At 35.8% G+C, this 72089-nt stretch overlaps 6 protein-coding genes across 9 annotated transcripts; 3 read left to right on the top strand and 3 right to left on the bottom strand.

Annotated features, from left to right (window-relative positions):
- The first annotated feature begins 29590 nt into the window (after positions 1–29590).
- LOC121728207 (putative nuclease HARBI1) lies at positions 29591–32439 on the top strand. The gene is made up of 5 exons (XM_042116344.1): positions 29591–29699; positions 29803–30034; positions 31038–31179; positions 31287–31628; positions 32411–32439. Coding segments are annotated over exons 1-5 (747 nt in total). The 5' UTR covers positions 29591–29697.
- Positions 32440–32623: 184 nt separating this feature from the next.
- Positions 32624–35392, bottom strand: LOC121727611. Of its 3 annotated transcripts, XM_042115535.1 has the most exons (6): positions 34717–35392; positions 34410–34606; positions 33877–33954; positions 33721–33786; positions 33224–33340; positions 32624–33116 (listed from the first exon to the last, which is right to left on the bottom strand). In XM_042115535.1, coding segments are annotated over exons 1-6 (921 nt in total). In that variant the 5' UTR covers positions 34718–35392; the 3' UTR covers positions 32624–32654. The 3 variants fall into 3 exon arrangements, 2 of the variants coding, with proteins under 2 accessions (XP_041971469.1, XP_041971470.1); XM_042115536.1 differs by lacking the exon at positions 33721–33786; XR_006035701.1 differs by lacking the exons at positions 32624–33116; positions 33224–33340; positions 33721–33786; positions 33877–33954; positions 34717–35392 and adding an exon at positions 34072–34266 and having other exon boundaries at positions 34410–34706.
- A 3951-nt stretch (positions 35393–39343) lies between these two features.
- Positions 39344–40850, top strand: LOC121727610 (protein ABHD11-like). The gene is made up of 3 exons (XM_042115534.1): positions 39344–39864; positions 40055–40422; positions 40513–40850. The coding sequence occupies exons 1-3, from the start codon at positions 39445–39447 to the stop codon at positions 40649–40651; spliced, it is 927 nt and encodes a 308-aa protein (XP_041971468.1). The 5' UTR covers positions 39344–39444; the 3' UTR covers positions 40652–40850.
- Positions 40851–43949: 3099 nt separating this feature from the next.
- LOC121727608 (phenoloxidase 1-like) lies at positions 43950–58402 on the top strand. 2 transcript variants are annotated; one of them, XM_042115531.1, is made up of 12 exons: positions 43950–44111; positions 44580–44778; positions 45222–45330; positions 46483–46603; positions 51609–51817; positions 51943–52195; positions 52666–52818; positions 54143–54277; positions 54987–55168; positions 56205–56347; positions 57474–57709; positions 58073–58402. In XM_042115531.1, exons 1-12 carry the CDS (start codon positions 44001–44003, stop codon positions 58298–58300), a joined length of 2079 nt encoding a protein of 692 aa, XP_041971465.1. In that variant the 5' UTR covers positions 43950–44000; the 3' UTR covers positions 58301–58402. The 2 variants fall into 2 exon arrangements, with proteins under 2 accessions (XP_041971465.1, XP_041971466.1); XM_042115532.1 differs by lacking the exons at positions 43950–44111; positions 44580–44778; positions 45222–45330 and adding an exon at positions 46092–46124 and having other exon boundaries at positions 46428–46603.
- LOC121727609 (2-(3-amino-3-carboxypropyl)histidine synthase subunit 1) lies at positions 46602–47964 on the bottom strand. The gene is made up of 2 exons (XM_042115533.1): positions 47698–47964; positions 46602–47615 (listed from the first exon to the last, which is right to left on the bottom strand). Exons 1-2 carry the CDS (start codon positions 47933–47935, stop codon positions 46609–46611), a joined length of 1245 nt encoding a protein of 414 aa, XP_041971467.1. The 5' UTR covers positions 47936–47964; the 3' UTR covers positions 46602–46608.
- Positions 58403–69483: 11081 nt separating the features above from the next.
- Positions 69484–70095, bottom strand: LOC121728206. The gene has a single exon (XM_042116343.1). The coding sequence runs from the start codon at positions 70093–70095 to the stop codon at positions 69484–69486; it is 612 nt and encodes a 203-aa protein (XP_041972277.1).
- Between the last annotated feature and the right edge of the window lie 1994 nt (positions 70096–72089).

Here is a 72089-nt window from a genome sequence, read left to right as displayed (position 1 = left end):
TGATGAAAAAAAAAACTCTGATTTCCTCCGTACAACATTGATTATGAGTTATAAATGACTTATGACTTGTCAATTAGAAGTGCAATTGAAAGTCCTATAAAAACGCGGTTGTGCAGATGGTTCCGAGATTAACCGGAGCAAACTATTTAAATGACAGACGGACAGACGACAAAAAATAAATAAGTACTAAACATAATATGCATCTAAGCATATTATGTTTAGTACTTATTATGTATTGAGCAAGAATAATCTAAGACAATAAAAATTCGTAATAAGTACATAATAGAGGCTGTGACAAACCATGTGGTTTGTCGCAAGTCGCAACCTATAGCACTCGAGTCTCACCTTAGTTTACTTTGTTAATTTTATGATAGGTAATTTACTTTTATTAGGATTCCGTACCCAAAGGGTAAAAACGGGACCCTATTACTAAGACTTCGATGTCTGTCTGTCCGTCTGTCTGTCTCCAGGCTGTATCTCAAGAACCATTTTAGGTAGACTTCTGAAATTTTTACAGATTGTGTACATCTGTTGCCGCTATAACAACAAATACTACAAACAAAACAAATTTAATATTTAAGGGGGCCAAGGGCTCTCATACAACAAACTTAATTTTTTTGCAATTTTTTTGCTCGATATCAATAATGGCAATAGGTAGGCACTTGAAATGTTCACAAAATGCTCAGTTGTATTTACACTTTAATAATTAATAATAAAATTCCCATACAAAAAACGCACTTATACCTATTTTTGCTCTATAATGGTACGGAACCCTTCGTGCGCGAGTCCAACTTGCACTTGGCCGATTTTCTATAGATATATTATACTAGTAATAATAATAGTATGTATTTTAAAAAGATAAAACCGACTTCAAAATTACGTACAATTTGGAATTAAAATTGCCTTATCTCAAAAACTACTGAACCGATTTTGATGAAACTTGTAGTGTTCCCTAAGTTGAACAATACCTAGTACAACAAAATTAAATCGGACTTGTAGTTCCGGAGATATGCGAACCCAATTTAAAAATATACATACATACGAGTACATACATGCATACATACAATTTACAATATACATACATACATATTATATACATACATACATACACTTTTGAAATTTGACATACACTGAAATAGACTATAATCACTAACATAAAATACAAAAACTGGGCGGTTCTGGAATTATAACATACCTACATACGCGTCGAATTGATAACTTCCTTTTTTTGAAGTCGGTTAAAAAGAGAAATGGTTTGTTTGTTTGAATCAAATAAACAAAAAACAAGATACAAATAAAAATCGGCCAAGTGCGAGTTGGACTCGCACACAAAGGGTTCCGGGTAAGTACCACTACAGAGCAAAAAAAGGCTAAAAATTGTGGTTTTTGTATGGGAGCCCCCATTAATTATTTATTTAATTTATTTAAATGTGATTATTAATTATTAAAGTACAAATACAACTGAGTATTTTGTGAACATTTTAAGTGTCTTTGTGTAGCCATTATTGATATCGAGCAAAAAATAGCAAAAAAATCACGTTTGTTGTATGGGAGCCCTGTTTTTATTGTTCTGTGGGAGCCCCCCTTATATTTAATTTATTTTGTTTTTAACATTTTTGTTATAGCGGCAACGGATATACACGATCTGTAAAAAATTCAGAAGTCTAGCTATGGCGGTTCTTGAGTTACAGCCTGGAGACAGACAGACGGACAGACATCGAAGCCTTAGCATAACTTTAGTTTTTTTTTATTATAGGATCCCGTTTTTACCATTTGGGTACGGAACCCTAAAAACATCGTCTGTAGAGAAACATTATTTAAAGTGCAAAAACTATGTTTTGTAGAGTAATAAAACGAAATAAATGCTACATAATATAAAAAATATGATTTGAACAAAAAATGTAATTACACAATAAGTATCTATTTCTCGCCAATAAAAATTTAATTACTCACCTATTCGTGGTAGGTGTCTTAATAATTTTTTGATCAAAGTGAAGTCTTAACCTTCTGAGGTAAAAGAAGATTCGTAACACGGCTTTTATAACTAAACGTGGACCTAAGTTAATTATCAAATACTTAGTTGATAATGGTCGATGTGAAAGTCATTATAAAGGTATTATTAATATAGTAATGTGACTTGTTACTAATTAAAATAGTTGCATAATAATTAATTATTTTTAAACGATTTACTTTGTAGTGTGGTTAGTAGTACTACATTGGACGGGATTGAAATAATTGTCCACCAGACCAGAAGAGATACGTAAAATGTTTAGGAGATAACCGTACTAAGTTAATAAATTTTACGGCAAAATATAGCTGACACTTACCGTAGAAAGTTAATAAAATAGCCTAATTTAATTATTTATTAATAAAAAATTAAATAAGCCATATACGCACTTAACACTGACTAGATTGTATTAAAAATGTCTCAAAAACAAAACCGCGCAAAAGTTGCGCGGTCCAGACTGAAGACTAGACAGTACACAGCCTAGTATTGGAGTATTTCCTCAACAGCGGACATATTAGTCAGTGCAAAATTAACCCTAAAATAAACCTCCTCACACACTGTCCACTGACACCTTATGTTGCGGAAAAACATGACGCAAGCGCAAACAAATTACCTAAGTACCTATACATTATACAATAATCAATATGTTGCTCTCATTTACTATCAGAGAAGTGGATTCCTAGGCAGATGTATAAGTAATTTGGTCGCGTTAAGTCAAACCCATCCGACCGATCGTTAACATTGAATAGGGATGATGACAAGGTCAACGATTAGAGAATTTTGTTAATATAAAAATAAATAAATCGCGGTAAAAAATAAGTGTTCCCAAAATTTCAGCTCGATAGCATTTGTTTTTTTTTTTTTTGTTATGCGCCTTCAAAGTTGGATATTCAAGTCGAATTTTTTTTCAATTAAATTTCTTATTATTTGTATACAATTCGATAACTTATGCAATTAAAAGCAACTTTTGTTATGAAACTACTTTCATAAACGCAATATTTAATATACCTGTCGAACAAAGTTGTCTCCCGATGCGTACAAACTACGAAAGACTGACGTCATACTTTCGTAGCGCTTTGTATGGAGCGTTTCGGGCAGGTCTTTTTATGAGATATTTGAATTGTCATATCTTGGTGAATTTTTAAGCTATCAGAGTCATTCTTTCGACGATGTTTCTATATTTTAAGTGTCTTTCATTTACCGATAAGAAAAAAAAATACTCATCATGCCTAGCCGACCAAATGAGGAAGCTGTCCTTCAACTGCCTAGGAATCAATTTCCTCGATGGTACATTCAAGCATTATCAGAAATTCAATTAAATAAGGGCTTTAAAAAACCCCCGCCAAACAACTTTAAAAAGTAATTAAATAACTAATATTTACTGACTTTATAAGTTTAAATAATTCCTAAGTGTAAAGTGATATTTTAATCCATAATAATTGTTGTCACGGTGTGTCGGAGGACCGCCAACAGCGACTTGCCGTTTTATTATAGTATAACGATATGCACCATAGAAGACTACGTTCCTTTGAAGGCCAACTGTGAACTGTTAAAAGTCGTACTTAGTTATCGTCATGAGAAGACATATTCCTTCTACTACACACTTAAATTCATCAAACAGTCGTTTTTGTTGTTTTATAGAGATACTTTGAGTCCCGGCGGCTCCGGGCGGTAAATGAATTTTGGCGTAACGGAGAGACAGACAGACAGACAGACAGACAGACAGACAGACGGACGGACGGACGGACGGACGGACGGACGGACGGACGGACGGACGGACGGACGGACGGATTTATAACATCCCTCATTTTGTCGGGAATTAAAAATCGGCCAAGTGCGAGTTGGACTCGCCCATGAAGGGTTCCGCAGCAGCAGTAAGGTTTACTTTTATGAAATTATAAGGTTTTTTTATTTTTTTTTATATTTCAGTTCATTTAATTAATGAAAGTTAAATTAAGATTTACCATTTATGACGTACAAAAAAAAACTACTAGCTAGATCTCGTTCAAACCAATTTTCGTTGGTAGTTTTTATAGTAATGTACATCAACATCATATATTTTTTTATACTTATCATGCCCTTACTTTAGAAGTTAGAGGGGGGGGACACACATTTTACCACTTTGGAAGAGTCTCTCGCGCAAACTGCTCAGATTAGAAAAAAATGATATAAACTTATATGATTTTTGAAGACCTATCCATGATAGATACCCCACACGCATAGGTTAAATGAAAAAAAAATTGTGTTTCAGTTGTAACCCCTAAAATCCATACTAATATTATAAATGCGAAAGTATCTCTGTCTGTCTGTCTGTCTGTCTCGCTTTCACGCCAAAACTACTGAACCGATTGCAACGAAATTTTGTACACAGTTATTCTAGAGCCTGAGAAAGGACATAGGCTACTTTTTTACTGGAAAAAAGCGTTGTAAGGGGGTGAAAATGCGTAAATTTGTTCAAATTAAGTTAGTTCCAAAAATTCATAATAGATGGCGCCGTGCGTCTTCTACATTGCGCTGACGCTTGCTCAAAAGTCTTTCTATAAGAGGTGGTATCATCTTACATTCAAGTTTCGATTTTTTTCGATTGTTATGTCTATTCTACGTTATTAAATAACTCAGTACTTTATCTGTGCAGTGAGTAGTGACGTAACCTTAAACCTATTAATGATAAATAGTTTATGGGTAAAGTTGTGTAATTGGGGGGCTAATTATGCTTTAAATTTTGGCATAAAATATAAAGTTTAATATAAAAAAATGAAATACTTATTGTGTGCACACTGCACAGCTGTATTGATTTAATGGGTACCAGGGTTTTCTTATAAAAGCTTTTGACACCAATTTTGTTGACATCGCGCGCTATAAACTGAAGTCCACGCGGACGAAGTCGCGGGCAACAGCTAGTATTTAATATTTTTTCCATATTTTTTGTATCAAAATCTTAATGCGGTTCACAGACTACCTTACCAAGTTTCAATAGTATAGCTCTTATAGTTTCGGAGAAAAGTGGCTGTGACATACGGACGGACAGACAGACAGACATGACGAATCTATAAGGGTTCCGTCTTTTGCCATTTGGCTACGGAACTCTAAGCCCGGCCGCACATTATCCGAAATTTCTGATCAGAAACAGTTGAACGTCCGCGCTGTCTCTTACATTTTGTACTGAACCGAGTGAGCTCGTACTCGCCGGAAGGATATTTCGGATAGTGTGCGGGGTGGCGGTCCGGCGAAATTCAACTGTTTCTGATCAGGATTCGGACAATGTGCGGCCGGGCTAAAAATGCCATTTTAGCACACCTTACTAATTGCGCCTCTACACAATGGCCCAGTGTAGTGGACCATCACGATGGCCTAGCGTGTGGAGGACGTAGTCGGGTCGGATGGCTGATGCCGCCAGCGATGGTCGTGGGATGGCGGCGGTGTCAGTTTTTCGGCCGCACATCAAAGGGAATAACCCAGCAATGATGATACGTAACTAGTAACTACACGTGGCCCATACCACAGTCTATGTCCTACAGCTGCGGTCGAGTGGGGACATCGTATGACAATTTACGAATTTCATTCAAAATGACAAGTACGTATAGTCTCTTAATGAATTAAGTTAAGTAAGTATAATATTATTTTAAAGGAGATAGTTTTTATGGATATATGGATGTTTGTTACTCTTTTTACTCAAAAACTACTGAACGGATTTTAACGAAACTTTACAATAATCTATATATATATAAAACTCAAAGGTAACTGACTGACATGGTGATCTATCAACGCACAGCCCAAACTACTGGATCGATCGATGGCATGCAGGTAGATGATATGATGTAGGCACCCGCTAAGAAAGGATTTTGATCAATTCTACCTCCAAGGGGTTAAAATAGGGGATGAAAGTTTTAACGCGAGCGAAGCCACGGGCAAAAGCTCGTATAGCATATTCATAATAATGACACATAGGCTACAATTTTACCCGACTCTCAAAATGAAGGAGGTGTTATGTCAGTTTTTTATGTTTAACGATTACTCCGCCGTTTGTGAACCGATTTTCAAATATTTTCTTTTGGTGTAAGTATAGGTTATCATACTAATTTGGTGGTTGGTTGGTAATCGAGGGAACTCCTCAAAATTTATATGGAAACATGTGGGGACGTCGATTTCGTTTGAAGTATTCTAAGCATAATATGCTAACAACCAGTAAGATTTTACACCGAGGTGTAGGTACACCTCGATGTAAAATCTTACTTGTTAGCATCTGTCATAATCTTAGCATCTCCCGAACCATGGTATACCATGGTTCAGGAGATGCTAAGAGAACTCCTAACTCTTTAAATATACAAGAGAGAGAGAGAGAGTTTCGGTGTTGTTTTAAGAACATATTATGCTATTATTACATTCATCATTATCATCATCGTTACTACTATAAACCATTATTTTAATTTTAGTCTCGAAATAATTATTCGTAGAGGTCCAGGGAAGGTTCATATTAGGAGGGAAGTGATACGAAGTTCACCGGGTCATCTGGTGAAATTATAAATTATTGAAAAATGCACGTTTTGCATTGCCGCAATGGCTAATGCTTACACGTCCATCTTGAAAGACGCCTCTATTATACGAGTACACTGGACTTATACCCTTTGAAATGACTGCTGTTTTTTGTGCCTATTTGAAGCGGAATCAGCGCCCCCAATGCATTGGAAAAGAACTAAATCTGACGTAACCAAAACCAATAACAACACTCGTCATCACTAGTATTAGTTCCAAGTACTCTCACTACTGCTATCAGCGCCAATATGGTGACTTTCAAACGTCATTTTTACGTCAGATTTAGTTCTCTTCCACAGCATAGGGGGCGCTGATTCCGCTTCAAATGTAACTTTTCATTGCTCCTCTACACGCCGGCCCATCATGTAGAGGAGCAATAAAAAGTTATAGTCTGTCAAAAAAGTAAAGAAATTAATTATATTAAGAAATTTAAAAAAACCCCCCGCCAAACAACTTGTGATATGCGTGGAGGCCAAAGGAAGATCTTCCGACCGAGCGAGGTGGTATGCTCGGTCAGGCCGAAGCCCACGTGATACATCTCAGCTGTCATATATAACCTGACGCGCTCAGAAAACTTCGATAGCGCGATGCAGGAATGTTAGGCGAATTGTGGGTACCGCCACAAACTTTAAAAAGTAATGAAATAAGTACAGTAAATCGGCGTAACGTAGTCCCCTGATTCCTCCTTCAAAATAGAGTCTATCTAATTTTATTTATTTTTTATTATTTTCAGGAAGAGCCTTCCCCCCCTCCCCCACCGCCGGCTCTTGTCCCGCCCTCGGAGACTTTTAGTATATATTCATCTGGACACCTTTAGGAACAACTGTACCAACTTTAAAAACTACACGAATTATTCGGTCTGAATTCCTTAATTTTCCCAGGCTAAACATACACAACAACGCACACAAAAAAAAGATGAGTCAATGATACAATTCTCTGGCTCTGGCGTGTGCGTTGATACGCGACGCGCATGCGCAGTGAAATTCCTCATAACTTCCTCTTAAATTTTGAGGAAGCGATAGCGGAAGAGGATTTTTTATTTTTATTTATGACGATGCGGTAACGGTTGAGGAACCCAAAATATTGCGGAACTTCCTCATTATGAGGAAGCGGAAGAGGAATCCTCAGCAACTCTAATATGAACCCAAAGTGGAGGTTTCATGTTTGGACTCATATTGACGGCCTCATCCAAAAGGACATTCCTAGATGGTATTCATTGGGATATAATATTATGATCCTGTTCTATCAACAGAAACGAATGCACTATAACCAATACAAGTTTAAAAAGAATGAAATAAAATTAAATTAAGAAATTTAAAAAAACCCCCGCCAAACTACTTTAGAAAGTAATGAAGTAATATATTTTACTGACTTTAAGTTTAAATAATTCCTAAGTGTAAAGTGAGTGATAAAGTGAAGTCCATAATTGTTGTCAAGGTGTGTCGGGGGACCGCTAATGTAGATAGTTTAAGGGTCAGTTCACAGCGAACCAAATCGAGACAATCAGTGACATTACGATACAAAATGCAAAAGACACTGTTGGCGGTCCCCGACACACCGTGACAACAATTATGGACTAAAATATCACTTTACACTTAGGAATTATTTAAACTTAAAGTCAGTAAAATATATTACTTATCTGTCTCTAGGTACAGTTAATCAAGGTAACGTATTCCCGTGATTCCTCCTTCAAAGTTGATCCTATCTAAATTTATTCTTTTTAAATATCTTCAGGAAGAAGTCTATACCACTACGTTTTTAAAAGCTTTTATTTAACTTGCTCTGTATGTATGTAAGTATGTATGTTACGGTGGAATTTTGGAACTCAATTTTGAAGTAGATATATTTAACCGATTGAGCTGAAATTTTGCATACGCGTTTAGTTTGGATGACCATGCACGATTTGGTATGTGACATCACTCTAAATCCAATATGGCCGACCATCCAAGATGGCGAAATAATTATTGTTCTATGCAGTCCTAAAATATGGATATTAAATGGGAGGGCTTTTTGAGAGTAATTCAAAAACGAATGTAATGTCATTCTACATCTAATATGGCGGCTCATCCAAGATAAGGGAATAGTTATTTTAATGCACTTCTGCAATATGGGTATCAAATGAAAGGGCTCATCGTGACGTGACGTTACGTGTCGTGTCATATCGTGACTTTACGTGACGTCACGTGACGTGACGTGAAATGACGTGACGACAGCCGGGTTTCATAAAATACTCGGTTGAATCCGGTCACTTTTGTTAAATGAAAATTTACTTTTTATTCATGCAGAAATCTAGCCAGAGATAACTAAAAACAAAAAATAAATTATAAACAAAAAACTTTTTGAAAGAAAGCTTTTATTTAAATAGTCTAAAAAGAAGAAAATAAATTTCTCCTTAAAAATCCTCCTCCTCAATATATTGTACAATTTGCATGATAATAAAAGCTTGTCGCGAGATTTATTAATCTATCAGTAAGTACTTGATAAATTTATAAAAAAATACATAATATTAATTACTCAGTTAAATTGGTACTACATAATATGTACCTAGTTTATTTACAAATCGCGCGACAAGCTTTTATTATCATGCAAATTGTACAATATATTGAGGAGGAGGATTTTTAAGGAGAAATTTATTTTCTTCTTTTTAGACTATTTAAATAAAAGCTTTTTTTCAAAAAGTTTTTTGTTTATAATTATTTTATCGTCAACATCTTTCAAATTTATTTTATGGCCGGTCGATTGGTGGGTTACGGGGCATTCATTTTTTGCAATTTTTAAGGGTCATATTTTTTTAAATTAGTAAATTTAGAAAAAATCTAACGTAGCTTTAACAGATCATAGTATTGTATAAAAATCATTTGTCTAAACGCATTGTCCAGGGAGTAAATTGGGGAATAGGTTTGAATGGAAAACAGTGCGAGCGTACCCTTTTATCTTTCTGTATTTCCTCTCTATTTCTCTATACTATACTCTGTATTTCCTAAAGTAATGATCGTACAGTAAAAATGTTTGGACGTAATTTATAGTAAATTTAATGTAGAAGTCACTAAAGAGATATTTTAAATAATTTTCGAGTCACAAGCGAAAACCTTGAAAAAGAGATCTTTCCCCCCTCCCCTTACCCCACCTTGCTCTTGCCCCACCTTCGGAACTTTTAGTATATTCATCTGGACACCTTTAGGAAAAACTGTACCAACTCTTAAAACTACACGAATTATTCGGTCTGATCGACGATTTTGAAATTAATTTTCTTAGACTAGTTACTGAGCTCCTCCTTAATTGCTGGACCGATTTTGATGATTCTTTATTGTGTGTGTTTTGAGAATGGTTTAGATTCATAGTTTGGTCCACTGGAAAATGCCCTTTTAATTAATTTTTGTGTAATGTACCTATGTACCTAGTTATGTACAGACAGGACAAAGACTTTTGGGTTGGGTCCGCTAGTATTTATAATTTCCTATCATCCTCTTCCTCATCCGATTCCTCTTCCGCTTCCTCATCCGCATCCTCTTCCTCAAAAAATATCCTCTTCCTCATCCGCATCCTCTAAATTTGCGCGTGAAAATTCCTCTTCCTCCTCCTCTTCCTCAAAATCACTTCCTCAACAACCCTAGTTCATATGGAGCTCGGCTCCTATATAATCCAGGGTATGCTGCAGCAGCAGCATGCAAAAATTTATTGGTTATCTACGTCTTACTAGTTGTCGCAATTAAAATGAGCCCAAACACGAAACCATTGCTCCTATCCTATCGATTACTAGGTGATGCTGCAGCACCAGGTTAACTTTCCATTAATGTGTAAATATTCATAAATGCGTGACATTTCTGAACTAGAATGCAATAAAGCCCACCAAACGACTGCAAGTTGCTAATCGGCCCTTTACGAACCAGATGAACCGCGATTTTTCAGCACGGAGCAGGCTGATGATGATGAACTATAGCTAAGAACACTCTCAATTAAGCTTTCAAACAAAGATTGATTTGAAAGGGATGACACTACGATGTTGCCACTTTTTAATTTCTTCACTTTTTGACAGACTATATATTTAGTCATGGCATTACATCAAGAAATAATAAAAAAACAACGATTAAAAACTCCATGGATCATTTTTAGAAAGAGAGAGAATTTTTCCCAAAAACGTGTAGGCAGTCGCGACTCGCGTCGCTCATGTACCTAGTAGATAAGTATAGGCCTCTTGGATAATTATCTCTAGTGGCGCGGCGTGTGGCAGATTCAGGCAACACGTGGATGTCAGAGTGCGATCAGCTGTAAAATACGGTTTACTAGTTAAAAATTAAAACACGTTGAAAACGTTAAAAAGTGCTCTGAAAAGGAAAATATGGGCAGTACGAGGTACTGTTGAAAAGTAACTCCGTCAAAAAACATGCTCCACACTACTTGTCAAAAAAGTGTACCTTAGGTACACATTTCAATACATTTACAATATTTAGGTGACCTTGAGCGGTACTAGGCTGACGTTACATGACAGATCAAAAGGAACCAAATTTAAAACTGTAATAGTATGGGAGTTACGATTCCTTAGTTTTTATTATTCGTAGGTTTGAACAAAGACTTTGAAGACTTTGCTCACACATTTGAACACTTGTATGTTTTACCTGCCAGACATGTTTCACAGACATTTTCACTTCACAGTTGTTGCAAGAACGACAAACAAGATGGACGACGGATTGGTGGACGCGATATACACAATATATTATTTGAGTGCTTTAAAAAAATTTAAGAAAACTTCCGAGAAGAAGGCGTGAGCAACAGCAGCAACTTGTAGCAACTCTACAAATTCAAGGACACATTTGTCCATTTCGAAAATTAAAAAATTCAGTCCATTTCTAACATTGATTTCGAAAATCTGGGACGTGTTTACGCGCATAGACACAGACAACCGTTCTGCTCATCATGCTTTGCAGTTCGACCACTTGTATAATGGAGGTCAGTGCGTTCGACGTTTAAAAATAGAACTGCCTCTTTTATGTAAATGACATTTCGTATCTTTTGTTTCACTTATCTGTCAAATTTGTCAATGTTTGCAATTTTGAATTTGAAAATTGTTCGGAAGAGATTTAAGACTACTAGAGATCGCCCAATGGTCGAAATTCGACATTAGTTTCAACCATATTAGGACTACTACCTATATTTTGAAAAAAAATTGACTTTATCATATTTTTTCAATTCTTGTTTTTGGGACTCAGCTGATCTTAGACTGGCCGTGTAAGCATTGTCTAGTATCTAAGATTCAATAAAAAAAAACTATAATTTATTTTCAATTAGTCACCTTGTAGTATCCCTAAGTAGTCTGTGGTCACCTTGTTGTCAACAGACTTCAACCATAAATAAAAAAGAATAATTCGTATGTATAGGCTTGTCACTCAAAAATCTGTCATTTTTCCTAGTGTGTGTGTTGTAGTTAGTGTAATGTTTAATTTGTTCAAAAAATTTATGATAAAAGCTTATGCTTTTATCATAAATTTTTTGAAATTATTTGAAATTATTGAAATTATTTTCAAAATAATATTAGCTCGATGCACTCCTTCACCATATAAACTAAAACTTGCAAAATTTTATTCACCCATTTTTCGTCAAAAGGGATACAAAGTTTTTGGCTCACGTATAAGCCCGTCAAAAAAGTCACGACATTAATAGAGTCGCCACTAGTTTCCGGTGTGGCCTCTTATGGCCACACTATATCCAGTCACTATAAAAGATTTTGATACTTTAAATTAAATACAGTTTAAGAAACACGTTGTAAATATTATAATTTATATATATTATGTAGTTAAGAAAATTTTAAATAATTATGATGTAGTTATATTGTGTGTTTAATTTACGACATTACAAGAAACAATCTAATCTATGTAAAGTACCTATTATAATCTTTGTATAAGTATGTAATAGTCTGTCTCTGTCAAGAAAGTGAAGAAATTAAAAAGTGGCAACATCGTAGTGTCATCCCTTTCAAATCAATCTAAGAAATAATCGGTCAAGTGCGAGTTGGACTTGCGCACGAAGGGTTCCGTACCGTTAGAGCAAAAATCAGCCAAAATTGTGTTTTTGTATGAGAGCCCACCTTAAATTTTTATTTTATTTAAATATTATTAATAATTATTAAATAACACATATAATTATGGCCTTTGTGAAAATTTCAAGTGCCTACTTGTTGTCATCATTGTTACCGAGCAAAAACTGTTTGAAAAATTATGTTTGTTGTATCGGAGCCCCCCTTAAATATTTAATTTATTTTGTTTTTAGAATTTGTTGTTATAGCGGCAACAGGAATACATAGTCTGTGAAACTTTCAACTCTCTAGCTATTACCGTTCTTGAGTTACAGCCTGGAGACAGACGGACAGACGGACAGAAATCGAAGTCTCAGTAATAAGGTTCCGTTTTTACCCTTTGGGTACGGAACCCTAAAAAGAAATGACACTACGATGTTGTCACTTTTTAATTGCTTCACTTTCTTGACGGACTATATAAAAAATGCAATAACTCGATTAAACGGTTGAACTGATGTGGCTAAATTATTCTTTAAAATATATTTCTGGAAGTCCAGGGAAGGTTTATAAGTGACACGAAGTTCACCGGGACATCTAGTCACCAGTGCTACATATTACTATGAATTTATAACACCTGTTATTTAAGTACCCTCTCCCTGAGAGCTGCAGAGCTACTTTGATGACCAGTGAGAGCTAAGAGAAGCTCACTCCTTTTTATTATGGAACTACTTATTTAAGAAAATACAAAAAATAAATAAGTGAAAAACATGATCATCCAAATAATATTCTACAATGCAGCCGGAAACAGAATCATCGCCACTTTCTAGGTCCATGTAGTTACAGCAGTGGTGTCACAGTGAAGAGGCACTTTTATCTTCAATAATCAGCTCTTCAATATTGAATTTAGGATATCCTAATAAAGGGTTAATTCCCACTCCTTGTATTTATTTTCAGTGTTTCAAAATAGTAGCATAAATTCTCCCAATCATTTCGGTTATTTCGTTAAACGCTTTCTCTGCTACCTGTAAACATAAAACGTAATAATTATAATATTATATTACGCTGCAACAAAGTGTTAAAGGAGTTAAGCACATACACTGTGACACGAGAATTTTATACACCTACGTCTAAGATACATAATTACGCAAAGCACCTAAGTCAAAGTATCAATCATTGTTAGGCGCGTTATATGATAGATTTCTTTGACAGTTCATTGTTTACGTAAACATAAGGTTTAAGTAAAATTGTTGTTTTATTATACCACATAATACTTACTCAGGCTACTTAGAATTGCATTATACAATAAAATAAACAAATAAAATTGATAAAACAAACGCTTAATTACCCTCTACAATGGCGATTGTGCAATCAGAATCGGAAATGTGGACGCGAGAATTTCAGTGATATTTTCGCGTATTACTATTTTTCTTCAATGAAAATCTTCAAATTTTCAGCACTATGACACGTCTTTCACTTTAATTATTAATATTAATCACAGTAACATGTAGTTTTCACACTGTAAAACTAAATGTAAGCAAATTGAAAATCTTTGTTTTGTAAATTTTATGTCATAGAGTATTGATCAACGAATACTATACTCACAAGGAGGTATTGATACAACATAGGGACAAATGTCAAAAGAGTGTTGCTATTGCTTAAAAAAAAGTTTCGCCTCCTAGACATTCTTGACGCACTTATATTAATATATAGATTGAGTAGTGCCGCGAGCGTAGAAAATAGGTATTTGGAAAACCATTCTCTGTCGCCAAAGCGCTCGGCCCCCGCGCAAACGTGCGATAAAGAGAGTTGCAGTTCGGCTTTGATTCTGGGTATTTTTAGCAATAAAATCGTTAAAAACGGATAAGTTTTAGGGGTAGCAAAACGTTATGGCGTTTTGTATGGAGATAAACCCGGTAGTCGATCCTCTTAAGCCGGAAAATAGTATGTCAAACGTAACAGATCTGTATGGTAATATTATATTATGCTCGATAGTCTGCGCTGTCTCAAAGGCTATCGATTGCTCATTTGCGTATGAATGCAAATTATATAAAATGTATACCAATAGCCGTTATTTTCTTTTTGTTTTCGGTTTCCGTAGTCAACAAGAAACTCTTATAGTTTCGATCTGTCCGTCCTAACTGTCTGTCCGCGGTTTTGCTCAGAGACTATAATAAGTAATTATATTAAGTTCTATAATTATAGTCTCTGAGCAAAACCGCGGAAAAAATTACAAAGCTGTAATTCGGCATGAATGCACATAATATTAATGATGCCGAACTTGGCCTGAAAACTTTTTACGACAGAAGTATTAAAGCTATGCAATATTTTGCTTGGCTCCTTTAAATGTTTTTGGTGGGATATTATAAAGGCAAAAGTTTGTTTAGATAGTATGGATATATGTTTGTTACTCTTTCACGCAAAACTACTGAACGGATTTTAATGAAACTTTACAATAATATAGCTTATGTAACATTAGAATTACACATAGGTTACAATTTTAACCGACTTTCGAAATGTGGGAGGTGTTATGTTCGTTTTTTTATGTTTAACGATTACTCCGCCATTTGTTAACCGATTTTAAACATTTTTCTTTTGGTATATAGGGTATTATCCCAATTTGGTATTATATTCACAAGAGTGGTGATCTGATGAAGGATCCATAAGTAATCGAAGGAACTCTTCAAAATGTATAGGGAAACATGTGGTGACTTCGGTTTCATGAGAAGTATTCTAAGCATATGCTACCAACAAGTAATGTCGGCTGTACACTCTCGCCGAGACACAGTGATGCGGCCTGAGTGCGAGAGTGTAAATGGGTGCGCTCGCCTCGTCTCGCCTGTCTCGGACCCTCTCGGTTCGGTGTCGGTATTTCGCACCCGAGACAAAGGGTTTCGCGAGGTAAGCGAGCGCATTACGGCGTTTTCACACGAGACACGACACGACACGATTCATAGACAAATATAAATTGCACGACAGACGTCACACAGTCTGTCGTTTGAACGTTTTCACACGAGCGACGATTTCTGCGACGACACCCTATTCACTTATGGCTGGTTTACACGTATTAAGTAGATAAGTAAACTCCGATTTTTAATTCAAGATCAAAAAAACTACTACAATATTGCCACTGCAATAAAGTATTTGTGCAAGAGTATATTCCTTTTTTCTAAAAAACAAGGTTTAGATAATTTTAATTATTAGTAATTTTAATCAGATGATTTAAATAAGTAACCTGAGTTATTTTATTTTACATAAATACAAAACGCCCTAATAAAATCTTAAACATCGGTAATTTTTGGTAGTATACCTGGTATTTTACTGGTATCACTTCAGGTATTCATAACATTTGGTGCAATAATTTACAGGCTAAAGTAATATACTTAATATAATTTAAATTTACATGTACCTAATTTACAAAATAGCAGAAAAATTGTGTGTAGCTCGCTTTATGGTCGTTATCTTATCGCCGCCATTTTTTTCGAAAGATAGTGAAGAAGAATAAAAAAATACGTATGAAAAGTGATTTTATTTTAATGATTATGTTGACCAGTAATGCCAATAATAAATAAAGTAACATATTGCGAAAAGGTTGGCAAAACCTAAAAAATTCACTTGACAATGACATAAGTCACTTTGACACCTTTGACAGTGACGTATCTGTAGTAGCTTTTTTGATCTTGAATTAAAAATCGGAGTTTATTCACCAAGATTTTAACTTAAATGACTTTATACTTACTTAAGTAAATTTGAACTTTCTAATTGCTACTAAATTTTGTATTTACATGCAATTAATAACTTAAAATTAAGTTAAAATTTAGCTGTTACCTTGATAAGCAATTTGTACGTGTAAACCAGCCATTACTTCTTAAAAATATTTAAATGTCATTCTATTGTTGGGGTCCTAAGCTGATAGTTAAGCTTATTATAAAACGTAGTCATAATATAATATTATTTATGTATAGTATAAAAATCCTGCCAGTACCTCGCTACGCCCATGTTAAATGTTAATTATTACCATATTATAATACTATAGTGCGTCAAGAATGTCTAGGAGGCGAAACTTTTTTTTAAGCAATAGCAACACTCTTTTGACATTTGTCCCTTTGTTGTATCCTATGGTTGTATCAATACTCTATGACATAAAAGTTACAAAACAAAGATTTCCAATTTGCTTAAATTTAGTTTTACAATGTGAAAACTACATGTTACTGTGATTAATATGAATAATTAAAGTGAAATACATGTCATAAGTGCTGAAAATTTGAAGATTTTCATTGAAGAAAAATAGTAAAACGCGAAAATATCACTGAAATTCTCGCGTCCATATTTCCGATTCTGATCGCTCAATTTTATAAATATTGTTAGTTAATTTTATTGTATAATGTAATTTTAAGTAGCCTGAGTAAGTATTATGTAGAATAATAAAACAGCAATTTTACATAAACCTTATGTTTACGTAAACAATGAACTGTCAAAGAAATCTATCATATAACGCGCCTAACAATGATTGATACTTTGACTTAGGTGCTTTGCGTATTTATGTATCTTAGATGTATATAAAATTCTCGTGTCACAGTGTATGTGCTTAATTCCTTTAACACTTTGAAGCAGCGTAATATAATATTATAATTATTACGTTTTATGTTTACAGGTAGTAGAAAAAGCGTTTAACGAAATAGCCGAAATGACTGGACCCCTATCATTAACTTTGTCAAAACCTGAGCTAATCCGTGCAGGTATGTAAACAGTTGTAAAGTGAGTGGTTCTGTTTCGGTATCATGTGCACTTTTACTTCTGAATGGTTTTAACCTGTAATATTTGTCTCTGAACTGGATTAAGAAATGTCAAACACGAACGTCAAATTTGACTAACGGAATTGTTTTTTTTTTTTAGGAATTGAAATGGCTTAGCCATAACGACTAACGGAAAAATTGTAAATCAAGATGAAAATATAGTTTAAAAAAATATTGATATTTTTTATTATAAAATATACTATTTTCTAATATATAACGTGGTCAATGTAGGAATAGTTACTTTTGCACCGATTTATTGTATTTAAAGGTAATTATTATAAATGTGTAAATGGTTTTATTTATATTTTTTGGTATTTTATAAGCCCTTTATGAAAACACTGAGAAAATAACACTCCTTCATGTTTATATTATCACAAGCATGGCGATCTAGAGGAGAAAGAATTCTCTGACATTGGCAACTAACTGAGTCGGCAATTAAAAAAGAGAAGAAGAAGGAGACAAAAAAAAAGATAATTAGATATTGTTATTAAGTTTATAGAGATTATGTTTTAAGCAAGAAATTGATAAGTTTATTATATCCTATACCTATTTGATACCTACGCTAAATAATCTACCATGAAAAAGTCTTAGAAATGCATCAAACTTGTGGATTACAATTACATGCATTACAACAGAGTTGATGTCATGAGTTGAACATAGTTTGTTGAACTTGAACTCATTCTTGAACACCTACGTTTTTTTGAGCTTTCAAATAGGTATTATTGTAACATAAACAGGCAATTTATAAGTTTAATAATCCCCTTTTCGTGCCTTGTAAGGCATTTTACATTATTAGTACTGTGTACGCTGAACCAAATATTTTTCAGGATAAAGGATGATTGCTAACACTAGAGATACTATAAGTACTACATTTTATAATAAAAAATTGCAAGTGTAATGATGACGAAGTCCTAGGAAGATAATATATATTCACTCAAAAGCTTTAATTAAAAGAAATTTAATAAATACTCATTTTTAAATGTTTTTTCATTTATTTTCTCACTTAAATATACCTACCTTAGATACATATTCATACACAGCTTTCATCAATAGGTACTACATTTGTCTTACACCTTATTATCAACCTAGTATCAGATAGGCAAGTGTTAAATCTCTTTTATATTATACTTATAAAAATATTTATACAGCGGAAATCTTAAACAAGGTCTTGTCACTTAAAATCAAAGAAGATGAATCAAATATCCCTTGTGTAAATATTAATTTATTATTATTAAAGGAGTTCAAATACCAACTTTTGATGAAAGATAAAAACAATATTATAATTTCAGACTTTTATTTGGCAAACCAATAACAATTAGAAACTGCATTGCAAGTTGCAACTATGGGAAATTGCCTGGGATATCTCAGACAGAGAGCAGTCAAGGGTTTTGTGTTCTTTGTGTTGTATTATGTTGTAGAATGCCTCCCGTGTGAGTATCTCTATATACTCACACAGGAGGAGTTCTGAATGTGTCAGAATTGCTCCTCAGTCACACACTGACTGCTCCAACGCAAATGCTTCAACGCGTGACCACTCTGTCTGATAGGTCCCTAAAACGACCACATCTTTTTAAAATGCATAATACATGAGGACTTACTAAAGTTCTCATGTATTTTAAATTTTAATGTAATAATATAAAACTAATATTATTATTATTGAGGTACAAAAGAATTTTTGGTAATAATAATATAAGTTCCAATGAAAATATTATGTTTTATGAACAATAAGTATGTTTGTTATGCAATTTTTGTTATGTCTTTTTGGAAAAAGTACTATAAGTAATGTAGGATTATATTTTTGAGTTTTAGTGACTATTCCCATTGTATATTATATCATATTGTAGTCAAGAGAAGTTATAAATGAAAAAGTGCATATGAGAATTTAGCTAATTTGGATTTTATATTATCAATGATTTAACTTTTCTAGTAGTTTAGGTGTATGTGTGTGTGTCAATATTTATTCGTGAATATACATGAATCTAAAGTTTCAAAGGTTGTGTTCTCAAAATTCTTGTTATTGAGAAAGTAATACCTTTGAATTTACCTCTTTGGTGCAGCGTTTATCATGCATGGTTTACAAGGAAATAGTTTGTGAAATAACACAAAGACCTACTGCAATCAAAAGATTGTACGAAATGCTCCTAAGATAGGTTCCTAAGAAGTACATAGTAAGTCCTCATGTATTTTAAGTTTTAATTTAATATAAAACTAATACTTATTATTATTATTGAGGTAAGTACAAAAGTATTTTTGGTAATACATAATAATATATGTTCCTATGATAATATTATGTTTTATGAACAATAAGTTCCATATGTTTGTTATGCAATGTAAGTCTTTTTTGGAAAAGTACTATAATGTAGGTTTTTGTTTTTGAGTAAAATTTAGTGATTTACACTATTCCCATCATATAATATCATATTGTAGTCAAGAGAAGAAGTTATAAATGAAAAAGTGCTCATATGAGAATTTAGCTAATTGGGATTCTAATTGGGATTGATAATATCATATCAATTATTTAACTTTTCTAGTAGTTTAGGTGTGTCAATGTTTATCCGGAGCATGTTATACATACATCTAAAGTTTAAAAGGTTGTGTTCTGAAAATTCTTGTTAAAAGTAAGTAATATTGAATTATTTACCTCTTTGGTGCAGTGTTTATCATGCATATACCAAAATACTTCAGGTTTACAAGGAAATAGTTTGTGAAATAACACAAAAACCTACAATGCAACTATAAGATTGTACCTGTAGGTTTTTGGTGAAAATTCATACTTGTGTTACAGTAATTATACACAACACTTGTGTTCCTTATACCTTGTATGTGTTTCTTGTGTACTAAATCAATGCAGTCTTAGCTCATCGCACAAATGCAAACCTTATTGTTGGTTAGACATATAGGTATACTACACCTCACTTATGTTATTATTCTGAAACCTCACTAACACTAAATGGATTACTAAGGTCTCTACGTCTTTACTTATGTATCACTTCGTGATTAACTTGAGAATACTTAATCGTTTTCCAAAAATTTGGACACTTCGAATGTTTAGTTTTTTGGTTTTAATAACGAATTATTTTCACTAAAATATATGCTATAGACTAAAATATAACTTATTAAGTAACTAACCAACTAAATAGCAATATAATTTAAGACTAAAAAGTATGTAATGAAATTACTAAAATGTAAACTATTCAGTAAAAGCTACTCGTTGGTTGGTGTTTATTGAATTGCTGTATTTGACGTAAAAGCAAGCGAGCTTATGTCAGAAGTGTTGTCATGATACCAAATGATACGAAATTATTACTCAGTTAACAATGGAGAAGTGAGTTTTGTGTCACGTGACCACTGACTGGCTGGAAAATAGAGGTCATGGTACCAAAATGCGAGCCAGTCAGTATTCTGGCTGGCTTTAAGAGCTCATGATAGAGGGGCTGGGAGAATTTATGCTATCATTTTGAAAAAAAAACACTGAAAATAAATACAAGGAGTGGGAATTAACCCTTTATTAGGATATTGAAGAGCTGATTATTGAAGATGAAAGTGCCACTTCACTGTGACACCACTGCTGTAACTACATGGACCCATAAAGTGACGATGATTCTGTTTCCGGCTGCATTGTGGAATATTATTTGGATGATCATATTTTATTAAAATAACAAAACCCTGTTTTTCATTTATTTATTTTTTGTATTTTCTTAAATAAGTAGTTCCTTAATAAAAAAGGAGTGAGCTTCTCTCAGCTCTCACTGGTCATCAAAATAGCTCTGCAGCTCTCAGGGAGAGGGTACTTAAATAACAGGTGTTATAAATTCATAATAATATGTAGCACTGGTGACTAGATGTCCCGGTGAACTTCGTGTCACTTATAAACCTTCCCTGGACTTCAGCAGATATGTTACTGCCGCGCGCGTTGTGAAGGTTCAAATACGACCCAATTGTAACATCTTAGTGTCATCCCTTTTTTCTTAAATTGATTTGAAATGGATGACACTACGATGTTGCCACTTTTTAATTTCTTCACTTTCTTGACAGAGACAGACTATGACATATACAAAGATTATAATACTTTACGATTAGATTGTTTCTTGTAATGTCGTAAATTAAACAGACACTATAACTACATCATAATTATTTCAAATTTTCTTAACTACATAATATGTATAAATCATAATATTTACAACGTGTTTTTTAAACTGTATTTAATATAAAGTATCAAAATCTTTTATAGTGACTGGATACAGTGTAGCCATAAGAGGCCACACCGGAAACAAGTGGCTCTCCCACGTATCTCATACGTGGGAGAGCCACTTGTTCTCTCTCTCATATGTCCATATATATCATGCTATACGTGGGAGAGCCATGCTTCGGCACGAATGGGCCGGCTCGACCGGAGAAATACCACGTTCTCACAGAAAACCGGCGTGAAACAGCGCTTGCGCTGTGTTTCGCCGAGTGAGTGAGTTTACCGGAGGCCCGATTCCCTTCCCTATCCTCCCCTGTTCCCTTCCCTTCCAATCCCTACCCTCCCCTATTACCCTATTCCCTCTAAAAGGCCGGAAACGCACCTGCAGCTTTTCTGATGCTGCGAGTGTCCATGGGCGACGGAAGTTGCTTTCCATCAGGTGACCCGTTTGCTCGTTTGCCCCCTTATTTCATAAAAAAAAAAGTGGCGACTCTATTAATGTCGTGACTTTTTTGACGGCCTATAGGTATGATGTAAATGTAATATGACGGCGTAATGCTCGCCAGAAAACCACTATGCAGTTTGGCAGGCTAGATTATGATTAATTATTTATTTAACAATTTTTCAATAAATAACTTATTTATATATTATCTGTAGACACAAAACGTGACGACATAGCGGATTGTCGTCTCAAAATCGTGTGTCGTGCGGTCAGGCGGTGCCGTATGAAAACGGTACATAGAAATGTATGGCGCCCGGAGTCGTCACCGCATTTTGTCGTGTCGTGTCGTGTCTCGTGTGAAAACGCTCTTACTTTACACTTTCGCGTTTTTCACTACTAGTCGCGCCGCTAGACAGTGCAGAACAGAAAAATTAAATTAGGAATTTAAAAAAAACCCCCGCCAAACAACTTTAAAAAGTAATGAAAATTGAAATAATATTAACTGCCTTTAAGTTCAAATAATTCCTAACTTGTGTAAAGTAATATTTTAGTCCATAATTGTTGTCAAGGTGTGTCGGGGGACTACAACCTACAACCGCCAAGTCGCTGTTTATCTCGATTCAGTTCGCACTTCGCTGTGAATTAATCCTTAAACTTAGTTGTTTGGCGGGGGTTTTTTTCTTAATTTAATTTTATTTCATACTTTTTAAACTTGTGTTGGTTTAAATAGTGCAGAATAATTCCTATCAACAAAATCATATTCTCATGATTACCATAATATTCTATCAATGTCCTTTTCGATGAGGCCGTTAATATGAACCCAAACATGAAACCTCAACTTTAGGTTCATACGAAGCTCGGTTCCAATAGAATCCAGGTGATGCTGCAGCAGCAGCATGCAAAAATTTATTGGTTATCCACGTCTTACTAGTTGTCGCAATTAAAATGAGCCCAAACACGAAACCTCTGCTCTAAGTTGGCGAGGCGTTGGATATCCTATTGATTACCAGGTGATGCTGCAGCACCAGGTCAACTTTCCATTATTATGTTTATACGTTTATTGTATATTCACAAATGTCATGAACTAGAATGAAATATAAAACCCATCAAACGACTACAAGTTGCTAACGGCCTTTCATGAACCAGATAAACCCTGATTGCTCAGCACTGAACAGGCTGATGATGATAATTCATCATATATATATATATATATATATATATATATATATATATATATATAGATAGCTAAGAACACTCTCGATCATGTCAGCTTTCAAACAAAAAAAATAGATTAAAATCGGTTCACTAGTTTGGATGCTACGATGCCACGGACAGATACACACACAGACAAACAGACAGACAGACAGACAGACACGTCAAACTTATAACACTCCACTTTTTTGTCGGGGGTTAAAAAATAACAAAAATAAACGTATAGATCTTTGGATTACAATGATATCTTTCGATGCATGGTGAATGGTGATCAATGATCATTGATCGTAGATACGTTTTCGCCATTTTTTTTATTTTAATTGTGTAAATATTTGGTAATTACTAATTATTTATAATAGCTCATAGCACAGAGAGCTACGGCAGCTGCAAGAGAAGTGTTTTCGTCCATCTCATAGAGAATTATTATTTTTTAACAAAAAATTGAACCCGACTTCCAAGGAAAAAACAATATTCTTAAAATGACCTAAAAATATGAAATTTTTTCAAAATTTTTTTTTTTCAAACTTTTTTCAAAATTCGACTAAATCTCAACGAATTCTGTATTCAATTTTCATTCTTTTGAAGTCGGTACCAGCCCAGAACTCAGATACTTGACATATAACTTAGCTAGTACCGACTTCAAAAGAATGAAAATTGAGTACAGAATTCGTTGAGATTTAGTCGAATTTTGAAAAATGCACTAATGAAGAGTAAGAATTATTTCATATTTTTTACGTCATTTTAAGATTATTGATTTTTCCTTGGAAGTCGGGTTAAATTTTTTGTTAAAAAATAATAATTTTACTCTTTTTAGTTATCTACAAGACAAGGCATCCATATTATATTACTGTAAGCGAAATTGTGGTAAATACTTGTAGTTATCTAAGCGATACTGCAATTTCCAAGCTTTTATCTTTAAAGGTTCAGGAGTTTGGACCAAGAGACAACTTCGTATGAAATTTCTCTTATTCGTAACATATGCTTAAGTTACTAGAAACAACATTTTAACCACTATAAGTGTTTTGATAAATTTCAAGGATTTCCCTCGATTGCTCATAAGTCAGAGATGCCATCATCAGCTCACCGCTTTCGTAATTGTTATACAAAATTAAGATTATAATATCCTATACTACAACATAAGAATTTTGAAAATCGGTCAACAAACAGCGAAGTAATTATCAAAAACATCTGCTTCGATGCAAAATATCACGAAAAATACCAATAATTGGGATATAATGTGATGACCCATGGTATAATAGGGATGATGACAAGGTCAAAGATTAGCGAATTTTGTTAATAAAATAAAGAAATCATGGTAAAAAATAAGTGCTCCCAAAATTTCAGTTCGATAGCATTTGTATTTTTTTTGTTATGCGCCTTCAAAGTTGGATAATCAAGTCGAATTTTTTTTCGATTAAATTTCTTAATATTTGTATACCATTCGATAACTTATGCAATTAAAAGCTACTTTTGTTAAGAAACCACTTTCATAAACGCAATATTTAATATACCTATCAAACAAAGTTCTCTCCCGATGCGTACAAACTACGAATTAGTGACGTCAGTCTTTCGTAGCACTTTGTATGGAGCGTTTCGGGCCAGTCTATTTTATGAGATGTTTGAATTGTCATATCTTGGTGAATTTTTAAGCTATCAGAGTAATTCTTTTAGCGATGTTTCTATTTTTAAGGGCCTTTCAATTACCAATTAGAAAAAAAATAGTCATCATGCCTATTATGATTGTGATGATGATGATCAATCAAATTGATGTGTTGGCTTATGCTTTCAGTTGTTTAAGCAACGCCGAAATCCCCGAACTTGTATCTATAAGGATTCAAAAGTTCTGTTCGGTAGGTACCTTCGGATCCAGGGTATAACCTGGTGCGAAATCTTACTTTTTGGTAGTTTTCAGAAAAAATCGAAACCACTATATGTTTCCATACAAATTTCAAGGAGTCCCCTCGATTCCTCATGGATCCCATCATCAGATCACCACTTTTGTGAACATGGTACCAACATCGGATTCAACCCTATACAACAACAAAAGAATCATGAAAGTCGGTCCAGAAACGGCGAAGTTATGGTTGAACATTCGAAAAAAATAATATATAAACAGACGAACATAATATAACCTCCTCCTTTTTGGAAGTCGGTTAAAAATAATGGTCCATCTTCCCTGAGTTCATAACTGCGATTGAACTAAGCGAGACTGTACATGATCGCACTCGGGCAAGGGGCTCTCACACGAGACTCTCGTCCGAGAGCTAGCGAGTGTACAGCCAACATTAGATTTTGTACCGAGGTATACCTGGTATACCGTGGTTCGGAAGGTGCTGAGAGAACTCCTGATTCTTTATAAATACAAGTTTGGGAGTTTCAGCGTTGTTTTAGTTGCTTCTGGAAAGTTAAAAAATTCACGGAAGTTGGAAATATTATGCTGGATCATGTTGACGTCCCTACTAAGTATATTATCTAGTACTTTCATGTAGGTATAAAAATTAAAAATAATAAAACGAATTTTTGTCATTTGTTTGCAATTTAATATTTTTATAACTAAAAATTATTAATTTTTTATTCTTTATAAGCACCTAGCTTAAAAAAAATCTGATTTGCCTGGCACAGAATCTGCGTAATTTGCCCCCCCCCTGGCCCAGAACCTGGGTAATTTGCCCCCCCCAAATTGGGTTGCTAGAAGCACGGTTAGTTAGTTTAATTTGATGCGCGTCAGTATCCCTAAGTAGTCTGTGGCGTCAGTTGACGGTAGATGTGCAATTTGACTCGACTTGTCAAGCCGTGATCGTAGATTAAAGGTTTGTCAAAAGCTGTGTCAACTAATCGGTAATTATTATTGTGGGTGAATTAACTTATGAATTCAATTGATTTTTTATGTGAATCTACATTTTCTCTTTGAACCTACGTTACTATAAGGCTCGTAAACACATTTATTATGAAGTTTTTATAAAAATTCGTAAGAAATACGTCGATTATGCAAAAAAAAACTGTTTTATTTGCAATACTCGTTTTATTTGCAAAAAATGTATATTATAATCAAAGTCATTTCTATAATGAAGAAGAATTTAGGATTCGCTATGGTCTGAAAAATTGAAATTCAGAATTCTGACAAATGAACGAAAATAAACAAATCGTATGTCAAATCAAAATGATCACAGATTAGTTAATTTTCGTCTGATCAATGTTTCAAAAAGTATCAGATTTGAAATTTCCAGAACATTTTTGAAAGCAATGACAGACTGCAATTCCTTCTTTTGACATTTAATTTGCATTTTTGATAGATATTAGCATAAACCTATAATGCTAGTTAATAGGGACCGTGCAGAGCGATGACACTGCCACTCATAGACTTATAATATATATAGCATTATAGGTTCATGCTGCCACTAGTGACGAGTAGCCGAAACTTTTATGGCGCCTCTACAAGATGGCCCAGCGCTGGCCCATCAAATGGCGGTGTGGCGCCTCTATAAGATGGCCCAGCGCTGGCCCATCAAATGGCGCATGCAGTGGCTATAGGTATACAATGGTCGCAACGTCTCTATTGATGGCCGTGTTCAGTTGTGACTTGTGATCTAAACGTCGTTCAAGATGGACGTGGAAGCATTAGCCGCTGCGGCAAAATCTGTACAGCACATACCATCATTTCATTAATGTGCACACTGCACAATGTGTGTGTGTGTATCTATGTTTGTTATTATACATACTATACTGTTGCAGACAGAGTCGCGGGCAACAGCTAGTATAATAATATCTATGGACACTTCACACCACGTCAGTCTGGCCCCGTGGTAAGTACCTGAAGCACTTGTGTTACGGGTACCAGACAACGGAAATATATTTAATACTTTTGTACTATACATACATACATTTAAGATTTTTATTATATTAAACATAATTATATATAATTCACATCCAAGACTCAGGGACATTGAAAACTTTTTGTTCCGTCGGCGGGATTCGAATCCGCGACCCCCGGCTTGAGCCACAGATGTCGTCAATATATTTATACAGCACGTACAATTTTCAATTTTGTAACTTCACTAGCTGACCCGGCAAACGTTGGTTTACGACATAAATTATTTCTAATAGCCTATTAGTAATAGGCAATAGCAATAATATAAAAAGGAGATAGAAACTCATTCTCAGGATTCTAACGAATGTACTATCAGAGAAGTTGATTCCTATGCTAATCGGGGACCTAAGTAGTTTGGTTGCGTTACGTCAAACCCAGCTGACAGATCACAATTAACATTGAATTGACATATTCGACCAAATAACGTTGGTCTGTCAATTGCATAGGAATTTTCCTCGATGGTACATATACAAAATTTCGTTGAGCCGTTTTGGAGGAGTTCGTGCACAAATACTGTGACACGAGAATTTTATTTATCTTATATCTTTAAACGAGCAATTCTTGTATATAATTTCTTGTATATATATATATATATATATATCCATATATATATATATATATATATATATATATATATATATATATATATATATATATATACAGTGTGTAACAAAAATAAGTGATAATACTTCAGGGTGTGTATGTGTTCCTTATAGAGAGTTCACAGTGAAAGTAGCAGCGCTGAAAGAAGAATTTTTTTTTTCACTTTTGTATGGGCAAGGGCCCGAGCGTCACGAGTTTCCCCATACAAAACTGAAAAAAAATTTTGGTCTTTCAGCGCTGCTACTTTCACTGTGAACTCTCTATAAGGAACACATACACACTCTAAAGTATTATCACTTGTTTTTGTTACACCCTGTATATATATATATATATATATATATATATATATATATATATATATATATATATATATATATATATATATCCATATCCATATATATAGACCCATCTCGCTTTTGAGTCACAAATATAAGTTGTTTTCTAGGATCATTACGAATCGCCTATCCAATAAACTTGACGAATGCCAGCCACCGGAGCAGGCTGGGTTTCGCAGAGGCTTTAGCACCATAGACCATATTCACACCTTAAGGCAAGTTGTACAAAAGTCACATGAGTACAGGCAGCCATTGTGCCTTGCCTTTGTGGACTATGAGAAGGCTTTTGACTCTGTTGAGACCTGGGCTGTTCTGGAAGCCCTGCAACGATGTCAAGTCGATTGGCGTTACGTCGAAGTTTTGAAAGGTCTATATAATGCCGCGTCTATGTCCGTCCGAGTACAGGGGGCCACAACAAGGCCAATCTATTTGCATCGAGGAGTGAGACAGGGGGATATTATTTCCCCGAAACTGTTCACAAATGCGTTAGAGGACGCCTTCAAGACCCTAAACTGGAAAGGACGTGGCATAAACGTTAATGGCAAGTACCTCTCACACCTTCGTTTCGCTGACGATATCGTCATATTGGCAGAATCGTTGGAGGACTTGCAGGAAATGTTGAACGACCTAAATGAATCTTCCCGGCGGATCGGTCTCGGGATGAACTTGGACAAGACGAAAGTCATGTTCAACGAACATGTTCTCCCGAGACCGGTTGCATTTAACGGTGTCTTTCTCGAAGTCGTAACGGAATATGTCTATTTGGGGCACATACTGCAGGTAGGTAGACATAACTTCGAGAGAAAAACCGATAGGAGGATACAGTTGGGTTGGGCAGCATTCAGGAAGCTAAGCCACATTCTCACGTCGCATATTCCGCAGAGCTTGAAGACGAAAGTCTTCGATCAATGCGTGCTTCCCGTTATGACCTACGGGGCGGAAACCTGGCCTTTTACAGCAGGGCTAGCTCGTAAGTTTTCCGTCGCTCAGCGTGCTATGGAACGCGCTATGCTCGGAGTTTCTTTGGCGGATAAGCTTCGAAATGAAACAATTCGTCAAAGAACTAAAGTCACCGACATAGTGCAGAGAATCAGTACGCTGAAGTGGAACTGGGCTGGTCACGTAGCTCGAAGAACAGACGATCGCTGGAGTAAACTTACTCTGGAATGGAGACCAAGGCTGGGAAATCGGGGTGTAGGTCGACCTCCAACTAGGTGGGACGACGATCTCCGCTTAGTTGCAGGCCCATGTTGGATGCGAGTAGCAGGAGATCGGTCATCTTGGCGTTCATTGAGAGAGGCCTATGTCCAGCAGTGCTATTCTCTAAGGACAAACGATTTAACAGCCTACGAAACAGCCGCTGTAACAGCGGTTAGGGCCGAATCGGTATTCCGCAAGTTTCGCCCCTACGCTGTTCGACACTAGCGCTTCATGGCTGTTGGCGGCATGATTTGAAATTAAATTTTTGACAAAATTGGTATTCTCTAAGCAAAACAGCCTTCAGCTTCGACTGCAGCCTCGGCGTACGCTTACAACTTTTTATGTCAAACAAAAAGCTTTAATTTCGTGGCTGTAGCACGGCTTTAGTCAAGAATTTCAAGTGGTTAATACGTAAATTGTGGCCCTTCCACTTAAGATTACCATTATGTTAGTTTGTGTTAGTGATTTTGAAGTTGGATTACTCCACCGGATTACTCTGAATATAAAATGTAAGTATTTCGTTTACATTAAGAAATTATGTACTTTCGCCGATATTATAATATGTGAAGCAGGTGCATCTTTAAGTTTGAAATTGTTTTATTAATTTAACAGGGCCGCAAGAGTCTTGTGTATATTATACCTTCTCGAAGAGGCTAAGAGACGCGATGAGTTGGAAAAAAGACGCCAAAGTCGCAGAATACGAAACCTTCGGCAAATATCATCCCACCGCGACTACGTCCTAAATTTCCGACTCACCAGGGACCTCATATCTGCATTGGAAGGAGATCTTGTACCATTACTGCCTCCACGAGTACGACGTGGTGGTCTCAGTCATCATATTAAGGTAAGCCGTAGGTACTTATTTTTGTATTGCACAAAGTATAAGACAATGGAGTGCAATACAACTACATGATAATATTATCATACTCATTTGGACACTAGTCTGTTACACAGTTAATTATAATTATACCTAGTATGCACTGGGTTCTAGTAGGAGCTTTAATATAGTAGAATGTGTATCATTATAAAATGTCAGTGTTATTCAACTGCAGAAAAGTTATTTCTTAGTATTGAGTTTACTTACATAAAAACATTACTTATTTTATAATATTTTGGCAAAGTTTTTCTATTGCTTTTTAATCCACTATTTTCAAAGCACAACATGGAACAACCCTATTTTTATTTTTTCAGATTCTATGCACTCTATCATTTTTGGCCACCGGAAGTTATCAAAACATAGTTGGAAAGTCACTTTTCAACTATGTTTCACAGCCATCTGCTAGCCGGGCTATTCGTTTAATAGTCAATGCCCTTAATCACCCCAACATTGTAAAGAAATACATAAGATTTCCACAAAATCTAAATGAAAGAGAAATAAAAAAACAAGGGTATGTACAATAATGATGTAATTCCCTGGTCTCAACGCTACTTTGGCTCATTGATTTCTAATTTCTATATTATATTACAGATTTTACAATAAGTTTAAAATGCCCGGTGTAATTGGCTGTGTTGATGGGACTTTGGTGGCCATGGTTCGACCTAAAACAAACGAAGACCGATACTACTGTAGAAAAGGTTACCATGCTAGAAATGTTTTAATTGTAAGTTTTAATATGTGATTATAAAATTACCAATAATTGTTGATTCAATAAAACTTTTAAAATAATATAAATCAATTGTAATTAAATTGAATTACTGCACAAACAAAGTTGTGATGGACATCTGATTATTATAATAATTGATAATTATTTATATTAAGAAAATGTTTAATATTTGTTTTTCTTTAATTGAATATGTAATTATTTTATTTAATAAAATAAAGATTAAAATTAACATTTTTGTTGCAGATAAATGACTGTGATCTCAATATACTGCATGTGGACGCTACATTTGGAGGAGCTACACATGACAGTTTTATATTTAATAACACCGTTATCCAGCACCACCTAGAACAGATAAACAATGCAGGAGAGACAGCATATTTGTTAGGTATGTACAATAATATACTCTTGGTCTTGGCAATGGATATTCATTAATTATAGTAGATAATCAGTTGGTAATGTAAATTGTAAATACTTATAATATATTGTTCGCAGGTGATTCTGCATACGGACAGAGGTCCTACCTGATGACCCCATGTGCCAACCCCGAGCCTGGTTCTCCAGAAGAATACTACAATACTGTGCATAGCACAGCAAGAAATAGCGTAGAGAGAACCATAGGAATTTTAAAAGGCAGATTTAGATGCCTTCTGGTTCATAGAGTGTTACACTATGATCCAGAAATGGTTTCTAAAATTGTTATAGCTTGCTGTGTTTTGCATAATATTTGTAACAGAGCTGGATTACCAGCCTTCGAGTTGCCATATAATTTGCAACATGAAGAAATTCGGTTGCAAAGTGAGAGTCATCACTCATCACGTAGAGCCTGCTGCATCTGTAGGCGCTTTGGAGCATGGTCGCGCTTGTCGCCGGCAACTTATAAATATATTATGGCGTGGAAGGCGATAAATATTTATTTTTTTGCATGTCTTAGTTAAGGTAGTTAAGAAATAGTATTTATTGAAATGTTCATTTTATTTTATCATTAAACTATAATAATAATACGTCGGTAAACCAACAATGTCAATATTGGATAATATAAGTTTATGATTAATATATAAAATTATAATTCTATGTGGTAAACTATTAAAACAGAGATAAAATGTTAAAGATTTTATAATAATTTATAAGTACATTTTTATTTTACATTTAGGTTTTAATATTAAGTTAATTTTAATTGTAAGTAAGTAAATATTTTTTTATTAAAGTAAATTTGAGATTACTTATTTACTAATGTTTTCTATATTTAAACAAGAAATATAATCGCAAATTAAAAATATGCTAAATAAAAGCCATATGAAATAAAATAATTTTTTAATACGTTTTTTATCATTATAAAAATTAATATTACTTAATTACAACAAGAAAAAATATAATACAATATATCTAGGAACTTAAACCATTTAAGACTAACCAAAAGTTTATTTTATTTATTTATTTAGTTGATTGGGACATCGAAACATTATTAAATAAGCGCATTAATTATAAATTATTCTGATGCATGTACCTTAGCAAGTGACACGGCATTTATAATAAAAGCTCCAAAAAAAAAACAATTTAAAATTATTACTAAACTATAAGAACAATTACATATTGTATAAATTGAGTGTTTGTAACAGTAAATGAAATTTCAAGCAAAGTAAATTAATACATTAATAACAAATTTCTGAACAAAACTTAAAACTATGATATTACATTAACTTAAAAATTATTTAATTAATTTATTACAAATTCTATATACTGACAAGTAAATTTTATTGTTAGGATTTACAAATTAGTTAGAAATTAGTGTTTAAAATTATAAATTAAATTATATTAAGATGTCTAAAAAAATAAAGTTCTACATAACAGAGCTAATAATTATTATGTAGAGGTATTCTGAGGTCTGTTACATAGAACTCTTTCCACACATTGACTGACAGCATTAGTGAAGCGGTCTAATGCTTCTGCCAGTATTTTTGGACCCTGTGCATTGGCCTCCATTGCCCGAGCCCAAGCGAGCTCCGCCTCGGTTCGCCGCTCTTCAATGGCAATAAACCTTTCGATAAGGCTGGCCATCTCAGATCGTCGCTGCGACGGGGGAGACCGTTGCAGCGGACGTCGGCGTACCGGATGGGCCCCAGCCCGCGGTGATGCGAGTGCGGTGCGGCGGCGATGCTGCGCGGCGGTGCTGGGTCTCTGCGCCGCCGCCGGTGTGGATGAGCCTCTACGCCGACTCGGGGAATCAAAGCAAATGCGCCTTCGCGCGCTGACACCATCGCTTACTCCAGTTGTTGGTATTCCCTCTGTCACTGCAACATTTCTAACAGCGTCAGGGGGGGATGCCTGAGAATAGAAATATAATATATTACTTCTTTTGTTCATTAAGCTTCTTGATTGAAGCAAAAATAAATTCAAAAAGGAATATCTGAGTGTGATCTATTTTCACTTACTATTTCAACTTCTTGTAATGTGTAAACGTCTTCTATGATAATATTATGTGGAGTATCTATGGATGGTGTCAGGTTTTCAGCTACTGTGTCTCCAGCAATAGCAGCTGCAGTTCCTTCCTAAAAAGTAATACAGTTATTATCATCATGATATTTTATATATTAATACGCGAGCGAAAAACTTTGGATCCTTTTTGATGAAAAATGCGGAAACATAGGTGAATGAAATTTTGCACAGTTATAGTTTATATGGTGTAGGAGTGCATCTAGCTTATATTATTTTGAAATTATGCTTCTATCATACATTTTTTTTAACAAATAAAACATTACACACAATACACACACTTCAATGTAGCTCATATTAAGTGGATATTTAAAAATTATATCTTTTTTGTTTAGCCTGTTCCTAAAATAATAATTCATAGGCCATAGCTCCATGACAACAATTTCAGGAGGTCTGTGTTTGTTGTAATGTAGAAAGTACTGGAATAAGTTTTTACCCATTGCATATTTTGAGCATCCAGAATTGTCACATTGTCAGTGTTGCTTGATTGCTCAGGAACATCCTGAAAAACATAATTGAAAACTTAGTGATATACATTATTATTGAATGTTATATTATGACATCTATTATCTATTATAAAAATTGGTCTTACATTATTCAGATGTCGCAATATGCTTTCCGAGTCACCAGTCTCAGAGCATAGAGGCCGTAGAACTGGACATTCATGTTCCTACAAATAGACAATAAAAAATACAATTACATTTAGATCACTAATTATTATTATAACTATATTGTATGGCTGTTGCAATTTGAAATAATGTCATGACTCATGCTTTAGAACTAAGATACATACAGGAAATGGATTAATTGATAAATTTGTATCGCCAGTAGCAAAACTAAGACCACCAGAAATGGTCAAAATCTTTTGCTCCAGTTCTGTTAGATCCACCACCTCTGCATCAACCCCACCACCAGTTCTCCGCCTAGCAGTCTCTGCATTATTTGCTTTCCTTTTTGTTGCAGCTTTTTTATCTTTCCAATACTGTACACAAAAACAATTATAAAATAGAGAGAAATAAAGATATGTCTATTTTAACCCTGAATTATGTATCAAAAACTTATTATAAGCATTATACCATGCATACTTCTAATTTCTATCTAATGAGATCTACAGATTATTCTAACCTTAGCCCACTGCTTCCAGTCCTTTATACACCCATCACCAACACTGTTTAAAACTGTGGCGATTTCCATCCAGCCACTTCGCATGCGAGTTCTTGCATTGGCTGTACGGGCATGTCCAGTGGCAAGGTCTGTTCTCACCTCCATAAACCCAATCAATTTTTCCAACTGGAGTGAAGAGGGACCAGCATTACGAGTCACTGCAAGAGTTAAAGTACATTAGCAACTTATTTTAACATTTGTAATTAAAATACTAATGAGCCATAATATTATGACACAATGGTCATGGGAACAATAATATGATACTTACTTGTTTAATTTAGATTAATGTTCACTATGGGTTATAGAACAAGTCACGTTCACGATTCTGTTGCAACTAAGTTACCGATTGTATAAAATAACACATTATTTACACGGTCCCAAGTTTCACAAAATATTTTAAGTGGTTTTCGTGGGTCGCCCCAATCGACCGATGCCCAATTTGAAGCATACAAGTGTAGCACACGTGTAGCACTTCTTAACATAATCGATTGGATTTTTTTCATATTTTCTTAGAAGTTTGTTTTTACCAAGATTTAGGATTTTGTTTACCAACAATGCGTATGATTTGACAGTTGACTTTTTTTAAAATTAAACAAAGACCAAATTTTTTCAAACATTTCAACTTTCATGTCATATTTTGCAATTATTTTTAATGAAACGCATACTAATGATTTGTTAATGTCATTTTGTATATAAAAGTATTAATTTAATAATTGTTATCACAACGAAATGGCTGATATTTACGAAACAAAAACATATCGATAATTTAAATACGACTGCGCCCATCCCTCAAAAACAGCCTTGCGAACAGCCGTGCGCTCACGCAGCCGAGACATCGTCGACGAGCTAATAGAGCTTAGAGAATACGAATTCTACAGCCGTGGTAACAGCGAACGATGTCACGGCTGCGACATCCGTGATAACAGCCGAGAGCACAGCCTTAACGTGTTCCTTAGAGAATAGCCTAGCAGCTGTGGACAACTAGAGGCTGATATGATGAAATGAACGAAACAAATATTTATTAGATAAACTGTTATTTTTTTCAAATATTACAATTAAACTTAAAACTTAAATCTACAATCATTTTTTAACAGTCATGGTCATAATTATTATGGTTTAACACTAGTAAACACATCAATTTCCTTGGAATAAAAATATTAATTATAAAGTTGTCGTTTAATGTAAAAACTGTAATAGAAAAAAGTTCAATCATATTAATAAAAAAATTAATAATGAAAAAAAAAACGACTCCATCAAGTAAGAACAAAGTCGTTTGCATAACACGAGCACGACTAAATTATAGGGAGACCGAAAAGCATTGTTGACAATGCGGATACGTAGTATCCCTAAGTAGTCTGTGCAATGCGGTGATTGAAATTTGCCGTATCATAATATTATGACGTCCGGTGAGTGAAGTTTTGAAACAAATTAAATCAAAATCATTTTTACGACGTGTTAAGTTATAAGAACCACAAAAATAAATTAATAAACACTTTAACATACCGAAAATACGATATCCCTATATAAAAAAGGATTTATTTTTTTAACGTTCTTGACGTAATAATTTACAGTTTCACATAGAACACTTCGGCATTTTTGACGACGTTGCAATGACTCGGGCGACGCGAGACTATATTTTGAAATAAGCGCACAATTTTAGATTGTGCGCTTATATTTTTATGCGGACGGTTTTGAGACGTTGACTGTGTAATGTGTATCTTGGGTTTTTTGTATATCAATGTCGCTGGGTCCCTTTAATGTGCGGCCGAAAAACCGACACCGCCGCCATCCCACAACCATCGCTGGCGCCATAAGCCATCCTACGCCACTACGTCCTCCCCACGCTGGGCCATCGTGATGGCTAACTACGCTGGCCCATCTTGTAGAGGCGATACACTGCCGCCACCCCACAACCATCGCTGGCGCCATAAGCCATCCTGCGCCACTACGTCCTCCCCACGCTGGGCCATCGCGATGGCCAACTACGATGGCCCATCTTGAAGAGGAGCCATTACTACAGAAAATTTTAAGATTTCTTGAGAAATTTGAGTGTTTTCGTGCATTGCATTGTTGTATTCCCGGATGTTCTAATATATACAATAAAAATAAAGGCAAATCGAACGATGTAAAATTTTACTATTTTTCTGCCAAAAGTATTCACATGCCTTGGCTTATTGAAAAACGAAAGAAATGAATAAAAGCCGGTAAAAACATACGTAAGCATTAAAAATGTTCCATGAATGTTATGTGTAGACTCGTAAAACCAATGAGTTTCTAAAATACTAGAGTAGCAATGTCTTACAAAAGATTCTCAGAAATGCGTAACCACTTTTTTGTTCAAAAGACAATGTCAAGTCTCAAGTCATATATTCGTTATGTCATTATGTATGTGAGATATGCCTGCAGGCATCTTCGAAGTGGCAACGCGTTGCTACCGTAAACTTCCAATCTAGTTACGTTAGTAACATAGAATACAATTGCGTAAAACCAATGAGTTTCTAAAATACTAGAGTAGCAATGTCTTACAAAAGATTCTCAGAAATGCGTAACCACTTTTTTGTTCAAAAGACAATGTCAAGTCATATATTCGTTATGTCATTATGTATGTGAGATATGCCTGCAGGCATCTTCGAAATGGCAACGCGTTGCTACCGTAAACTTCCAATCTAGTTACGTTAGTAACATACAATATCATTGCGTAAAACACTGAATTTTGTAGATTATAAACGTAAATTCATTTTTGATGAACACAATATGAACCTAACCAAAACCTAACCTATAACCGTTGCTTCTTTCAGTAAACATCCAAACTGGCTTCCATCTAAATTGATATAAGTACTTACATACTTAAGAGGAGTCCACACCGCCCTTTTTTCCATACAAACGTTGTCCCCTGTTTCCTCCCTGGATAATGCTAGTAAAGTTATAATTTTTTTCCTGAATATCTACGGCAAGAAGATCTACGGCCACTAATACAATGTCCCTATGTTTTCTTTTTTTTCATAATTTAATTATTAAATAAGATATGAACGTTCAAAAACCCAAAAAAATGGCCAGATTTTCCGCTGTGTTCAAACGTCTAGAAAACAGATTTGGCTAGATTATACAAAAAAAAGCAAAACATAGGAACATAGCTCAAGCCTTTCTTTAATCTTTAGTGAAAAAAGTACTTAAATCGGTTAAAAGTTTTGGAGAAGGAATCAGGGGACAACGAATCGTTGATTTTCTGGATTTTCTGCAGTTGTCTCTATCGCGTTCTGCGGTATAGGCTTGAGGTAAGGGAGACAGCTATAGATATTACACGTACTTTTTATTCATTTTTCTAGCCCCTGGTGTATCCTCCTTAGCACCGCTCGTTTAATTAGCATAAATTTGCATCAAAAGTAAGGATAATCTTGAGAAGTCTTGCCAGGAATTCAACACTGAGGATAGTATTGAACTTGAACCATCTTGTCAAAGTGTTGGTTCTCAAAAGGATGATTCTTCAAGTAGGAAAAAGATTATAGTCAATATTATAGTGCAGTCTTTGTGTGTTATTTAAAGAAGACTTATATGGTGTTTGCACTGATGAGGTCCAGACTGAAATTAGTTAAAAATAGTGACAGACAAAAGTTGTGAAGATGGTATCGAGCGAATCGCAGAAGGTTGATGAAATACAGTGCCGTAAATAGGGCGGTGCCACCGGTGCCCAGGCACAGGGCGTAGACTCTGGGGGGGCGCAAGAATGGCCAGACCAGAGGGGCCTATACGTAGTTATAGAATCTCGCACACGGCACAGGGCGCAAAAAAGCCTATTTACGGCACTGATGAAATAAAAGCATTTATTTTAGTGAGCTTGTTTTATTTTATTAATCCACAAGTATTTTCAGTAATTATTATACCTATAAGTATTTTTGCGTCTTCATTATTTTATTGCAATATTTATCAAGTTTTTACTTTCTATGCTGATGGATGCTACTAATTACTTTTTCAGATATTTTCTTAGATAACTAGATAAGCTTTATACATTTTTATTCACGCTTTCGTTTTTTGTTTACGGTTAGAAACTCATCCATACTCAATATTATAAATGCGAAAGTGTGTCTGTCTGTTAGCACTTCACGCCCAAACCGCTAAACCAATTTTGCTGAAATTTGGTATGTATTTTCTTTGAGCCCCGGGAAAGGACATAGGATACTTTTTATCCCGGAAAGATGTACGGTTCTTGCGCTATAAATGATTTTTGGCGCAACGGAGTTGCGGGCGTCATCTAATAAGTATTTTACTTTAATCCTACGGTCGCCGATTCTTGGAAATCTGTTGTTGTTCTCGCGGCCGCATGTGGTCACTTGGGAGTGTAAGTATTAAATCATTGTATAGTCTAAAACATAAAAAAAATCACTTATAAACTAGCCGGGGTCAAAGAGAATGCGAAGCCAAAGTCACTCACAAGTTACTTTGGCTTCGCATTCTCGCATCGTGTCGCTGCTGTCGAATTCGTAATTCGCCTCTATAGTTTCTGTACCTACGGTCCCATTTGGGCGCGTTATAGCCCAAAGAGAATGTCATATATTATACTTGAACGCGCCTGTGTGCACTGTGCGGGAGCCGAAGCCGAAGCGATTTAAATTTAGAAAAAATAAAAAACTAAAAAGATAAAACATCACTGTCAATGTCGAATCAAGGTCGATAGATTTTGTTGTCAATTCACTATTCATAAAAATTAGAGAAAACATAGAAATGGCTGTATGGCACTGTCCTCTATAGAGGTCAGTGCTGTATGGGCAACGCTCCCTTTGCCTGTCCCGACCTGGGACGAATTAAAAAAAAAATTGTCAATTTACAATTGTCAAATTTGGTTAAATTTATTTTAAAAATTCAAAAATATTTATAAAGAAACAAAAATCCTCATGTAAACGTGTAGAAATACATCTTTTCAAATATTTACAGCTACCCTTATTATTATAGAACAATTGTATTATAGTAAACGATTAGTTAATCATAAAATATATCAAAAATGATAAATAGATTAAGTTTCGTCAAAAAATTATTCGCTCAAAATCACGCACTATTAGGAATTAGGACTATGAAATGTGATTCAATTAACTCAGAAACAGTAGATTTAGCGTATTCATCTTATGAAAGCACATCAGGTGACAGTAACTCTACTAGACCGCCTTTAGTTATACTACATGGGTTGCTTGGCTCGAAAAACAATTGGAACAGTATTAGCAAGGCTATACATCGAACAACAGGGAGAACAGTGATCAGCGTAGACGCTCGTAACCATGGTGACAGTGGACACTCACCTCACCATACCTATGAACACATGGCCCATGATGTTATGAAGTTACTGAAAAAATTAGAAATAAATAGAGTGTCTGTAATGGGTCACAGCATGGGTGGTAGGACTGCCATGGTCATGGCCCTGCTTTGTGTAAGTTGTACGTAGCCTTATGACTTATAATTTAGTAGCAATGATTTATTTTATTTAGCCGTTATTCAAAATTCCAAGATTTATTCCGATTAATAACATAACAAATGTACTTACACTAAACAAAAGGTTTTTAATAAACCTGTTGTTTATATGACATCGCTGATTTCAAATTTCACTGTTTCTTTTTTAGCCTGATCTTATCTCCACTTTGATAGTGGTTGACATTTCGCCTGTAAAATCAAGCACCCAACTACATTCAATGATGAAAATATTTGATGGTATGTCTAGAGTGTCCATAACATCTGGTATTCCTATGTCTAAAGCACGAAAAGTAGCAGATGAACAGTTAAAGGGAGTGTCACAGGATGTAAACCTACGAAACTTCTTAATCACAAATCTTATTCAGACTAACAATGGCTCTTATACCTGGAGAGTTAATCTAAAAGCATTAAAACAGAATTTCCAATCTGAAATATCAGCTTTTCCTGCAAATTTGCAAGGTTTACAGTATAGTGGACCAACCCTTTTTGTAGGAGGAGGTCTATCAGACTTTATTGAGTAAGTATTATCAATATTTTTCTGACATCTGACAATAATTGGTATGGAAATTGGATCAATAAAATAATTGAAACATTTTCTTATTTTTAGCAAAGATGATTTGCCTCTTATTCAAGAAATCTTTCCCTTGGCACAACTGATATTTGTGGAAGATGCAGGTCACTGGGTACATAGCCATAAACCAGAGAAATTTCTTCAGATTGTCACCAAATTCTTAATAGAAAAATAAAATATAAAATATGTAGAAAATTGTACAAAATGTTTAGTTAACTTGTAGTTAGGCTACCTTCACATTAAGTCGCCAGGAGTGCGGCAGCAGCGCGACTTTTATACCAAAGAGAATCGCGCGGCTGTCGCGCTTCTCTTTTTAGTATCGAAGTCGCGCTGCTGCCGCACTCGCAACCTAATGTGAAGGCACCCTTAGAGAGCCAAATAAATTGAGATAATGTTATAAAACATTGTGTTTTAGTGCGTTACGAGGGCTGCTATTTATGTATCCGGAATTAAAAAAAGAAACAAACATATATCATTTAATATGGTATTATTGCTTTTCAAAATATTCGCCGCGATGATCGACACACTTTTGCATACGCTGGAACCAATTTTCATAGCACTTTTTCCATTCTGATTGAGGTATCTCCAAAACGTGCATTTTGAACGCATCAACAGCCTCTTCGCGGCTCGAAAAACGTTGACCACGTAATTTGTTCTTCGCGTATGGAAATAAAAAGAAATCGTTAGGTGCCAAATCAGGGCTGTACGGCGGATGACCAGTCAATTCGATCTTTTGACCCTCCAAAAACTGAGTTGTTTCAGCTGAGGTGTGACAGATAGCATTGTCGTGATGTAATATGATTCTGCGTTGTCGGTTGTCCTTTCTTATTTCTTCAAAGACTTCTGGTAAACAAATGGTCGTATACCATTCAGAATTAACCGTTTTACGATTCTCTAATGGCACTGTAGCCACATGTCCATTAACTCCAAAAAAACAGGCGACCATTTGCTTCAAAGTACTTTTTGCACGAGTAACTTTTGTTGGTTTCGGCTCATCTTGGAACACCCACACCGTTGACTGTTGTTTAGTTTCGGGGTCATATGCATAGATCCAAGATTCATCACCTGTGTAGATATTATAAACGGCTTTTGACGTACCACGGTTGTATTTTTTTATAATTTTTTTGCACCAATCGACACGAGCCCGTTTTTGATCCATTGTCAAGTTGTGCGGAATCCAACGCGAACATATTTTTTTTACAGCCAAATGTTCGTGTAATATCTTATGTATGCTCGTCATACTTATGCCTAAGGACTATAGATGCTGGCGGGAAAGATTCCGAATTATTCCCGTCGAATACTTCGGAAGTATTCCGAAATATTCCGAAACTTTGGGAATATTTCAACTGTCAAAAATAACGAGGAAAATTGCGCTTGGAAGTTGTAAACTATTTATCTTTAGTTGTGTATCTAAGAATATGTGATGCCGGTTACTAACATTATTAGCCAAGCGGCGAGAAACGGCTTTTTTGGCTTATTATCATTACTAGCGATAAATAGCGGCTGGTAACGGCTTGTTACTTTTCTTTGATAATACCTAATCATATAAGTTCGTTTATTTTTTATGGTTTTTATTCTTATTTACTTACAATTGGATATATTAGTATGGATATAAGTAAGTAATAAGTAGGTAAGTATAGATTAATCAGTCCCATTGGCCATTACTAATTTATGATAAAACTAGATGACGCCCGCAACTCCGTTGCGCCAAAATTCGTTTATCGCGCCGGAACCGTACATTTTTCCGGGATAAAAACTATCCTATGTCCTTTCTCGGAACTCAAAGTATTTCCATGTCAATTTTCAGCCAAATCGGTTCAGCGGTTCGAGCGTGAAGAGGTAACAGACAGACAGGCAAACAGACGCACTTTCGCATTTATAATATTAAACCTAGAAGTAGGTATAGATAAACAATTTATATTTTACTTAAGTACGTAATGTGCCACTGAACAAATAATTCACTCAACCACCACAAACCACAAACAAACACGTATATTTCCATTGAATTATTCCGGCGAAATATTCGACGGAAACATTCGAATGCGGGGTACGAATCTTTCCGCGGGGTGAGGGAAAACTTCTCCGGGGAGCATCTCCCTTCCGCACCGCCGTCGCCCGCTCGTACGGGCGAGCGAGTCGTGCGAGCGGGCGACGGCGGCGCGGAAGGGAGATGCTCCCCGGAGAAGTTTTCCCTCACCCCGCGGAAAGATTCGTACCCCGCATTCGAATGTTTCCGTCGAATATTTCGCCGTGGCAGTCGGCGCGTGCGAAGCGGTGATAGCGGCCGGCGGGCGACGCTCTATGCGCGGCGGCGATCGATGATTGATGCAAAATACGATTTTTCAGCATAAATAAAAATTCAATTTTTTTTATTAAATTCATTTTGAATAATTCAAATTTAAAGAAACTTTCCCAGAAGTATTCCGGAATAATTCGGAATTTTTCAGAAGTTTTGCAACTATACTAAGGACGCCTCTATCTCGCGATATGTAACATGACGATCACGCATTATTAGTTCCCGCACAGCATCTATATTTTGTGGGACAACAGCTGTTTTTGGGCGACCTTCTTTATTTTCATCCGTGAGCATAGACCGCCCACGATTAAACTCACTGTACCAGTGATAAACAGTGGTTTTTGATGGTGCTTCATCTCCAAAAGTTGCGGTGAGTTGAATAAAGCACTGTTGTTGATTTAGCCCACGCCGAAAATCGTAGTAAATCATTGCACGAAAACGTTCACGCGTTAAATCCATGGCAAATGAAGACACGCAATTTTCAAAATGACGCCACAATGGAAAAATAATTGACAGTCACATGAAACAAAATGTATTCTTCAACCAAAGAGTTCTATTTTCAAATGTTGTAATTACTTTTTAAATATTGTTCTTGTAAGTGGCCAGTTCCGGATACATAAATAGCAGCCCTCGTACTGAATACTTTCTTTCCATATACTTACATGTATAATAAACATATTTATGACTGTCTACCTCAAATCATCAAAGTTCTCAACAGTCTCTTCATACTTCAGCGTTTCCCAAAGTGGGCGATAACGCCCCCTTGTGGGCACTGAAGGTCTAAACTCTAAAGGGTGTGATACCCAGAAAAAAAATTGGTGCATTGTGTAGACTGTAGAGGCTTGGGGGCTGATTTATTTAATCTGAATGCCTTTTTAAATTCAAACAATGGGGGCGCTAAAACTTAATATTTTGTTCTCAAAGTGGACAGTAGATAAAATAAGTTTGGGAACCTCTGCTGAACTATTTTAGCAAAATAGAAAACATACAAAGTAAAATATTTTGATGAACTTGTAATCAAATGCCATATGCCAGGAACCTATCGGTGTCGTTTTTTCCGCCACCAAAACTTTATCAGTTGGTGGTTTGGAACATTCGGGCGCAACGAACGCTGCACGCGGTACTTACTAAAAAATATATATAAATAGGGACTTCGAGCTCCTTTCGGTACTAGTAGGCCTTGGCCTCTTAGTACAATATTTCAGCAGTTAACACTCAATACGAAAAGATGTCTGACGTACTCGAGGGATTCGAGTTGCTGTTCGATAGGCCGAACGAGCCTATGGTGTCGCCTAAAGGAGACGACAATACGGTGTTCCAACTAGACTCAAAACTATTGGTAAGTTTTCTTTATGTTATGGTCGATGTTTCGAATCCTACAAGTGCGAGTCGGACTCACGCACGAAGGGTTCCGTAGGTACCGTATTAGAGCAAAAATAGGCTAAAAATTGTGCTTTTTGTATGGGAGCCCCCCTCAAATTTTTATTTTATTTTAATAAGTAAGTATTATTTTTAATTAAGTAGGTAAGTATTAAAGTATACATATAATTAAGACATTTTTGAAAATTTCAAGTTTCTACCTGTTTCCATCACTGATAACGAGCGCGCGAGCCATAAAGCCAAAAAAAAGTTGTATGGGAGCCCCCATTAGATTTGTTTTAATTACGCTAATAATAATGTTATATTTAGGTTACATGTACATTTTTGCAGATAAATCTTCAAAATTTTCAAATGTTTACTAATGACGCGGACGGTTGATAGCTTCTGCACCGTGAAAAGTTCTAAATATTCGGATATTATTTTACAGAGTCCCGAATATCAAAGCAATGGTATAGAAATAAACAACAGATATGCCAATGATTCGGCAAACAAAGTCATTCCCCTTGCCGACCTGAAGAGGATACCAAAATTCGAGAAAGCTAGACAACTTCCACATGATGCAGAGTTCTCAATCTTCATCCCAAAACATCAGGCTATGGCTGATGAAGTCATCAGCGAACTAATGTGTAAGTCCCCCTTGACTCTTGAGCTATTAGAGCTTAGTGCTGTTTTGATAAAAAAGAATGTTAATTATTAATAACATCAGTCAAATTGAGAAAGCTCCTCCTTTTAAAAGTCGGTTAAAAAGATCAAAATTCAATCACAGAGGAGTTACAAGATCGTATTTGAACTTTAAATAAATAAATAATAACCACAGATCTAGCAAGGTTCGCTCTCTGCGCTCACAACAATAATTATATTATTATTTTTGTCGTTTCAATTCGACTATTTAACATAGTAACTTTGACTGTTTTCCAAGTCAATATTTGGTAATAATAGTTAAAATGTGCCTCAATATAAATACTTGTAGGGAAATTAAAAAAAATGTTTGTAAAATTACAAAAAGATTATTCATATTACTTAAGTATAACAAAAAATGTATTCATAAATATTAAAATCTTTATTGCAGCCGTTCCTGCAAATCAACTGCAAGAATTACTGTCAACTTGTGTGTACTCACGAATTAATCTCAACCCACAGTTATTCAACTACTGCTACTCTGTGGCCCTCATGCACAGGTAAGAATAGCAATATACAACAGATTTATTGAAAAGTTACTTTTGCCAGCAAAATATAAATATTACTCTTATAGCGTTTTCGGCATCTAGAACTGGCAGGGCAGGCAGGGCAGGCCGAATAGATACAGAAATAGCCAAACAAAACCGATGATCCATGAAGCATGTAGACTTAGTACTAGTGCAATATGGGTGACAACTTTGTTCGATAGGTATATCATATTGCGTTTATGAAAGTGGTTTCATAACAAAAGTTGCTTTTAATTGCATAAGTTATCGATTGATATACAAATATTAAGAAATTTAATTGAAAAAAAAATCGACTTGATTATCTAACTTTGAAGGCGCATAACAAAAAAAATAAAAATGCTATCGAGCTGTAATTTTGGGAACACTTATTTTTCACAGTGATTTCTTTATTTTATTAACAAAATTCGCTAATCTTTGACCTTGTCATCATACCTATTATGTTAGAGGAGTTTATCTTACAAGTTATATATTTTTTTATACAGGACATCAGAGGTATTTACCTATTGTAGGTCCTTTATGACAACAGAAGGATTGTTCTGTAATACTAGATAAAAAGTGTAGATAGATAGTTGGAAGGCAAAATCTCTGAATGGATATAGTGTAACCATATTTTAATGTGATGTTCAATGTGTTTCAGTGGTATAATAATTAATAACAACTTTGTTCATTTGCCACAAGTCCACAACACCATGCTACTTGCTACAATTAATAAAATAAAATTATATAAAAATTGTTACACACCTAATGAAAATTAGCTAATAAAATATGTTCTTCAAAATACAGCTCATAGTCGGTCACCGACAAAACCCATTTAATAAATAAACTAAAAAAAAGACGGGTTGCACTCCGGGAGTGCCGGCAGAAGTGAAAACTTGATTATTAACGTTGTGCATTATTATTTTTAACCCATTTTTTATGAAAATCGATTTTTAAAAATCGATTTTCATAAAAATCGATTTTTCACAACACTACTCTCCAACCATCTTACGGTTTTTCGATCAGCACAAGAATCTGACGCACTTTCACAGTTTTTACCCATCCCACAAAAGTGCTCAACGCCGCTAAAGAAGTTTTCACTTCAAAAACAGCTCATAAACAGCAGTTACAAATGTAAACTTTTTGCAGGCCAGATACAAAAAATGTTAAGATACAAAACTTTGCTGAGACATTCCCTTCCAAATTTATGGACTCAAAGGTATTCGGTCAAGCCCGAGAGACTGCAGCAGTGGCAGCACAAGGAGCACCAGTAAGTCACTTTTTATCCTTACAACAATTATCACATTTCTTGTCACCTCCTGAACATAACAGAGGCTTGTAGTTAGGAGTCCAGGGACCTAAACTGTCATTTGAATAAAAATCCATTGGATATGTCCCATCACTCCTAAGCCACTCAGCATTAGCTAGAGAAACTGACAGCTCATAAGGAGTCAGAAGAGGCTTAGGGAATGATGTTCCCCAGTCTATGGATAGTCTCGGACATGCTATCTGCACAAAGGCATCAAGACCAAAAAGAGATAATTTGCTAGGAAAAATTTCTGATAGTAATATTTTCACATAATCTTTTTCTACACAGCTGACTTGTTTCTCGATGTTGTCTAACACTTTAGTGCTGCCTTGTCTGCCTAAAGTTCCAAGAATTAGCCCGAATGTACTTGCATCTTTTGCAATCTCTATTTGTTTACTTCTATTTGATTTCATTAGTTCATGTTCATATAATTCTGAAGTAAACTTTTTTTCATAGGGATCATATTTGTATGCAGGTACAGTTGGGTTAGCAATCATTATAGACTCCAAATGAAATCTTCCATCACCCAAGTAAACCAAAACATCTGAGTTAATTTTTGGAGCTGTACAACCAAGTATTTCACCCGGAGACAAGGGCTTACATTGTGGAATTGTTACAATATAGTCTTCATTTCTCAAAGCTTTTGCAACAGAATGTACTGTGGTAACAAATTGTATTGTACTAACTATAGCTAAATGCGTTTTCTTAGGAAAATTCAATTTTACAGTTTCAATAAAATGAGATGGGTCTATTTTTATATCTACAAATATATAGAGCACTTTAATATTACTAGTTTGATCGATTGGTATGAGGCAGGAATGTCCATAGTGTACTAGCAAGTCAACTCCTAGAGCGACTGCGGTGAAGTCGTCTATGCAACAAGCCCCATAAGTGACGTCTCCCATTATAACCGTGTCTGCTCCAGTAAAGGCTTCGATAATATCGCATATTGTTGTTGCAAACATTGTGAGGCCTAAAAATAATTATTATAAATAAAGAAAACTGCTAAATATGTAAAAAGAACTATCACAGATTGTTCAATAATATTATATTACCTTCAGGCATTTGCAAAGCCACCCTTTTTGAGCCAAGGGAACGTATTCTCCATATTGTTTTGTGTATTTCAAAATTGTAATTCCCTGGTAATGTTTCACAGGCTCTATTTAGTAGAGGATCATTTAGTAACTCATCAGGAACTTTATTTACAGAACGTATTTGAGGTTTGAACGTCTTCCTCTGGCCTTCGGGTTTTGCCCGTACAACAACAACATTGCTATTATTCAAGTCTTCCATTTTAACACATTTTTTAAATTAACTATTAAGGAAAATAAAATAAAAATATGAAAAACACGCGCGTTAAAAATCGAATGGCCTACGTGACTTTTCGCAAAACATGCGTTTCGTTGTACGCAGAATGCAGATCTATAATCACAGATTACTAGTATATATTGTAGATCTATTAATCTATAACGAGACTTTGACTGTTGAGTGTTGACACTTGACAGTACCTACAGAATAATTTGTATTTACTATTCTGTGGTACTTACAGAATCGTCAATATAAGATTCTTGCAATCAATATTCAATATAAAAATGGTTTTATATAATTAATTTTATATTTATCAAACTGTAAGATATGACCAAAAAGATTTTTTTTAATTCGTCCCGGTCGGGACAGGTTACAGGCAAAGGGAGCGTCATGACCAAAAAGAGATTAATTTAGAAAGTAAATATTATTCACCAATTTATTGGCATTCACATAATTATAAAAAGAGCCAAGACGCTGTAATAGCATACTATTACAGCATCTTGGCTCCACAAACTATATAGAACTTGGCTCTTTTTATAATTATTTTAATGTCGGCTGTACACTCTCGCCGAGAGCTCTCGGGCGAGAGTCTCGTGCGAGAACCCCTTGCCCGAGTGCGATCATGTACATTCTCGCTTAGTTCAATCGCAGTTATGAACTCAGAGAAGATGGATCATTATTTTTCTCTATGCATCGAAAGATATCATTGTAATCCAAAGATCTATAATCATATTTTATTTTATTTCTCACAGATAATGACTGATAATGACGTTTATTACTGTTATTTTTCTGTTCTGCACTGTCTAGCGGCGCGACTAGTAGTGAAAAACGCGAGAGTGTACAGTAATGCGCTCGCTTTCCTCGCGAGACCCTTTGTCTCGGGCACAAAATACCGACACCGGACCGAGAGGGTCTGAGACAGACGAGACGAGGCGAGCGCACCCATTTACACTCTCGCACTCGGGCCGCCTCGCTGTGTCTCGGCGAGAGTGTACAGCCGGCATAACGTTTATAATACGTGTAACGGAACGGAAATAGTAGTGATAATAATGACATTGACAAGTAGATTTTTTTTTCTTATTATGGCACTTCGGCTACCGTATTTAACCATGGCCAACTTGTCGAGTATATTATGGCGGGAAAACAATATTCTTTAATACAATAATTTTCAGCATCGTTTTTCTATATTGTCAGGTCTAAAGTCTAGTCAAAGTCTAAAGGCCCGTATTCCCTTTCATTAGTAGTAAGTTATTAGGGCAGGTAATTAGTTATTAGGAGAAAGTAAGTGTGGACAGCGACTGACTAGTGCAAGTGATTAGCCGGCTGCGTAGTAAAGTGATTAGAACTGTAGTTACCTACACTTAATTAGTGATTAAGTGTAGGTAACTAGTGCGGACTTAGTAAAAGTCAATACAGTCAAGAAGTCAAGTCGGTCGATTCAGTAAAGTGGTAGACGCTTTACTGAAATTTTCGATGGAGTTTTGGAAAGAATAAAAAATTGCACGTTTCTGGATATTGCATGACGCATCACTTTTCTACACTTGTGCACGATAACGAATATCTAATGGTTAATATCCTACCAATATTACACATTAAAAACCCAGTTAACACAATTTTAGGAAAATAATACAAAAAACAACATCACTCTTTCACATTCCCGGCAAATCTCAAGTACCTACTTAGGACGATTTCCCACAAGACACGACACGACACGATTTAAGAACTGCACAACAGACGTCACGCAGGCTGTCGTTTGAACGTTTTCACACGAGCGACGATTTCTGCGACGACACCGTATTCACTTATGGCTGGTTTACACGTATTAAGTAGATAAGTAGTCAACAAAATTTTAACTTAAATGACTTTATACTTGCTTAACTAAATTTGAACTTGCTACTTGCTACAAAATTTTTTGTTTACATGCAATTAATAACTTAAAATTAAGTTAAAATTTAGCTGTTACCTTGACCATGGGCGTACCGAGGGGGGGGGGCAGCTGCCCCCCACCTGGATCATGTTAACGTCCTTACTAAGTATATTATCTAGTACTTTCATCTATAAAAAATAAAAATAATAAAACGAATTTTGCAATACAATATTCTTACAGCTAAAAATTATTAATTTTTTATTCTTTATAAACACCTAGCTTATAAAAATTCTGATTTGCCCTCGAGAATCTGCGTCATTTGCGTTTATTACCTTAAATATATTATTGTAATACTAGGTATTGATGTAAATGTAATATTATGGCGGCGTAATGCTCGCCAGAAAACCGCTATGCAGTTAATAAAGTTGGCAGGCTGTTAGATTATGATTTATTATTTATTTAACCGTTTTTCAATATAGAATTTATTTATATATTATCTGTAGACAAAAAACGCGACGACATAGCGGATTGTCGTCTCAAAATCGTGTGTCGTGCGGTGCCGTGTGAAAACGATACATAGAAATGTATGGCGCCCGGAATCGTCACCGCATTTTGTCGTGTCGTGTCGTGTCTCGTGTGAAAACGCTCTTACAGTTCGACAAAGGCCAAGGCTTTATTTGAACGTGGCGAGAAAAGGAACTAAACGCTTCTATCATAGAAAAACGTCATTTTTGACATGTGTTTGACAGTTTTCCTTTACCAGCAGCGCCTTCGTCAATGTCACCCACGTTCAAATAAAGCCTTGTCGAACTGTATCATTAAGGAACTGTAGATCATTTTGACAACGCCATTGTTTTTTTTTTAATTTGTATGTCCATGAACATCTATTGTAAAATTATTTCCACCTACAGTTTCTATGTAGTTATGTAGGTAACACTTTAAGGGTTTAAGCACAGAATAGATAATACAATAAAGACAAGTACAGAAGTCTCACTGCTTTAATGTTCACAAATGCCGCCGTTTTATGTGCCTACATAAGTATTATTAACAACGGACCGCACGCGAGCAGCCGACATTGAGCTCTCTGGCGCCGCGCGAAGGTAGACTTTATATCTGACAAGGTCCTTGTCAGATATTCCGAAAATAGGGTTGTCAAAATCAAATAAGTATAAATACCACGCAAGGTATACATACGGAAACTGTTATACCTACCTATTAGGTAAATGAATACCGAACATATAAATCAGTTTACACAGGCACGACACTGATTTTCTTTTGATGTAGGTATATTATTATGTATAATGTATATACAGCTACCACCTACCACATATTTTAAATAAGTAAGTATATTTATTATATTATAAAATATTTGTGTGTATATTTAATAATATTATTATTGTCATAGTTTCAGTCATAGGTACCATAACAGTAGATATAAGTATAAAACTATAAATTTGCTATTTTTTTCATTGTCCCAACAATCGGCTGCAATGCAGTATTTTTTTTTTGATAAATTTTGCCAATTAAAATATGACAATGCGCGCGCGTGCACCACGAGTCAGTTCGCGGCAACCATTGAATCTCCCCGACGCGACGTCGGGGAGTCTCTGTATGTCATGGAATTAATATGTACTACGGTAGTACATATTAATTCCATGATGTATGTAGATTGTAGGTACTTGTAGCTCGGCGGCGGAAGTCGGAACGGCGGAGTGACACCCCCCTGGTATAAGTAATAAGTTATAATATTCAATCTTCTTATATTATTAATTATAATAATTATTGTTACAGCGCACACCCATCATCATTCCAAGAGATTATACCGCCACCGACTTGGATATAGAACATAGATTGGCCTACTTTAGAGAGGATATCGGAGTGAATCTCCATCATTGGCACTGGCATTTGGTGTATCCTTTCTCAGCTAGAGAATTGCAAATTGTCGCGAAAGATCGTCGCGGAGAGCTATTCTTTTATATGCACCAACAGATAATCGCCAGGTACGCAAATCGCTTGATAGCTTTTAATCAAGTCCAGCACGCTTCTTCAGTAGTTAGAAGTATAATATGAGATGTACGTAGCAGTAAAGACTACTTCAGAGATAAGTTCTATGGGCCATTTTCAGGTACAACGGCGAACGTCTCAACAACGCGCTGGCTCGCGTGAAGAAGTTCAGCAACTGGTCGGAGCCCATCACGGAGGCGTACTTCCCCAAGCTGGACAGTCTGACGACTTCCCGGGGCTGGCCGCCGCGGCAGGCCAACATGCAATGGCAGGACATTCACAGAGACGCCGACGAGCTACATGTCACCGTCGCGGACATGACTCGCTGGAGGAAGAACGTCGAAGAGGCTATCGCTACGGGACTAGTTAGAAAGGTGTGACCAATATTACTGTCGCTTATGTCAGTGTTCCGCAAAGGGTGTGCCGCGGCACACTGCACTGGTGTAGTTGGTGTGCCTCAAAAATGTCATCATACCTACATAAGTATTCCTAGTTTATAGTTTATATTATAAGATCCAAAAAAGGCAACATCTATTTTTCAGGGAATCAAAGTAACTAAGGGTGGGTTCTATCTTTTTAAATATAATTTATGAGGCTAGACGAAACGACATTTGACCTCGACATTTGTTTTTAGTACCTGCGAAGTAGGGGCAGATGGCGTAGATAAGTATATTGAGTGGTACTAGTATTCCTGTGCGATATCTACCGGACGTTTAAATAAATTTTATTACAATTTCACAAAAGTGTCGTTGTTAGTATTCCTGGGCGTTAATAGATGGCGTTTTTTATAACTTCGTTCCATCCGGGTGTCCCATAACACCTCTCAAGTTTTTATTTTTTGCAGGCTGATGGATCGACGCAAGCTCTGGACATCGACACGTTGGGTAACATGATGGAGGCCAGCATCCTGTCTCCCAACCCGGATCTGTATGGAGCCCTCCACAACAACGGACACACCTTCGCCGGTTACATCCACGATCCCACACACAAATACCTGGTAATCATTTTCAATTTTCAATTATGTACATATTTTTTTATTAAATTTTCAATTTTACTTACAACAGAATAGGGGTGTAGACTATTTTTAGGAAATATATTTATTTTACAGATGTACATTTGTTACGCCTAAAAATATACAGTTTATATAAAAAATTAATACACTCATTAAATTAAAAAAAAAACACTTATTAAATTTTGTTTTAAAATTTCCCGCTAAAACGCTAAAGTTCATCATGACATCGCTATGACGTCACGGTCCTCCAAACAACAAAAATCTTTTCTATGGGTTTGACATCGAAATTTTACTGTCACACACAATGTTTTGGAGATCGTGACGTCACACTTGCACTCTGTAATGGCTGTTTGCGATCACGTGATATTATTACGGATTAAATATTTTTAGGGTGAGTTGCACCAGAGGCGTGGATAAAGTTAAAGTTATGGTCAAAGTTATGGTTACAGTTATGGCTAACTTTAACTTTGACCACAGAATTTGACAGATGACAGCTGGTCCGACAAAGTTTTAATTAACGTATGCGGGGGCGCTGCTGGTAAAGGAGAACTGTCAAAAATGGCGTTTTTGTATGATGACAGTGTTAGTTCCTTTTTTCGCCACGTTCAATTAAATTCTTGTCGAGCTCAAGGTTATGGTTAAATATATGGGGGATATTTGAAAAAGTGTCCAGTACTCAGTAAATAATAGTTGAAAAATCCTCCAAGAGTGGCGCTAGCTAGCTAGTATGGAATGAATTAGAATTAATGTAGCCGTTGGTGACAAAATATAAATTGAAGTTAGCCGAATAGCCGAGTCACAGAATTACTGGGTTAATACCAATATATTTTGAAAAATATAACCTAAAAAAGCTGAAATAAAAGCTGCTAAATGATTTAAAATTTACCCTGTTGCTACTGTAACGCCACCCTAATTTAACGCATTTCAGCGGACACTTTTTACATACAGAGATAGTTCTCCTCCATCTACACTCCATAACTTTAACCAAAGATTTGACATTTTGCATTGTAGTTAGTTACTGTTATACATAGTTAAAGTAAGTTGGTGCAACCCACCCTAAATAAATAAAATAAAAAATACTAATTATTATAAAGTTTATGAATTATGAGTAAAAAAGTGGCAGGGCTGGCAAAATGCCACGGGCCCCCGACCCAAAAGGCCCAAGAGGCTGTGAGGTCAGATTTTTTTTAATAGGTATTAGGTACATACAATGTTTTATTATTAACGTGATGATAGGGTATTAAAGTTACATCACTGAATATCTTGTCATATGTTTTCCGAGAATCAAAGTAGTTAATTCATGTTTAAGGAAAACTTCAGTGTGATGGCTGACGAAGCAACCACCATGAGGGACCCATTCTTCTACCGCTGGCATTCTTTCATCGACGACCTCTTCCAGAAGTTTAAAGAGTCCAGCAACGTCCGTCCTTACACGCGCTCTGAGGTACCTATGTTCATCAGTTGGCTGCGACATTTATATGAAAAGCTTGACGGACCTACATGATTTGGTTGGATTATGTCAATTCAATGTACAGTGCTCCCAAAGTGATAATGCGCATAGAAATTTTCGTAATTTTTCGGCAACGATCGTATTTCCCGAGCGTCGGAAGAGGTCGCTGCAAGCGCTGTTTTAAACTTAAACTACTACTTTAAGAAAAAGTTAAGCTCTTGCAGCGACGTAGAGGCGCCTGACGTTGCTTGGATCCAAGACCATGGTAACGCCGCGATGGCTTCCCGGTGAGTTAGCGACAGCGGACAGCCACCGGCTAAATGATATTTACTTATATTCATTTTGAACAAGGTGCAAAATGCAAGTTTCATAGATTCGGATGTTTTTTTGATTACGACAATTAGCGAAGATTTCCAAGCGCATTATTAATTTGGGAGTACTGTAACGGCGGTTCCCAATATTTGATCTATCTCTGGTTTGGCCCTACTAGAGATAGGAATAGCTCACATTAGACATTAGAGACATATATTTTAAGTCTAATGTGAGCTACTCCTATCTCTATTAGGGCAAACCCAGAGATATATCAAATATTGGGAACGGCCGTTAGTCGTGATCTGTCGGTTGAGATTGACATAATTCGACCATACTACGCAGGTCCGCCATCTGCGTATGAATCAACTTCTATGATAGTACATTATCGTAGCTTGAGAACCCCGGCGTGCAAGTGACGTCGGCGTCGGTGGAGAGCTCGACGGGCGAGGTCAACACCCTCAACACGTTCTGGATGACCAGCGACATTGACATGTCACGTGGCCTGGACTTCTCCAACCGCGGCCCCGTCTACGTGCGCTTCACTCACCTCAACCACAGGCCGTTCAGATACGTGTGAGTTAAATATTAATTAAGATAAAGACAGCCGCTGGTCCATACTTCTAGACATTTATTGGTCACTTTAGTCTTTACTTATAGGCCTGGAGATACTGACACAAAATTCTTGGTTGGTTAATTATTATTATTATTATTAAAGGCAAAAAGGAAAATGATGGTCATAGCGCTCTCACTGGCAGCTCAAACGCGTGGGCGTTAATCGAACGTGTCGGATAAATAACGAGTGTCGAACGATTTGTTCCAAAAAAATGGAAAAAAATAAGTAGGCGAAAGCGTAATGCCATACTTGTCGGGTGCGGCTTACAGCCCGCCATACCGACGCGAATACGTTAATTTTAATATGTATGGCATTACGCTTTCGCCTACTTATTTTTTTTCGACTATCTGAAAATACAAGCATTTTTGTGGAACAAATCGTTCGACACTCGTTATTTATCCGACACGTTGGATTAACGCCCACACGTTTGGGCTGCCAGTGCGAGCGCTATGACCATCATTTTCCTTTTTGCCTTTACGTAATTATACCCCTGTAAAACCGCCACACTGGTACAAATGACCAAGAATTTTGTGTCAGTATCTCCAGACCTATTAGGCAGTTAGGCAAATAAATGAGATGGTTTGGTATAAGCAAGTGCCTACTTGCTTATACCTTCTCATTTACTTTTTACTAACCTTGCTTATCAAACCACACCTATAATTTACTAGAAGTCGTCTGGACTTTCGCGCAGGGAAATATTACTATTCTTCATCGCAACTGGTAATTGTATAAGTAGTTTTTTTTTTTTTTTTTATGAAATACGAGCAAACGGGTCACCTGATGGAAAGCAACTTCCGTCGCCCATGGACACTCGCAGCATCAGAAGAGCTGCATGTGCGTTGCCGGCCTTTTAAGAGGGAATAGGGTAATAGGGGAGGGTAGGGAGGGGAAGGGAATAGGGGAGGGTAGGAAAGGGAATAGGGTAGGGGATTGGGCCTCCGGTAAACTCAAAACATAAATTAATAATTGTTATAAACATAAATTAATATTTTGCAGAATTAACGTGAACAACACTGGCTCGGCTCGGCGCGCCACGGTTCGCATCTTCATGTCGCCGAAGTACGATGAGAGAAAGCTACCCTGGATCCTCTCCGATCAACGCAAGATGTTCATTGAAATGGACAAATTCGCCGTACCATGTAATAATCCAATTAATTCATATTTCACTAGATGTTCCGCGCGGCTTCACCCGCGTAGTTTAGGAATGTCACGGAATCCGTTTATTTTTTCGCAAAAAAAGAAAAAAAAAAGAAAAGAAATAACATAAAAGGGCTCCAGTACGTTCAATTATTTGAACGCCCTTTCAAATAATTTTCCCCCGTTTTTTCCACACTTTCCTCTACTTCTTTGCTCCTATTAGTCTTAGCGTGATAAAATATAGCCTATAGCCTTTCTCGATAAGTAGGCTATCTAGCACTGAAAGAATTTTTCAAATCGGACCAGTAGTTCCTGAGATTAGCGCGTTAAAACAAACAAAAAAACTCTTCCCAATTATAATATTAGTTTAGATTTAGATTAACATACTTCTCTTGAACATAATAAATAATAATATTAGGCTTGCACGGTGCACCTCACTCCTCAGGCATCCGCAGACATGTAATAGGGAAGATGCGATATTTTTATTTTTGTGTTTATTTTATAGAACTCCATGTAGAATAGACCAAAGTATATTAAAAAATACAAACACTGGAATTTACTGCAAAAAATGCGGTTTAAATCGCAATTTAAATTTTCGCGCCAAAATGCATCTATAGTCTGTATGACGTCACTAGAACTGTTCTTCCCGCATTCCATTTAGCGTTAAAAACGATCAAACGCTCAAAATAAGAGGCATTTTGAGCGCTTTGATCGTTTTTAACGCTAAATGAAACCAATGAACAAGGAATCATAATGGAACGCGGGTAGCATGTGTGACGTCACTGAACGCTGATTGATATTTTGAAATTCGTTCCGTTTCAAGTTGCGAAAAAAAACTATATTTTATAAAATATTAACCTTGCAGTGGCCCTTCTTTTATATTTTTTTAACATTTTAATAGCAAAATGTTCATTAAAATATTTGCATGTTCCCTATTAAGTTTTCATTTTGACAATGCAAAAGACAACCTGCACAGTATTTAAAGACAGCTTTATTGAAAAATTTTCTAGCAATCTAGCCGAATTTTCGCATAATATTATCAGATATTATGCAGTCGATTTTTGCCACCTTCCGAATAAATATTATTATGGTATGCAGAGTTAAAGTTTTTTAACTTTTTTCTTTCAGTGAACGCTGGTCAAAACACCATTACACGCATGTCGACTCAGTCGTCGGTGACCATACCATTCGAGCAGACGTTCCGCGACCTGTCGGTGCAGGGCAACGACCCGCGCCGCGCCGACCTCTCCAGCTTCAACTACTGCGGCTGCGGCTGGCCCCAGCATATGCTCGTGCCGAAAGGCACCGAGGCCGGCATGGAGTATGAACTGTTTGTCATGTTGTCCAACTACGAATTGGACAAAGTAAGTTTTTTTTTAACTGAATCTGATAAATCCATTATGATTCAATGTGACTTAATATACCTACATCGCCTAACCTAAATGCTACCTAACGTCCTGGGCATTATGTAATGTACTGGGCAGTTGAAGTCATTCTCTATATCAAAACAGGCTGTACCTACTTGTTTCTGTCCAGTTGTAATAAAATATTATCTGCATTGATGCAAATCAAATCAAAATCAAATCACAAGTATTCAATTAAAATGTTTTGTTGATAATAATTTTGAATAGTTAAATGGTAATAATTTGTTGTCAGTAAGTGTAAAAATATATAACATAGCTTGTGGTTTCTCAAATAATATAAAATACGTGTTATTTTGTTTATAGGTAGATCAGGCTGAAGGATCAAACACAAATTGTGTGGAAGCTTACAGCTTCTGTGGGCTGAAGGATAAGCTGTACCCTGACAAGCGCAGCATGGGCTACCCGTTCGACCGTCCCTCGAGAAGCGTCAACAGCATTCAAGACTTCATCTTGCCAAACATGGCTCTAGTTGATGTTACCATCCGTTTGCAAAACACTGTAGAGCCAAACCCACGTAATGCTCAAAATTAATCAAATGTAAAATATAATCATGAAAGGTGGTGTAAATTATTGTACAAATTTATAGTGACTAAGCTTATATTTTATTGTGACCCATTAATTTTAAGTAATAAAAAACCAAGTATTCACAAAATCTTTTATTCATATAAACTACCATATAAAATACAAACTACATTCTTAAGTTATTCCAAAGGACTCAATAGGATTTGTTTAAATAATGTTTTGAATAATTATTAATCATCAATTATAATTTCACAAAGTTTTGATACAAGGACTATCACTTTAAAATTTATCCTAGAAAAAATTATGTAAGTAAGTAATGTAAAAATATGTATGGACATAATATTATGTTAACAATTTATAGTAACAATATCTTTATAAACACACATTTAGGTACCTGCAACAAAAATGGATTCATTATTATGTGATAAATGTGACACATTTATTGGTAAAAAAATATCAGATTCTCAGACCTATCATTACAAATCATGTTGTTATCAAAAATACACATTATTGGCTCGTGTTTTCTTATCATCATTTGGAGTTTTACATATCTTTAAAGTAGGTGTATTGATATAAGTTCTGACCAACCATAATTTTTGGACAATGCTTACCTATACTTACACCGTTCTACCTCAGGCACACAGACATTCTGAAAAAGATAAAATAAATCATGAATAACTTGCAGTAGAACTGAATTTCAATATTTTGATAAAATGAATTTCTCAGACCTATCATTAAATATCACGTGTTTATCAATTAAAACACATTTCGGCTCGTGTTGTTTATCATCATTGTAAAGTAAAGAAATACTCAATAGGTAATAAAACTGGTACTTACCTACATACAATAAGTACAGTAGGTAAGTAGATCAAAATTTCGACAGTTTGTAAATATTAAGTATTTACTTACAAGAAATGAACATTGTGTTATGTGTACCTACTTATCGCCTAAGTAAACCAATCTTATCGGGTATTTACTTTCGAGTTTCGGCTTACGGCTACCTGTGTACTGACTCGTGACAAGTTGATTGACCACTGCTAGGCAAACACGTGCGAAATATAGGTTTAGGTACCGACTAGTGGAATTTCCAATTCACGAGTTAAAATTAAATGTACTTATAGGTACATTTTTTAACAATACTGAACAGAGAAATATCTGTATTGCATGAATAGATCTAAAATATTTGTGGGAAGGATTTCTAACCAATTTATAGAGTAGCACGTGGCAACAGATCGACTGATCGATTTGAATATTATAAACATTATAATATTAGATTTTTCACTTGTAATATCGTATTTAAATAATAACTTACCCAAACATCACTTGTTCGTGATAGAAATTTATTAGCGAATTGCGAAGAAACTTGAAGAAAGTTGCACACGGCACATAGCCCACCGGTCAGAAAAATGAATATGTCATACACAGATTAGTTATATGTACCTAGATGTCATACATAGATGCAGGGTTGCCAGATGCAATTTTACGATTTCCCCCAAACTGATTTTTATATTTCCCCAAAATGATACGTTTTCAAAAAAAAAACCCAAATCACTTTGTTACAGAAAAAAAAAACCCGAATATAAAATTGAAACTACTTATATTCGATTTAGTAGTTTCGATCACTCGACAGTTAAACAGATACACAATTACATAGGGTCGCTCGCTCGACCAAAGAGACAATTTTTTTAAGGGGGTGACAGACGTGGAGTAAGTACGTGGACTTATGGCTTGACGATCTTAATCGCCTGTGTGTCAGCAAAGAGCCGCGAGCCGTAAGCCGCGAGCCGTAAGCCGCGAGCCTGGGGGCATGGTAATCCAGTGTGAGCGATTCTCGTGAGTCACGGGTCACCACTCACCGACGACGCGAGCCGAGTAAGTTCACGAACTTAAAACCCGCGTGATTTAAGTTCGTACGTCTGTCAGGCCTTTTACGCACTCGACCTAACAAACTAAAACAAACAACAAACCCAGCCAGAGACAGACAGTCACAGACAAGACAGAATCAGTCATAGACTAGCTAATTTTTTTTATGGCTCTGAATTCTTGCATATTTGCCAGGATTTTAATCGAATGAAAAGCACGTTCGTTTCATTAATTGTTTGTTGTGTTTTTTAGAAGTGCTAACCCCAAAAAATCCCCATAGTGTATTTATTTTCCCCAAACATTTCCCCAAAAATACTGTTTCCCCAAATTTTCGCCTAGAGTCAAAATTTTCCCCAGAATTGCGAAAAAAACCCCCAATCTGGCAACCCTGCATAGATGATAGATTACTACTTAGTTTAAATTTGTAGATGTCAAATCAGTGTTGCCAGAAGGTCTCCTATATATTCGTAGGTTCCTATATATTACCTATAATAAAGTACTCTGTGGACGTAGTGTACCCAGGTCTGAACTAATTTGATTTTCCCACAGATATCCCCTAGAATTTATTTTTTCTTATAATATTCAATAAAAATAAATATTACTAAGGTCCATTTACAGCATTCACATCAATTAGAGACATGCACAACATTAATATTAAAACACGATGCAACATTTGGTAAAGACTTAACAACTAGAAAAGTTAATAAAAATCAATTATTCAATGTCAATAATGAAAATTACAAGAAATTTTGGATAATGTCAGAAAATATTATTAAATTACTTATAAAAATTGCAAAATATTAATAATGTCCACCATAGTATTATAATTAGGATTAACATGTCAATTTTCAATTACTTACTAATACAATACTTAGACGATTTAAAAAAAAAATACAATATTATTTAATTAATTACTTAATTCTATAAAAATGTCAAATTATAACAAAACAATATGATAAAAATTGAAAAATATTAATAATGTCCACCATAGTATTATAATTAGGATTAACATGTCAATTTTCAATTACTAATACAATAGACGATTTTAAAAAATACAATATTATTTAATTAATTACTTACTTCTATAAAAATGTCAAATTATAACAAAACAATATGATAATAAATAATAATAATTTATGAGCATAATATTTTTTTCTTAAAGGATGTGGAGCGATCATGAAAGATGTCTAAATCATATTATGTTTTATGCCAGATGTTATAGAAATTGATCATTCTTAATAAAGGAGCGTTCTTGCCGACATTCGTTTTATGCCTGGGAATATTAAAGAAAGGTCTCTGCCTTATCCTGGTATTGGGTCTAGGTACTACTAATCCTATAGTTTCTAACAGTTCCTGGCAAGGGGTGGAACCTGTGATAAGATCTTTTAGGAATACCAGATCAAGCATTCGTCTGCGATCTGATAACTTGTCAATTTTGAAAACCGAAAGTCTCTCGTTGTATGGCAATTTATTGTTTGTCTGCGGGGTGACATATGCCAAGTGTCTCGTAAAAGATCTCTGAATTGATTCAATACGTTGGGAATGGACTTTATAACAGCACAATAGACATAACTACCAGTAGTTCGACTGCAAAGAGACGGACAGGTTTCAATATCTGTCAAATTCGTAGGGTTTCACTAGCATTATGAACGTAATGTGCCTCGCGCTGGCTGATATAATTTATTAATTTATTTTTAAATATTTAAAATAAAGATTTCAAAATTGGATTCTGACAATTTTAATCGCATGTGCCAAAACACAAACAACAATACTACCAAAGAGGAACACGTCCAGCGAATATGTCATAGTTTTAAATTCGTAGGTTGAATTTAACAACCCTAGCGACGATTTTCGTCATAATACGTCAAATTTAAAAATTTCAACATCAGTTCTAAGTCGGTATACTCTATAATTCTGTCTACTCTGATAACAGGGGTTCCAAATGATGCTTCCAAATTCTAATATGCTACGTACGAAGTTATTATACAATAGAATCCTAGTGTCGGTGCGCCTGAAGTCTTTTGAGTTACGCTTGACAAACCCTAACGTCTTTGATGCTTTCTTTATCATGTAATAAAAATTAGGTCCAAAGGTTAGTTTGGAGTCAATTAATATCCCTAAGTCGCGAATTTCCGATGTTTGAGTAATTGGACACTTATTAATATGAAAGTGAGTCGATAAGACTTTTTTTTTCTTTGTAAATTTAATGTGGCGGCATTTGGAAGCATTCAGTTCCATTTTGTTGTTAAGTCACCACTGGTGGATACGGTCAAGATCTGATTGAAGTAACAGGGAATCGGATGAAGATTTAATGATTCTCGAAATCTTCATATCATCGGCAAACAAAGAACAGCGGCAGTGGTGTATACATGATGTAATATCGTTGATAAACAATAAAAACAATATTGGTCCCAGATGCGAACCTTGAGGAACACCGGGTGTTGCAAAATATTTTAGTGATTCGTGTCCGTTTACCACTACCGTTTGTTCTCTCCCGCCCAGGTAAGAAACGAACCAGTCGAGTAGACTACCCCGAATGCCATATTGCTTTTCCAACTTGCAACACAGTAATCCATGATCGACTAAATCAAACGCACTAGCAAAATCGGTATAAACAGCGTCGACTTCGTTCTTGTCATCAATCGCCTCGAAAATTGGTGTCAAATATTCTACTAGGTTGGTAATCACTGACTTTTTCTTTTGGAACCCATGTTGGTAGGTATTAATTAAATTTTTGCAATGATTCGTCAGGATATCGCAGACCCGAGTTTCCAGTTTCCAAAGATTTGTTAAATATGACCATGAGTGGAAGTGACAACATTTTTGCACACCTTTTGATGAACAGCGGTGGTATGTCATCTGGTCCTACTCCTTTATTTGGGTCTATGGATTTTAAAATTTTATTTACCTCAGACTCAGATAAAACTAATCGAGACAGTATACTGGAGTATTTCGTTTTAGGTGAGGAAAGTTCGGGAGTTGTGAATCTAGGTAAGTTATTACAGTATACAGATTTAAACTGAGAGGCGAACAAATTTGCGACGCTTGAATCGTCTGTCACTGTTGCATCGTCCTTATACATAACTAGCTGTTGCCCGCGACTTCGTCCGCGTTAGCATAGTAGAACACATCCAAAGTATTATTTATTGTACAAAAATATTCAATGTACAGAATTGACTTTCCTACGATTTTATTATATATAGATGTTTCGCGCGGCTTTGCTTGCGTAATTTAGGAATTTCATGCAACCGTACATTTTTCCGCAAAAAATAGCCAACAGTCAAAGAATTTTTCAAATCGGACCAGTAGTTCCTGAGATTAGCGCGTTCAAACAAACAAACAAACAAACTCTGCAGAATTATAATATTATAGTATAGATGGAAGGTAAGTTGTTAGAATTTTTTTATTTTTTATAAATGCCCAGAAAGCTTTAGGATTAGATTTGATACTACATTCGACAGTTTGTATGTAATTTCTATGGCAAGTTAATAATAATTTATTGCAACGTTTTCGTAACAGTTCAAATTCTAGTCTATCACGGGGATTACCAAATTTTCGCATGTTATGTCTAATTTTATCCTTTTCTTTTAATAACATAATCAAGTCTTTGGTAAACCAAACTGGATACTTAGATTTCCTAGGCTTTCGTTTAGGTACATGTTTCTCAATGATAGCATTAAGTTCAGAGTAAAAGAAAGAAACCATTTCGTCAACATTCCCACAGTGGAGAAAGGCATCATGCCAATCTAAGTCATTCAATGCTTTAAGTATGCTAGGGTAGTCAGCTCGAAAGAAGTTAAAATCAGATCGTTGTGACTTCTCTTGCCGTGGAGCAGTCATATTCCATTGAGTTTCTATTTCGAGAGGAGGATGATACGGGTCTATCTTACCTATACTATAGAGAGCTTCATTTACTTGATATGGAACATTTGTTAGTACTAGATCAAGAATCTTGCCATCCTTTTTCAGTGTACTATTTTTTTGATTAAGTCCCGTTAATGAAAGAAAATCAGTTAATAAATAACCTGTCTTGTTGTTATAATTGCAAGGAGTAAGATTCATATCATCATCTCTCAATTGCCAGTCGATGAAGCTCATGTTAAAATAACCTATGATTATGACATCATCAAGAACATTAACGACATCGATACTATTATTAATGAACGTATCTAACTCTTTCTGTTTAAGAGGAGAAGACAAACATAGCGTATAAACAACACAAATGCCAATTTTAACACATTGTTTACCAATTGTAAGGTTCAATTGTACCCATAAATCGTCACATTTGCTTTCCTTATTAATTAAACGAACACTATTTAAAGTTTTATTTACAGCTATAAGTAGTCCACCACCATCGCACTTATTGTAAAATTCAGAGGTAGTACGGTCACGACGATATACGCGATACCTATCGTCAATGAACTCCCTGTCAGAAATATTGCTATTAAGCCATGTTTCAGTCAATATGATAAGGTCATAATTCTCTTGCAAAATATTTTTAAAAATATCATTTGTCTTAGTCCGCATTCCATGAATATTCTGATAATACATACGAACCAATGTTTCTGTAGGTGTTCACGGACACACTAGATAAACTGAGCTAAAGATTTTATATCTTATCTTTTAGAACTTTTAGTTGGTCCATACTATTTATTACTTTTGCAGGAGAATGTTCGTTTTTTCTTATGAAAATGTTCCCATTACGAACCCACACAAACTGGATTGAGAGTTCTTTAGCTTTAATCCTTGTGGCTGCATGAAGAGCTTTTTTTTCTGGCGTCAAATGTTCGCATATGTATATATTCTTTTTCTCTCCGCCAATACCGATTGCGCCAGTATTAAGCCTGTCCTGGTGGTTTTTATTGTATTTTTGTGTTGCAGCAAGAAGGGAGTCACGAACGCGAGCACATCGCAGTTTGACCACCACAGATCGCGGACGACCACTATTGGGATTTATTTTCGCTACTCGAAAACAGGAATGTATATCCTCATCTGGTATTGTTTGAGATACCGCCTTTCCTATCTGCTGCACCACTTGAGGTAAGTTTTCGGACTTGAATTCAGGTATACCATGTATCTCTATGTTTGCTTCGCGATTGTGTAGTTCAATGGCAGATAAACGCGAAGACATGGAAGAAACTTGTTGAATGAGGTTTGAGTTTTGGGATCTAAGGATCTTCAGTTCTTCGTCTTTATCTTTAAGAATTTTATTTATTTCGTCATATTTTTCGTGGACGAATTCATTGAATATGAGATTAGCTCGGAGATCTTGTTCTTTAAAGTCGACAGTTCAGAGTTCAGTGATGTTTTTAAAATTTTGGGAAGTTCAGCTTTCAGTGCATCTTTAATTTCAGATCGAATTAATTTAGAGATGTCTTGATCAATCTTCCGTAAGTCTTTTGCATCAGTAAGATCCGGTACCGGTGAAGAAGTAGGTGAGGTTCTAGGTGGAGTTGAAGAAACCACTGTCTTTTTACGCGTGGTGATATTATTAGAACTTGAACCTGGGGAAGATTCAGGAGGTAGATGTCCCCTTACCGGTGTATTTTGGTTGTCAGCTTTGGGCATCTTATTACGGCAAGCAGGACACAACCAGTCATGTATGCTTTGATCTTTAATCAATTGATTGAATTTCTTTGTTGAAATATTAGCGCAAAGAAGATCATAAATCGATAGGCAGTTTTTACATTTCATAAAATTTTTGTCCTTTATGGTAACTTTGCATCCTCCACATTGTTTGCTTGCCATATTTTCTTGCTTTTTGGTTACAGAAGACTTTGGTTACAGATTAGTTTCGACATAAATTCTAAATCACAGGCTCGCGGAACGTGATATATGGCAAAAAAACTGTATTTGACGTGTTTTTTTAATTTCCCCTTAAAAATTCACCAAATATTTTTTCCCTCTATCTTGGTCGAAAACCCCCTAAATCTAGGGGGAAATCCTCTGATCTGGCAACACTAATATGGATGACATGAAATAGAGACAGCCGACAGGTGGACTGGGGACTGGACGGGACTGGACTGGACTGGATGAACATAAGAAAACCAACATAACACCTCTCCCATTTTGAAAGTCGGTTAAAATTGTAGCCTAATGTGTTATTCTGATGTATAACTTATAAGCTATATTATTGTAAAGTTTCATTAAAATCCGTTCAGTAGTTTTTGCGTTAAAGAGTAACAAACATCCATACATCCAAACAAACTTGCGCCTTTACAATATTAGTAGGAGTAGGATAGTAGGATAACACTGTACAACTTCGTTTAATAAGTTTACGAAACGTTCGTATTGGCAAATTATTAAAAAGAAAAGTATTTCATTTTCTAACATTTCTATCAAAAGAAATAATTATGTGAGCTGGCAAGAAGTCAGACAAGGACACACTACCAGCGGGAACGCTCTAGCTCGGACCGCTTTTTTCAAGCTACCGCTTAGAGGGAAATACCTACCGTATTGCTAAAGTAATAGAACTCATTTTAGGAAAACATTTTTTTTGGGTGCGCTGTCTAGTTATAAGTATGAAAATGTTTTTGATGGGATTTCATTTCTTTTTGTAAGCTCATAAGCTGGTTTACGTTGTTTTTTCTTTTAGTTCATTTTTAAGGTTCCGTACTCAAAGGGTAAAAACGGGACTGATTATATCACTGAGACTTCGATGTCTGTCCGTCTGTCTGTCTCCAGGCTGTAACTCAAGAACCGCTATAGCTAGACTTCTGAAATTTTCACCGATTGTGTATAATACTAAAAATAATATAAAGTAAATATTTAAGGAGGACCCCCATACAACAAACGTAATTTTTTTGGCCTTTTCGGCTCGTAATTCATAATGGCAACATTTGAGACACTTGAAATTTTCACAAAATCCTCAATTATATAAATACGTTGATAATAAAATTGAAATAAAATAAATAAGGGGGGCTCCCATACAAAAACACAATTTTTTTCCCCTACTTTCGCTATATAACAGTACGGGACCCTTCGTGCGCGAGTCCGACTCGCACTTGGCCATATTTTTTTTGTGTAAGTATTTCTTTTAGGTTTCCGTACCCAGAGGGTAAAAACGGCACCCTATTACTAGACTTCATTGTCTGTCCGCTATCCGTCTGTCTGTCTGTCTATCTTGGATGTATCTCATGCCACAGAATATATAATATTAGTCGTACCAACTCATGCATCTAGCGACGGCCGTCGTGACTTACCGACTATCATAATGTAAATTATAAACTTTCACCTTATTTTTAAGTTTCCGTACCCAAGGGGTAGTGACCCTGTTACTGAGACTTCGATGTCTGTCCGCTGTCCGTCTATCCGTCTGCCTGTCTGTCTATCTGTCTCTAGGATGTATCTCAAGAACAGTAGAAGCCAAAGAGTTGAAATTTTCATCGATTATGTATTTCTGTTGCCGCTATAGCAATAAATACTAAAAACAAAATTAATTTAATATTTCGGGGGGCTCTCATACAACAAACGTGATTTTTTGCTATTTTTTCCTTTTGATAATAATAAATGTCGCTGCTGGTCGTCTACATCGCGGTATAGCTAGCACGAACAGTTTCATATACTTGTTAATGCACTCTAATCGAAAAGAGATGTCACTGTTGGGCACCTGCATCGCGCTATTGATGACGCGAAGATGTTTGGTATAGCCGTTTATTTTTCGCAGTAATATTTTTGTCTTTAACTAACCGTAAACCGAAGTTGTTAGCATAAAAAAAATATATTATAAGAGATATGACATAATATATACTAATTATCCTAAAATTCCTAATCAATCTGTTTCAAGTTTGTAAACTTGAAATAGATTGATAGTTAAGTAACTAATTATTATTATTATAATTAATGAAACACTCTTATTAATTAAATATTTGCAAAGAAATGCTAAGACTATGACTATTCTTTGAACGTACGTACTAACGTACCCAAAGGGTAAAAACGGGACCCTATTACTAAGACTTCGTTGTCTTTCCGTCTATCCGTCTGTCTGTATGTCTGTCTGTCTGTCTCCAGGCTGTAACTCAAGAATGGTAATAGCTAGAGAGTTGACATTTTCACAGATTATGTATATCTGTTGCCGCTGTAACAACAAATACTAAAAACAAAATAAAATTAATATTTAAGGGGGGCTCCCATACAACAAACGTGATTTTTTTGGCTTTTTTTGCTCTATATAAATAATGGCAACAGGTAGGTACTTGATTTTTTCTCAAAGTCCTTAGTTATATGTCTACTTTAATATTTTATAATAATATTAAAATAAAATAAAAAAATAAAGGGGGCTCCCATACAAAAAACACAAATTTTTGCCCGGTGAATTTGGCTCTATAATGGTACGGATATAGGTTAAGTTGGGTTTGATAATTTTTTTGTTGTTTTAGTACTAGTATTATGTTACATACCAAATTTCAGCTTTCTAAGACTTCAGGAAGTACCCTAACAGTTTTGATGATCGGTGAGTCAGTGACCAAATTGTGGGTTTTTGGACACCTATAAAATCTAAAGTATAATAGCTACGATATTCAAACTTTGCGCATTTAATAACTATACCCATGTCATTATATCTTAAAAATTTCAACTATCTGGCATCATTCAAACCAAAGTTACGAGGGTTCAAAAATACGACGAAACGTTTCGAGAAAAGGTAGGTAGTGCCCTTGCGCGCTTCGCTTGGCTCATCTTGACGGGGGCGCTGCCGTGCCCCCAGATAGTAGAATTTTAAATTTCCCGCCAGTGACGTCATCGCCACTTCAGCGCCCTCTGCCCCTTCTTCGCAGGTAATAAAGAATTTGAGGGGTACACTTTTTTCTATGAAGTTCCGCTTCTTCTCCTTGTGAGTAAAGTATTCGTTGGTTCGAGCCATTGAGGTATACTATAATACTTTATCTATTGTTCGAGCTCACTCGGCTCAGTACAAAATGTAGGAGACAGCGGGGACGTTCAACTGTTTCTGATCAGAAATTTCGGACAATGTGCGGCCGGGCTAAAAAGTAAAGAAATAATAATATTTGACTTTCAAGTTAAAATAATATTCCTAAACTGTATCAAGTAATACATAGTATAGCAATATTAGTCCCTATGTCATATTGATATACTGTGGTAATACTAACGGCCCGGGCACTCAGAGACATTTAGGGTGGGTTGCATCAACTTACTACTCGCTACGCATTCTACCGCGTCCTCCGCAGCGCTTGCCGCCTCCGGCACCACAATCACTGCAGCAGCCTATGCCGCCGCCTGTCTTCACTGAGAGGCTCCCCGGGCACCGGGGGAGCCTATCTCCTCGGGGCCTATATTGTGGGCGGTGATCCCTCGATCACCCGCCCACAGGCCTAGGCTTCCACCTCCATAGCGGGGGCGATGTCACTCGCCCCGGCCGTATCGGCTCCAGGCCGCTTACGTGGCCGAGCCTTACGCTTCTGCCTCGTGCCGGGAGGCTTGCTGGCTGCTGTGATATAGCCTTTAGTCCCCAGCACGTGGCGGCTCTCTTTGCCGTGCTCTGCACAGAAGAAGCAGCTAGGCTCCTCCGCGCAGTCGGCGGCCTTGTGCCCCGGCTTCCCGCAACGGAAGCAATTCCCGCTACGGTCTACCGAGGACTGGCAGCTCGATGCCAGGTGGCCAGTGTCCAGACATCGGTAGCACCGCTTGTGCCTCGCGGCCAGCAGCACCACCTTTGCCAAGACCCATCCCACCTGTAGCCGCCCAGAAGCAACTAACTTCTTGGCGGCAGCATTGGGGACGTGGAGCCACAAACTCCGTGCGCCCTTGGGGCCCACCGTAATTCTGCCCGACCGGATGTCAGTGGCCGGGCAGCTGCCTTCATTTGCCACCGCCTTAGTGACATCGGCGGCGGTAGCTGCGTCGTCCAAGCCGGAGACGAGCAGATCAACTCTTTGGACAGGACGAGCGATCCTCACTACGTCCCTGTCGAGGACCTCCCTCATTTTGTTCGCGAGGGCGTCCGCCTTCTGCTGGGCGTCCTCCCCGGTCACTTCTAGTATCCGGGCGCAACTGTCAAATCCCTAGTACACTGTACAGTTGGACAAGGCTTTACATAGATGAAGTATATAGTATAGATGTAGTCTTAGCCCGTCATCGCGTGGCCATTTTGTGCTTATTTTCATACAAGTAGTGTGCGTTTATTTTCTTGAATATTTCTATTTGTCGATTATTTCGAAGCACATACAGGAAAGAAAGTCAATTAGTTAATGATATCGATTAACTATAATTCAAGTGATGAGAATCCGTAAACACACGTAAAAAGCTATGCAATTTTTATAGCCAAATTATTAATTGATGTGACATTTTTAGCACTAATGCCTTATATAGCACGAATAAGGGATTAATAAACTTAAAAATTATCTTTTTAGCTTAAAAAAATACCAATTGAAAATCCCAAAAAACGTTGTTCAAAACTTACGTATTTAATGTAAAATCCACGTGTTTGAGGCATTCTTTGGCCATTCTTATGGTTTATTATTTAGCGGAACCACAAAACTCAACAATATCTAGCATTCAATGTTCACTAAAAACCTTTATTAACACTTTTATTACATGAAATATGCAGACCAACTCCTTTGTTATGTCCTAGTAAGTAGGACATAACATTACACGCTTTTGACGCTTATATACCGATATAAGGCTCTCTCCAGTCTATAGTACCTCAATGAGGCTTTATATGAACGTGGCGAGAAAAGGAACGCTTTTATCATACAAAAACGTCATCTTTGCTTTGACATGTGTTTGACATTTCTCATTATATATAATATAGTACTATAATACTGGAGAGAGCCTTTAGCCTTTTATCGGTGTATAAGCGTCAAAAGCGTGTAATGTTATGTCCTACTTACTAGGACATAACAAAGGAGTCGGTCTGCATATTTTATGTAATAAAAGTGTTAATAAAGGTTTTTAGTGAACATTTAATGCTAGATATTGTTGAGTTTTGTGGTTCCGCTAAATAATAAACCATAAGAATGGCCAAAGAATGCCTCAAACACGTGGATTTAACATTAAATACGTAAGTTTGGAACAACGTTTTTTGGGCTTTTCAATCAGTATTTTTGTAAGTTAAAAAGATAATTTATAAGTTTATTAATCCCTTATTCGTGCTATTTAAGGCATTAGTGCTAAAATGTCACATCAATGGGCATTGTCCAAAAAAAATCACATGTACTTTTTTTTCGTTAAAATAGGGTATTTTAAGAATATAAATAAAATAATTTTGAAATTCATTGGCTAGTTTTTTCTCAATAAATTTTTAAAGTTTCGCTCTGACGTCATCATCGGCGGCCAATAATTGACCTCTGCAGTATGTTTTTTCCTTTCAATCTTAATTATAATGGCTGGTTCGTCAAATGCAAGTTCTCATTATGTGAAAGCTGATACGAGAAGCTTACCAAAAGTTCGAAACGTAATGTTGGTCGAATTTATTGCTAATTTAACGCCATTGAAGGTCAAGCAAAGGTTAAACATATTTGTTCAAAAATATAAGTAACTAATGGGTATTTTTTTCGTTTATATACAGAAAATCGATCACTGACCTTATTCCTCGAAATGTCTTTGTAATGAGCAAAATTTAAAATAAAATGGACAATCCCCATTAAGAATTTCGCTATAAAAATTGCATACCTTTTTACGTGTGTTTATGGATTCTTATCACTTGAACTATAGTTAATCGATATCATGAACTAATTGACTTTCTTTCCTGTATCATAATGTGCTTCGAAATAATCGACAAATAGAAATATTTAAGAAAATAAACGCACACTACTTGTATGAAAATAAGCTCAAAATGGCCACGCGATGACGGGCTAAGACTACATCTATACTTTAATACTTTATCTATGCCAGCAGCGCTCCCGTCAATGTCACCCACATTCATAATATAAGCCTTGTCGACAATGATGCAGATCTGTTACGTCCACACTATTTTCCG

The sequence above is a fragment of the Aricia agestis genome, chromosome 6 (genome assembly GCF_905147365.1).
Source record: "Aricia agestis chromosome 6, ilAriAges1.1, whole genome shotgun sequence".
Taxonomy (NCBI): domain Eukaryota; kingdom Metazoa; phylum Arthropoda; class Insecta; order Lepidoptera; family Lycaenidae; genus Aricia; species Aricia agestis.
Note: the sequence above shows the minus strand (reverse complement) of the source record. Positions and strands in the feature narration are given on the sequence as shown.

Bases quoted from the DNA above. Each gene is read 5' to 3' on its own strand.
- LOC121728207 (XM_042116344.1), top strand. The intron at 30,035-31,037 runs GTAAGCCGTAGG...TTTTTGTTGCAG, and splicing joins GTCTCAGTCATCATATTAAG to ATAAATGACTGTGATCTCAA. The intron at 31,180-31,286 runs GTATGTACAATA...TATTGTTCGCAG, and splicing joins AGAGACAGCATATTTGTTAG to GTGATTCTGCATACGGACAG.
- LOC121727611 (XM_042115535.1), bottom strand. The intron at 33,955-34,409 runs GTTAGAATAATC...GTCTATTTGTAG, and splicing joins ACTGGAAGCAGTGGGCTAAG to GAACATGAATGTCCAGTTCT. The intron at 33,117-33,223 runs GTAAGTGAAAAT...TTCTATTCTCAG, and splicing joins CATTACAAGAAGTTGAAATA to GCATCCCCCCCTGACGCTGT.
- LOC121727610 (XM_042115534.1), top strand. From the start codon at position 39,445: ATGATAAATAGATTAAGTTTCGTCAAAAAATTATTCGCTCAAAATCAC. The intron at 39,865-40,054 runs GTAAGTTGTACG...TTTCTTTTTTAG, and splicing joins TGGTCATGGCCCTGCTTTGT to CCTGATCTTATCTCCACTTT. The intron at 40,423-40,512 runs GTAAGTATTATC...TCTTATTTTTAG, and splicing joins GGTCTATCAGACTTTATTGA to CAAAGATGATTTGCCTCTTA.
- LOC121727608 (XM_042115531.1), top strand. From the start codon at position 44,001: ATGTCTGACGTACTCGAGGGATTCGAGTTGCTGTTCGATAGGCCGAAC. The intron at 56,348-57,473 runs GTAATAATCCAA...TTTTTCTTTCAG, and splicing joins GGACAAATTCGCCGTACCAT to TGAACGCTGGTCAAAACACC. The intron at 57,710-58,072 runs GTAAGTTTTTTT...TTTTGTTTATAG, and splicing joins CCAACTACGAATTGGACAAA to GTAGATCAGGCTGAAGGATC.
- LOC121727609 (XM_042115533.1), bottom strand. From the start codon at position 47,935: ATGGAAGACTTGAATAATAGCAATGTTGTTGTTGTACGGGCAAAACCC. The intron at 47,616-47,697 runs GTAATATAATAT...AATTATTTTTAG, and splicing joins GGCTTTGCAAATGCCTGAAG to GCCTCACAATGTTTGCAACA.
- LOC121728206 (XM_042116343.1), bottom strand. From the start codon at position 70,095: ATGAGGGAGGTCCTCGACAGGGACGTAGTGAGGATCGCTCGTCCTGTC.